This window comes from Sander vitreus, chromosome 8 (genome assembly GCF_031162955.1).
Source record: "Sander vitreus isolate 19-12246 chromosome 8, sanVit1, whole genome shotgun sequence".
In the NCBI taxonomy this organism is placed as follows: domain Eukaryota; kingdom Metazoa; phylum Chordata; class Actinopteri; order Perciformes; family Percidae; genus Sander; species Sander vitreus.
The window spans coordinates 29,606,139-29,668,587 of NC_135862.1; the positions used below are offsets into that span (position 1 = coordinate 29,606,139).

General features: G+C 40.4%; 1 protein-coding gene across 1 annotated transcript; it reads left to right on the top strand.

Annotated features, from left to right (window-relative positions):
• The first annotated feature begins 1,697 nt into the window (after positions 1-1,697).
• nrn1la (neuritin 1-like a) lies at positions 1,698-28,568 on the top strand. Its single transcript, XM_078256168.1, has 2 exons — positions 1,698-1,841; positions 27,454-28,568. The coding sequence occupies exons 1-2, from the start codon at positions 1,768-1,770 to the stop codon at positions 27,749-27,751; spliced, it is 372 nt and encodes a 123-aa protein (XP_078112294.1). The 5' UTR covers positions 1,698-1,767; the 3' UTR covers positions 27,752-28,568.
• The last annotated feature ends 33,881 nt before the right edge of the window (positions 28,569-62,449 follow it).

The window sequence follows — 62,449 nt, forward strand, 5'->3', positions numbered from 1 at the left end:
TATCTGAAAACACCTGTGTGTGTGTACAGAGGTATAACGTTTTCCGCATTGATCAAAGAAACAACTTGTAGCTGTGTTGATGTCATGCACGACTATGTTTCAGGAATGTAGGTAGTTAGTAGGAAGCTGACATCCCCGTTCTTAATACTGCTTTCTAAATTGTGATGGGTCGACTGTTTCTCCAAACAGCTGTCAGTGAGCACGAGATCAGACCTATTTGAATCACTAAAAAAAAATCACAAATGTCGGCGGTGATTGCAGACCGTCCTCACCCAGAATCTGGCCCTATAGGTCAATTGTGCAAGCAGCTTATAATGATCCCTTTTTACGCTTGTTCTTAGGCAGCGACCTCTAGTGGCCATAGTAATTATCACAGGAGCAAACAAGGAAATAAGGTGACAAAGTACAAGAGACAAACTCCGCGTAAGGAGCAAGGTTGGATTGGTGGATGGGTCACTCATACACAGGGCTTTTACCCAGGAGACTGGTGTTGATGTCCCATGTGAAACCAAAAGTCAACAGTCACTTTTCTAAATTAACCAACTTTGTTATGGACCTAAGTCTGTGACGTAGTTACGGCCGTAACTAATTTTTAGCCAGTCCCTTATCTTTTCCTTACCCTAACCAATCATTTTGCTTGAACTAGTTCAGTTTCAAAAAGTGAACCACTTGTTTAAAATATTAAATGAATATTACGTTAAAAATAGAATGGTCACGTGATTAAAACTGCCACCTTGGTCACGTGTTACGGTTAGGTGTTGAAAACTGCTCACCGTGCATTAATTCAATTCAATTCAATTTATTTATAGTATCAAATCATAACAAGAGTTATCTCGAGACACTTTACAGATAGAGTAGGTCTAGACCACACTCTATAATTTACAAGGCCCCAACAATTCAAGTAATTCCCCCAAGAGCAAGCATTTAGTGCGACAGTGGCGAACTAATTAACGAATTAACAGAACAGTCATATATGTGGTTTTGAGAGTCATTGGCAATCGACCTAGTGTGTTGTTTAGGTATGAGGCTGTGTTGGTGATTCAGAGGTCCGTAAACTGTTCTGACAGGGCATCAGGGGGTTCCGAACATTGTGACCGTAATCATGAGTTCAGACTAAAATATAGTGTTTTTTATAGTGTATTTTTGTGGAAATAGTCCTTTTGTGTGAGGTGTCAAGTAATCAAACTAAAGTCAGTAAACTAAAGGTATGTTAAGTTGACTGGGTCTTGGCTGCACTCAAACATGATTGTGTGTGTTGTTGATCTGAATAAAATCTGATCACTGAGGATAAACAAATACATTTCTCCTCTGTTGTATTTTCCATTTCCTGGTCAACGAGCCTTGACATGTCTTATCTTTGATGTGAGCAATCAATCAGCAGCGGACTTTAAACACTGAATGAGTGAGAGGGGAAAGGACTGAAAATGGGCCCACAGCGGTCTGTAGCTCTGTGTGTATGATGGATAATACTCTCAGTCCATCATTGAAACAAAAACCTGCATAGACAGCAGTATTATCAAAGAGTAACAGAAATACATTGTTAACTGTTGCATTGCTATTTCTGCTCAGATTTATATTACACAGTGAGTTCAACTTTTAATTCATCTTTTCTTTGTGTGTGTGTGTGTGTGTGTGTGTGTGTGTGTGTGTGTGTGTGTGTGTGTGTGTGGTTTTTGTGTGTGTTCTCCAGTGCAGAGCCCGTGCCCTGTTGCTGCATCGTCAGCCAGAAGGTGTCACTCCATCTATAAGGGTTTCGCTCAGTGCCTCATGGCTCTGGGCGACAGTCTCACGGACAGCGCCCGCAAGAATGAAGACACACATGAGATACACTCCATCTGCAGGTCGGTGTAAACACACATATACAGTGCCATGCACAGACATGCACACTCGCACGCACGCACACACACACACACACACACACACACACACACACACACACACACACGAAGCAAACACTTTCTATAAAAATCCCATTGCACTGAGCCCTGATAGCATAGCATTTAAATATGCATTTCTAAACCCCACAGGGCAGTTAGATCAGCATCAGTGAGAATCCAGTTACTTTAGGAGAGATAGTTTAGAAAACAAAGACAGCATCTCTCTGGGGAAGGCGCTACACATTTTTGAGCTGGAACTGAGTATGCAAGGCTTTTGGAAAGAATAGTTTAGACAAGCATTTTACAATTCCAAGAAGTCAGAATGCCATCTGATATCAATAGGGCACGGCACTTACATCCGTACAATACCACAGATCAAAGTCTTCGCTCTCTAATCCCTCACTGGATGTACTCATGACTCATTAACATGCAGGTATAAGAATCATATTTCCTAAATAGCTGTGTTTGAACATAAATGATGAATGATGACAATTTTACCATAGACACAAATTGAAACATTGCATGCATGTCGCATGGCTATTGTAACAGAGAATCAAGGGCTTTAGAATGTGCTAGTAGTGTATATAACCTGTGTGCAATTTAAATATGTTACATTTACACATGCTTTAAAATAGACTCTTCAGTGTTATTGCCTACATGAATGAGAATACTGCTGAGAACATTAGCTGCCTGTACGATACATTTGACTGGCAGCAGAGGAATATGCAAGCTTTCTTTAAAGAGGTACTGAAGCAATTTAGCATGGACAATCCATAAAGTAGGGAGACATAATTATAAAAAAGGTCAAAATGAATGCATTAGTCAGAGATATACTTCATAAGCAGGCTTTCTGTTTACAAGACTAACAGTATACATCCATGTTAGTGGCTCTGTAAAGGATGGGTTAGGGCAGGGTTTCTTTAAGTCCTGACCAAACGGCAAATCAATCCGGACCCATCCTATACCTTGTGTTGTATGTGTATGTGTTGTGTGAATACAATACCTTATGAAGTGTAACGTTTTCTATTTCTAAATACATTTTTTATTGAGCAATAAATTGATAGTGACCGTAGTTCCATGATCCATGACCCGTACCAAGGTTATTATAGTTTTGCATTTTTCATTAGTTTTTACTTTTATTTCGTTTTGACATTTTGTTTTCAAATTCAGTTTAGTTTTAATTAGTTTTTAAAGCGGGTTTGCTAGTTTAGTTTATTTCTTTTGAAAATGCTTAGTTTTAGTTTAGTTTTTATTAGTTTTAGTCTTTTTTTGTAATATGGGTTCAATCGGGGGATTCAAAAAGGTCAGAAAAAGTATTGTGTAATAATAACTCAACAAAATCATACAATTGTATTCAACAATAACACCAGTACATAAAATGTAGCCTACATATGGTCATAAATATGTAAACAGTCTACACAAGACGCAGTATGTGCAAAATGTGTAAGTAACGTGATCCAGGAAAAAAAACCTAAATAACCAACAGACTAAAGAAGACATGAACAGGTGTTTTCAACTTTGGTTCGAGTAAAGTGGCGAACTTTTTGAAGTCAATCGACTCACACAGTTGTGTCGACATCCCAGTATCAATCCACATATTAACCCACGCTTCCTCCCGCTTTTGGTGTTCCTGCGTATTTACTAACCAGCAGCTTTCGGGTCGCCGGTGAAAGCCTTCCTGTAGTGTTCTCTGTCCTGCTGTTGTCTCTGTCATTCTGCCTGGTCCCGTATCCATACATCCATGCCCTGTACCGGTTTTAGCTTCTGTTTCGGGGAAAGGGGACTTTGCGTTCTCCTTTACCTTGTTAAGGTAAGCTAGGTTAGCCTCCTAGCTTGTGTGCGCTTCTCAAATGTACTTTCAAATTCGTGGGATTTTTCCCTGTAATAAATTGTCCACATATTTTACCACCTTCCACTGCAAGGCACTTGCTTTTATCTGACACAGTCAGAATCAAATAGGTTCCGCTTTCTTCCAACTTTCGGTACCGCTATGATGCCAGGCGAGGGGCATGGACTATGTTGTTTTCAATTTGACGTGAAATGTCAGGATTTCTGGGTTCCCAGTCGGAAACTATACATATCTACGGGAAATGTCATGGTCGGAAAGATATATTTGTTCTATGAAAGACATCGACAAAGACGAAAACTAAGGACATTTACTCGATAATTTTATTTTATTTTAGTTAGTTTTGCAAACAGTACAACAGTACAATTGCAGTTTTAGTTTAGTTATCGTTTTTTTGTAATGCCTCGTTTTTATTTTTATTTCAGTTAACAACAATGTTTTTTCCCACCTAGTTTTCATTATTTCGTTAGTTTTCGTTAACAATTATAACCTTGATCTGTACAGATCTCCCCTGGTTCGACACTTATAGCAGTTTCATTTCTAAGTTTACCATCATATGTGTGTGTGAAATATAGTTTTACTGCTGCTGTTACGTAAGTGAGGGCAATGCCGATAAAGCTGTCGCAAGTGTTGTTACATTTTTCAAAACTCCACGCAGACAACGTTCGCTGCAATATGATAAAATGGCGAGCCGAAAAGTGGCTGCAGTGTGATTACACTTCTCCGAGAAAACGGTGTTCTCTATGCCCTGGTGACAGACTGACAGGCTGTCAGAAAATATTCTAAATATGTGAATAGGATAAATAGGTTTTGGACTTATTTTACTAAATAAACTGAACTGAAATTTAAAAAAAAAAGTATTACAGAGAGAAGGTAGGCTACCGGAAAAGGTAGGCTACCAGAAAAGTTAGCCTACCGCTGAGTATCTGTACAAATGATGACCAGGAAAACCTACTTGTACTCCACTTTTGCTCATATTTTGAGGCGGTTTACAACTGGTATTAAAGCTTTAGTGCATAACCTTTTGATATTAATGAACGTCCGTTACATTCAAGTCATTGCCAAATGAGATGCTACAAAGCTAATTAAGACTATCAGCTCCAAACAACTCTCTCTGTATTTCTCAGAATGGCTAGGTATACAAAATGGTGTTGCCTGGTGATTTTCGCGTGCAGAAACTCGATTGAAAATAATTACCTCTTCTGAAGAGTCCATCGTGTATTTTTTAATCCTCTGTAAGATTTTTAAAGATGTTTCATCTCTCATTCGAGAGACTTGATCAGTTCATGGTAGGGAAACCTCTCTATTTAACCTCTGTGGGGTGGCTGTCAAGATGGTTGATACCGCGTTGTTCGTTAAGCCTAATATATGATTTTGCGTTGAATCTACATGGTAGGTACGTATAGATACGTACTCTATGCCATAGCCTGATGTCTACTTACCCACAAACTACACATCACAGCAACTGTGATTAGTCCGCTAGGCTTTGGATTTTTAGCGTCACATTTCCCCCCTAGTCATTTCCAGGTTGTCCTCCATAAAAGACATAACATTGGGTTAACTTTTCCTGCTACAACTTTCCAACCGTGGTCAGAAAGCACAGGGGAGACACTTTGTTTCTCTATCTCCACGGCATCGTCTCACTCGCTTTACCACATACTGCCCATGCATACACAAATACCGGCTCTGCTATTCTCTTAAAGAGATACGCTAGAACAACACAGACAAGTACAAGTATAACTCCCCCACAACGGTGTAGGCCACTATGTAGTAGTCTATGAACACCAAAGGCTGATTTTGCCTTCGAATTTAACTTTCCTTGGATACTATGACCTGAATGACTAAGAAACATAACAGACATCTGTGCAGGAGAGAAAGAAATGTTTAAAAGTCTCTGTGTGTTCAGCTCTCAGTACTTTTGTACTGAATGTCTGTGGTTTGAAGTTCAGTTTTATTTTACACTTTATGTTTGCTTTTAGGAGTCGTGTTAAGTTACTGCTGATAAACACTACATTTCCTGATTTTGCTGCTTCATAACAAAAGATTTTAAGTAACAAAATGGGCTCTATTTCTCAAAAGTGGAAATGGTGTCTATGATTCAGGTGTTTGTGACATTTGAAAGCCAGTGTTAGGCTAGGACGCACTGCCAACATCTGTGGTTGCTATAGACTGGAGCATGTCATAACCCTGTATAGCATACGGACGTTGATTCAAGACCGTTTACCCCTTTTTCAACAAGTCCACATAGTGTTGGTTATGTACCTTCTAAACAATTTTAAAATGTCTGTCTCTTTACAACATTTGGGAGGACCCATCGAGCTGTTAAGTTTGTATTCTACTCGGAAAGTAGACGCTAGGAAGCTAGGCTGTCTAGTTAGCATGCTAACGTAAGCACTGATTTGCAATGTTGTGACCTTAAGTCATATTCGCTCAAGTCCCAAGTAAGTCCCAAGTCATTTGGTCCAAATCTCAAGCAAGTCTTGAGTTTTTTGGGGGCAAGTCAAGTCACAGGTTATGTCAAGTCAAGTCCTTAGTTAAGACAAGTCAAGTTCCAAATCAAGTCACCTTTTTTTACACCCAAGATCAGCAAGAGAGCACTCTTACCTGTAGTATCCGGTCTTTATAAACATGTGGACCAGCCAATTCAGTTTTGATATTTGCATGTCGGGCTAAAGTTTGTTAGCAAGCTAACGTTAGTTAGTTGTGACTGTATCAGGCTAATGATCAGACCTTGTGTCACCGCTCAGAATGAGTCTTCAAATGACAAACAAAGTTTGAGGTTGTAGCCTGGCTGTTAGTTAGTTACTGTTAAAGTTATTGTTGAGCGTTGTTTCATTCAGAAGTTTGATTATTTCCTTCTTGCATTTTTAAATCCAAAAGTGATTAATCGTGGCACAGACACAGCCATAGTGGTGGTCTGGTCGGACTAATGAGGCTTCATCAGGGGTCTTTAATGTTACATGTTGCCATAGCAAGGAGTTTGACTGACAACCAGTCATCCAATCATGACAATCACATACCGGGGAGCTTTTTGAGTTGTCCAATCATGACTCACAGTTTGCGCTGCTAGCTGCATAGCATTCTTGATAGTTAGACAGAAACGTGACAACAGGGCAAGGGGGTAAGCCTCTCCCCAGAATGCATAGCTCCTATGGCGCCATTTTGATGCTACCAAGCCATCACCTCCCGTTAGCATTCCATTGACTGCCATTCATTTTGGCGCCACTTTGACAGCGAATAACTTTACATCTGAAGCGTTTAAAGACTCTATTTGTCCAATGTTTATTTCTAAAGAAACACGACAATGTATAAAAGGCTCCATTACCTTGTATCTCACATTATGGCTCCGTAGTAGACGTTTTTGTAAAAATAGGCTAACGATTGTGTCATGACCAAGCGACTTACTGTCGCACAGTAGAGGAATTACCATATAGTACAGGAGAAGCTCGCAGGCAGTTTCGACTTACATTCACTGTTTAAGTTTAATTACTAAGGCATTTTAGTTAGCAATAATTAGCCTGTGCCTATGTTATCTCCTTACATATACCTACGCTCTCCGTCTCTGTAAGATTGGAAATGATTGAGATTTCTCTTGGCACAGCTACCAGAAGACTTACAACTTTCAAACAGCTTGCTAACGTCACATCTACGTCTTCGAACTCAGTTGGCGGCTGCGCAGTAACGCTCAGCCATCACCAGAAAAGTGCCGTCCAGAGCAACGGGATCTGTTGGCCTAGTTTATATACTGTCTATGCAACAGGGCTGTAGTCAAGTCCACCTTTGTCGAGTCCAAGACCAGTGTCGAGACAGAGTCAAGACCGAGTCCAAATTAGAGACAGTCAAAACCGAGAGAGAAAAAAAAAGAATCTTCTTCAAGACCACTTACTTACCTGTTCATAATTTATGTGATGTGAGAGAAAGTATGTCTTCTATTTTAAGATGATCATTTTGCTTTATTTGTAATAATCAAAAAGCAAGTGCAGAGTAAAGGTCTGTCCACACCAAGAACGATAACTCTAACCATAACTATAACTATAATGATGTGAGCATCCACACTGCTGAACGATAACGTTCTGCAAACAGCGACGTCAAGCACGCACTGCACTCTCCAGCTGATAATACATACAGCAGATGTTGCAACATACAATTACAGAAATGTCTGTAGTAATATCCTACATATTTGTGAATTCAGGTACATTTTATGAACCAAAAAAGTCTCCCGGGCGGTGTCAGATCTGTGCAGAGGAGCGCCGGAACAAAAACACCGACAGTATGATAATCACATCTAAAACACAAGATTCACTCTCAGTGGTTTCTGTGACATGATAAATACTTTTTAAAGTACTGATGTTTAAAAATACAAAAATGCACATCTTTATTATCCACCAGGGTGGAAATTTGTCTTCGACTCACCAAACACAAAAACATAAAAAACAATACATGAAACACCAAATCGCTGCATCGAGGAGTAAACCTCTATATATAGGTGCATGCTCTACCAGGTGAGCTACCCAGACGCCCGGCCTTCGGAAATTAAAGAAAAGCTGCTGCTGGCAGTAGCTTTATATTTAACACACAGACATGAGAGCTATCAGTCCTGTCATCTAACTCTCGGCTTGAAAGCGAATAAACATATTTCCACAAAATGTCAAACTTGGTTATTACAATTTTGACCAAATAATTTAGGCTATCCAAGTCAAAATAAACACCAAGGATATACTGATTTCTCAGAGAATTTTTGTTTGATTTGAACTTTGAACATTTACTCCTGAGCAGCGCTGCCTCTTCTCTTCTCGCAGCCTATATATTCACTCTGCAGCTCTCTTTTTAGCCTCTCATTGTTTGGGCTGGAGGCCTGATGACGCTGATTAAAGATGCAGAACATCTCTCACTTCCCTTCTGTCTTTCCCCCCGTTTTCTTTCTCTCACCACTCTATTTCTCTATATCCTGTATCCATCCATCATCCCTCCCTATCCCTCCGTCATCTCCGCTCACCACTCTATTTATACATACCTCTGTCATCCATCTTCCAGAGAAGTCATACCCTCTCGACCAGGGAAGGGAGCCATTAATGTGTGAGGGGTCCTTAGAATATGATCGCTTATCTAAGAGCAATGTTTCTGTTGAGTGAAATTTGTACGGTGCCAAAATTATATTGAACTCCTGAAGTACACAGAATAGCATACTGTAAACAGATACTGGGAACAGTATCACCCAAAGGGGTCAAATAGTTGTAATAAATATAGTTGCTGTACTGCAGAACTAATAGGTTAAGTAGTTATTTTATGCGATATAACAGGAATTGTGACCAGCACTCTTTTCTTACTGCATTATGAATGAAGCTTTTGCAAACGATGACATACATGCTCTATATTTCACCGCTTACTGACATTACTGACTCCAGGAAATTCAGGAAATCCCAATCTTTTTTGCGCCACAGACCGGTTTCATGTAAGACATATTTTCACGGACCGGTCTTCAAGGTGTGGACCCGACAAAATAAAATTATATGACCAGCATGAAAACAAATATCTAATAATATATATAATATGAAAACAAATGCATGAAAAACACAATTTAGCTTAAAGGAACACGCTGACTTATTGGGACTTTAGCTTATTCACCGTAACCCCCAGAGTTAGATAAGTCCATACATACCCTTCTCATCTCCATGCGCGTTGTAGCTCCGAATAAGTGACAAAATAATGCCAACATGTTCCTATTTACATGTTCCGATTTGTATAGTCACAGTGTGTACAAATAACAAGGTCACATGAGACACAGACATCTTCTAACTGTATATAAACTGGGAACTATATTCTCAGAAAGGCGAAGCACTGCTACTTCTGCTACTTGGGCGGAGTGATATGCTTGCACCTGAGAAGCACCAGACAGAGAGTAGAAATGCTTCGCTTTTCTGAGACTATAGTTCCCAGTTTATATACGGTTAGAAGACGGCTGTGTCTCATGTGATCTTGTTATTTGTACACGCTGTGACTATACAAATAGGAACATGTTGGTGTTATTTTGTCACTTATTCGGAGCAGTAGGCTAGTTGGAACCAATTACCTTCAGGATCCGTGCTAGGTTAAGCTACCGTTGGAGCCGTCGGAAAGAGCTACAACGGGCACGGAGATGAGAAGGGTATGTATGGACTTATCTAACTCTGGGGGTTACGGTGAATAAGCTAAAGTTCCAATAAGTCGGCGTGTTCCTTTAACGATGTATTAGTGGGAGCCCTGTGCTTGTTTCTGTGCAACCAAACGGTCCCATCTAGGGGTAACGGGAGACAGTGACACACCGAAGTGTGTTCCTTATGTCCAGTTTATTCCGTGATTTTGTTTTGATTGCTGTCACGGCAGAAAATCGGGGTGCTTGGTCTCCATGTGCCGAATACGTTTTGAAGGCTTCATTGCCTCATTTGCTAGCTTGTCGCCACATATTATGAAGAGCGGGCTTGGCACATGAGAATCATCTGTTGCGATAAATCATATTTTAAGTAGGACTCCTGGTATTGTCTGTTAAATTATTTTTTCTTTGAAGTTGTAGGCTCCTCTTCTGTCTCCTCCTCCACGGGCCTTTTCCCGTGAGCAAAAAAGTTTGTTTACAAATTTTTTAGCAAGTTTGTGGGCATCATTGAGCGGTAAATATCACGTGACATGTGTCAAGAGGAAGAGAAGTGCAAGAGACGGGAGAGAATCCAGTCATTTAATAATCAAAATAAAACATCTTTCAGACTCTTATAATCAATTGGGTTGGGGAACACTGGTTTAAGAAACATTTTCATTGAGATCTACAAGAAAACCCAATGAAGTTGTCCTAAATATATGCTTCTGTGAGCCTCTCCTTGCAGTCTCATCTCACTGATATCTTGGTTTAAGCTTTACTCCACTTTCAGGACTCCCGGCGCTCTGAGTGCAGGTCGAAGGCGGCAGCGGAATCTGGGTCTGTCGGCAGGGGGGCTGCGCTGCCGTCTGATGTAGAGGCACCATGTTAGCATGCGGAAATTAGCATTTAGCTCAAAACACCACTGCACCTAATGGTTAGGTTATACTTGAAAAGAGCTAGTTCCTACGATGTGTTGTCCGACCTCGTCAGAATGCAAAGATTATTACAGCGGTTTCAAACGTCCAGGTGTGGGGGAGGGGTTTTACAAAGCTGTTCGACCAATCTGACAAGCACTTTTTCTCGTGTATCGTGTGAATTAATGCAAAAGGATTCTTGTTTTCAAAAGTTTGGGCTCAAATGTGATTAAAATGAGGGTAACGGAATGGTTCGAGAGATTTCTCTTACAAGTGGAATAACAACTTGTGTAAGTAGTGTGTGTGTGTGTGTGTGTGTGTGTGTGTGTGTGTGTGTGTGTGTGTGTGTGTGTGTCACCATGGCCCTGCAGCCCACCAGTGTTACCACTTCACTGTTGTTAAATCTCTTCTATTCCTTGAGGTACCAATTAAACTACTAATCCTGCAACCCAGCCACCTTTGTGTGAGTGTTGCCTAATGCAGTGACATAAGAGCTCTCTCTTTCTCTCTCTCTCTCTCTCTCTCTCTCTCTCTCTCTCTCTCTCTCTCACACACACATACACACACACACACACACACACACACACATAATCCACATGTCCACATACATGCTTCTCCCCAATTTACACTCTGTGTCCTCGCCTCACTTCTTCTTTCTATTACTTTTCACTCATTTTCTCCACCCCTTTATGCTTCCCTCTCTTTTTCCTTCCTCCTCTTTGTTTACTCTCTCTTTCCCTCCCTCTCTCGTCTTCTTTCACCCTCCTCCATCCCTCCACTGTTTTTCTTTTCAGCTCCTTCCCTCCCTCCCTCTCTCCAATCAGGAACATGGTTTTAGCGCTTCTATCAGAGCCACCTAATGAGGAGGTAACATGGCGCTCCCCTCTGAAGAGCCGCATGCACGTGCACACTCAAACGTGCACACACACATACATGCTACAGTGTAGTCTGTATAGGAGGCTATGATTTGCATCTAGGCCAAGGCTGCTCCATTGTCAGAGCTCCCCCAGGAGTGCAGCGCTGCTTTTATTCCTCATAGTCAGAATAGGCTTTATGCAGTTGCAGTCATTCACTGTGGATCAAGAGGAGGTGAGGTGAAAAGGAATTATTTGGGGCTAAAGATACAGAATAATTAGGCATTATAGAATTAAACAGTAACCTTTTGCTGCAGCTTTAAGAAGAACAGGGGAGGTTCAGATGAAAAATCTGTATCCCTTTACATCAAGGCAAAGTTATAAAGAGTTTATAGGATATTAGTAGTAATAATAATAGTTTATTAATGTTAAAATCATGTTGAATATTAGCAATAAGCCGTTATCATGTATGCTATAATATAACTAAGAAGAAGGCTTGGGTTGCCAGGTTGTGAACTCACATTTTGTGATAGAACAGAAATGTGACTAAATGGGCGCCCGGATAGCTCAGTTGGTAGAGTGGGCGCCCATATATAGAGGTTTACTTCTCGACGCAGCGGGCCCGGGTTCGATTCCGTCCTGCGGCCCTTTGCAGCATGTCATTCCCCCTCTCTCTCTCTCCCCTTTCATTTCTTCAGCTGTCCTGTTAATAAAGGCCTAAAAATGCCCAAAAAATAATCAAAAACAAAAAAAAGAAAAGAAATGTGACTAAAATCTGTTGTTTCCTCAGACTATATTCCTATATGTCATATACTGAATCAGTAAAACCCCAGAAAATGATGTCTACTGTATCAATAATAGAAAACATAACTTTCTGGCCTATCCCTTAGGAAAATGATACAATGCTGCTAACTGGTTTTAATTTAGCTTAGTCCCTGGGTCAGTGTGGTCCTTCTGAATGTGGTGTTCCCAGTTAGGCTGTATAAAATAGATTTTTCTCTGAAATGAAAGCAGAATTTGGGTCAAATCTGTGGATCTGTATCGATGTAGCTAAATCTCTTTTTCCAATACTTATTGGTTAATCTTTACACTCCAAGTTAATATTGATTTAATAGTATTTATACTTGCAGGTGTCATACAGGTGGCCTTATTGCGAGAAATCTTCCAACTCCTAAAACTGTGATTCATGGCAGCGTGAACTTAAGTAACAGTCAAAATGCAGCAAAGCTCTTCTTTTCCCAGCATCTCAACTACCATTGAGGAGACACTCAGAGGTCATGTTTATATTTCTTATGTCTTTCTTTCTTTCTTTCTTTCTTTCTTTCTTTCTTTCTTTCTTTCTTTCTTTCTTTCTTTCTTTTCCCTGTGAATGTGTCGGTTTTAGTAACTCGTACAGTTGCAAGCTTCCACATTGTGGGTATATTACAAATGGATTAGTTTTTTTAAAAGATTACATAAGTTTTTAAATAATAATATTAACATCATAAAAATAACAATATAACCCAGAACTATATTCCTGAGTGTGTGGAGAGGGCTTAGAAACACCACATCATTTTGGGAAGGTCAAATTACAGATAGTATAAATGAATGGCTAACTGAATAAAGAAATACATGAAAGATAATAATTAATTAAAAATGAATCATTTTTAGTTTGGTCAGTATTTTGTAACGAGGGGTGCAACGACCTGATATGTTTTAGGGAAAGAGCCACCTTTCTATTTAAATGAATACTTAGTTAAGGTTAGGGAAGTTTAGTCCCTAGTAGTCTACATCCACAGCGTTCCACTTCCGGGATTGCTCCGGTGCCGCCGGAAATTCCGCTGGATGTCTTTCATTTTGGCCGGATGTCCCGTTACCTTCTACTTTCTTTGTGTTGTCATTTTAAACTATGGTTAACTGCTCCTCAGATCTCTGCAGGGTAAATCCAGACAGCTAGCTAGACTATCTGTCCAATCTCAGTTTTCTGTTGCACGACTAAAACAACTTTTGAACGTACACGTTCCACCAAAACAAGTTCCTTCCCGAGGCTATTTTGCAGAGGCGCCGTTGCTTCGTGCTCAGGACGATTGTGATTGGTTTAAAGAAATGCCAATAAACCAGAGCACTTTTTTCTGCCATCCCGGAATGCTGTGTGGACTAGCCAGACCCTCCTCCGCACCGCTGTGGAGGAAGGTCTGGTAATGCGAGACTAAGTCCCTAGTAACCACAGCTTGAGATTTTAACAAACTCGATGCTATGCAGAAGAGATGAGGCGCCTTTCCTCAGTAGGGTCAGTGAGCTCTTCTGATAACAAACAAAACAGTGTGAATGAGCTGGACTCAATTGAAAATCCAAATTAAACATGCAGTGTCAGTGTTAGTGACACTTTGAGCGTGGATCAATAATAATCAAAGATAGCAAAGATAGTTTGTCATCTGAAAGATGTCGTAGAAAAAATTAATTGTATCACAATACACAAGCTATGCAATAAAAAACATTAGAATGGACAGTCTGAAGAGAGGTCTCTCCTAAATGACAGGATGTAGTCAAAGCATAACTGAGAAAACTCCTTATTTAGATATTTTACCCAAAGAATTTGTAAAGTATAAACAGTAAAAAATGTGGCATTTGTTTCCTTGGTTGCAGTCGTGCAAACAAAAGCTGGAGTCTACCGATCGTTATCAGAAAACTCTCTCTCACAAGGTTTGGTTTTCTTTCACTCAGTCGTCTTCCAAAGCAGCCTTTCTATTTGCTTTTATATTTTTATCCTCTGCAGATTTAGATAAGGCCATTCAGGCTTGCATTGCATCTCATTGCAGCGTCTACTCCTATTCCTTCCTCACTTTAAAGTCACTTTCAGCTCATTTAGGATGCAGCAGTTAGGATTTAAACTGCTGCCAAACAAAGAAAGCATAATATTCCCAAGTTGTGCATTTCTTCCTGGTTATCATGTAGGTTTAGAAATTATTTTGAGGGGCAGGAAGGATGAGTTTCAATTATTTTCTTTGTTATTTCTACAAAACAAACCGCCACATATAAGAAAGTGTGATTATAGCTTTGTAAAATCCTCTGATGCTCACAAATTCTACACAAAGTAGGTTATTTAACATGTATAAAAATAGTCACTTACTGCTGAGATATCGCAGCTGCGAAATAAAGATCAAGTCTTTTGTGGGTGGGGAATAGAAAGTTCTTTCTTCCCCTCAACAAGGTGAAGGAAGCCGTCTTGAAGCACGTCAACACGGTAACCCTGATGAAGGCCACAGCAGCTCATGCGTGATGATTTTAATATAAAAGCTTTGTCAAACTCTTCTTCAGGAGTAGCTGAATTCTTTTCATGTCTTTCCTCCTTTTCAATACATGCAATTCACCAGAGATGAGAGGTGTTTTTTTTTTATACCTCTAAATACATCAACCTTGGACAGAATAGTCGCTTTCACAAGATTTCTATAGGATGTGAAAAAATACCCATAACATAACTGATGTTTTAGACATGTTTTATAGCCGTGTTGAGTTATTTCCAGCTCTGATATTAAGGATGACGTGAAACTTGGATATATTTGTTAAATGTTCTAAGCTAATTTGACACTATAATGGCTTACTAATAAAATGTCTCACTCATGAATGAAGTCTTCACTGTGTTAGGATTAATGATGTACAATAAGTACTTACACTACATTATTATAGTATAAGTAATAATAATAATTTAAAAAAAAAAAATTCTCTTATGAACTGGGCTGGGCCATGATTTTGTATTTAGTTTTGTTAAAAAAAAAAAAAAAAAAAATTATAAGATTCGATATCTTGACGCATCACGATGCATCGCGATGCGTCAAATACATTTTTCTATTAAAGCCATATAGGATATTTAATTCATAGCTTTTCAAGCTTCAAAAACAAAACATTCTGCAGTACTCTAATACTAAATAAATTGGATGCATAAAACTACAGCACTGAGCACATGGCACTTACTGAATGTGCAAAACATAACAGAATATGTAAACAGAAAGGTTGTTAGGCATACATTAAATTGTAAACAGAAATAATCTATTATGGCCTGGCCGATTATCGATGCAGCATCGTCAATGTCCACGATTCAATGCATCGATTATTTGATTAATTTCAACACCTCTACTTATAAGTAGGCCACAGGTTAAACTATTTAATCATTTCATAGTCTTGCATTTCCAGACCTATCTCCACAGAACTGTGGAGTAAGGTCTGGCCCCTCCACACATATATTCGCCGTGGATCCAACATGAAAGTTAGTCAACATCCAGATGACCATATTGCTGTGTACATTATTTTTAAGCCAAAAAACAATGGGGGGAAAAAGTTCAGCTGGGGTTTGGAGGTTTGGTTTTCAGATGTCAGCAGCAGCATGTTAGCCGCAGAGCAGACGTATTCTCAGGAGGTTTTATTATTGTGAAAGCAGTTGGTTGTCTGTCAGTGTCATCGCTGTGTTTCTGCTGTCTCTGCACCACCTGTGACTTGAACAGACACGCACAAACACACACACACACACACACACACACACACACACACACACACACACAGCAGGAACACACGCACAAACTCAGACCCATACACACCAAAAACTGCACCGCTGCACATGACACCATCTCTTACTTTTTCTGGCTTTGTTCTGGCTCTTGCTGTTAGACACACTCTCAAACACACAAACACACATGCACACACATAGATACACACTTAGGTACACATACAATGGCCAGATGCTGGCAGTCCCCACCCCCTCCCCTCCATCAGCTGCAACTCCCACACCAGCAGGTAAGTAGGCGTCCTCCTCCAGCTGTCAGATCTAGACCACTGGAGTGTTTTAGCCCTGGATACAGACCAAACACACACACACACACACACACACACACACACACACACACACACACACACACGCAGAGTCATCAAGGGAGTCTCGGCCTGCAGTGGTAAAGGTTGCTGCTAATTTTATAAAGCTGCATGTGAGTGTGTTCATGAGTGCCTCCCTCACTTTGCTATCACAAAATGCAGTGAATAAGTGGCTGTGAAGAAATGATGTGTGTGTACAGTATGTGACAGCAAAGAGGGAAGATGTGTGCTGGGATCTGTCAGAGGGAGAGAGAAAGTATACGTGTCTGTGCTTGCATATCTGTAGCCTACTTGTACTCTACAAATATCCTCAAAATGAAACTCAGTAGGCCTACAGATAAGAAAACGTGTCACTTCTAACTTGTTAAAAGGATTTTTCGGTTTAGAGTTGTGATTCAGGAGTTCATTTTTTGCTGACACAAAATTACATTTCAAGCGATTCCACTGTCGCAAACAAATTTCTAATATCAGAATGAAATCATGTCTTGCTAGAGTTGGGGTTGCACTCCCGTCGTCTCAATCATTTGGTGTAAGGTTGTCATAAAACTCAGTCCGAATCAGTCTTTTTCCCATCATGACGTTCTGACAAAATCAAACGTGTTCAATATTATCGCAGTAAAAGTCTTGGGATTGAAGTTAAATCATGTGAACATTGTCAACAACCAATGGGTGCACTCCCTCCAGCACCAAACAGGAAGCAGGGTAGAGCAGTGTTGTGTATGGTTGCTATGGCGTCTCACTAAGCTTAATGCTAAAGAGGGAAAGGTGCCGATTTTCAACCCTTCTGAAGCGAGTCATCCAACAGGAGTTTAACCGTCATGTAAACGCAGACCTCTAGGTACTGCCGCCATTCATCTCCATGTACGGCAGATCAGAAAATCGTCAAACTTTTCCCTCAAGTTAACCTACTAGCTAAGGTAGCTAGCTAGCTTGGTTATTAAAAAAGAAACTAATCTAGTTGTAGTCTTGCAAATTGTGACCCAGTCATTGCAAATTTTATAATCTGTGACTAAAAACTCAGTGACAAAATGACGATTAGATGTGAGATGGTGTCAGACTTTAGCCTTTTCAAAGTCTTTTCAGAGTCTGCTAGTGTAGGGTGACCAGATTTCCCGGAACTAAAACCGGGTCACTTTGCGTGTGACCGTAGTGCTCGTGCACGCACACGCACACACTTTTTAACGTGAACATGTGCCAGCCCAGGTCAGACGTAGACACAAACAGCACACATAGGCCTACTGCTCACAACATAATGGGGTATCTCAGTTAATATTCATGAATTCTCTTGGTATGTAGCCTACATATCTAAGAAATAATTGGCATTGAGTGAGTTTCGTGTGGGACCAACTTTATTTTTCAGAATTAAAGCATTCTTTGGAAAAATGCACCCTGAATTTGTGAAAAACTTTATGAAAAGATATTTTTCATTGCGTGGCACTAAACGAATTATTTGGAACTGCTGCCACAGGCTTGTGCTAAAGTTATGGTAACACTTTATGGTAAGGGTACATGAATTATGAATTAATGCATGAATTCATTTGTGCATTACTTCATTCCTTTATATCTTATGACTCATCAGGAATTGAGTTCATAGCCTCTCATTCATGACCTCATGCATGAACAACACATCCACTAAAGCATTAGGTAAGGTGGGTACATCATTACGCACAAGTTGTGTTCAAATCAGAATTTGCGCAGTGATGACCACATTTTTTTGCAGAAAAATAAATAATCATGATCATGCTTAATAATTCATAATGATGTGCCCACGTACCTAATGCTTTAGTTGTGTTGTTCATGTATGAGGTCACGAATGACAGACTATGAACACGTCAATTCCTGATGATTCATGGGATATTAAGGAATGCAGTAACCCATAAATCATTAATTACATAATGCATAATAATACATAGGCATCATTTCATGCATTCATGAATTCATGATAATTCATATAGGCCTACCCTTACCGTAAAGTGTTACCAGTGTTATTCTAACCAACCACACAAACACACACACACACAAATGTGATCTCATTTGATAGAGCAGATAGCTTCCCTATTGGAAACATTCATTCCATATACAGTATTTGTTAGAGTGAATTTGCTCAAGAATCGATTTTTTGGCTGAAAGCCTATTGTGTAATTGTGCACAGGTGTCAGCAAAATTGGCCCGTGTGACGAGTAGCGTCTTTAAGGTGGGAATGGTCATACGGTTCCTCTCGTCAGTCCATGTGTTGTTGATGAACGAACAGATCTGCTCAACGGGAGCATTTGTGCCCGGTAGACACATGGCGAACTGACAAAGGAGACCTACATTTTTTAACGGAATCTCCCTGCTTTTGAAATGCGCGAAACATTTCCACCCAGCGCTCGTCCGCTGACTTTCCAGCGGACCTGGAGGGACTGGTTAAAACGAGACAGATAACAAGAGGCATTGCAACGCTGGCTGCACAGATTACACACACACATTGTTAAACTCATACGCTGGACGCTTTATTAGTCTTTCTACATGGGTTTAGTTAACGATCGGGCTATAATAAGACCACGTCGGCTATGCAATCGCTTACAACCGGGACAATTTCATAGTGGTTGGCTTTTGTCGGGACTCGGGACACGCAACTCAGAATCAGGACTGTCCCGGTCAAATCGGGCTGGAGAGGTGCCACTTCACCTCCTGGGCACTGCCAAGGTGCTCTTGAGCAAGGCACCGAACCCCCAACTGCTCGGGGTGCCTGTCTATCGACAGTGTAGTGCGTAATAATAAACAGAGTGAAAACATTGTAATTTCCCTTGCGGAATTAATAAAGTATAAATTATTATTATTTATTAGTATTACATTCTGTTTTCTTTGTGTTGTTATTTTAAACTCCGGTGTATTTCTGAGGACTATGGTTAACTACTCCTCAGATCTCTGCAGGGTAAATCCAGACAGCTACCTAGACTATCTGTCCAATTTGGGTTTTCTGTTGCACGACTAAAACAACTTTTGAACGTACACATGTTCCACCAAAATAAGTTTCTTCCGAGGCTATTTTGCAGAGGCACCGTGGCTCCGCTCGGCGCTTATCACTGCCCAAGACAATCGTGATTGATTTCAAGAAATGCCAGTAAACCAGAGCATGTTTTTTTCCCATCCCCGAAGGCTGTGTGGACTAGCGGACCCTCTTCCGCAGCACTGTAGAGCAAGGTCTGGCTATGCGAGACTAGCTTAAACACAAAGCAGTCCTTGGGTACGTCCCAAGTCCTTGAATTTCATCCATGTTACCTTCACTTGCTGCACCTTCCTCGCGTCTAAGACCGAGGAAGCATGGGAGAGACGCGAGGAAATTATGCAAGGAGAGAGGATACAAGGATGTGTTTTAGAGGGATGATACGTCCTTTCCTCTGAAGCGCCGCGTGAATTTGTCAGCTGTATGGGCGGAGTTAGCAACGGATTTCAGCTGCATGGCTTCCGGGTAGGCCGGAATGGATTCTCGCTCATAGCTCCTCGGAGACCCCAACCAAATTCCTCGGGGCAGGATTAAAAGCTTTGAGACGGTCTTCACAAAGGTTCAAAGACTTCCGGTTCAAGCGAGCAGCGAGATATCTTATAAGAGACTTGGGATGCACCTGTAGTATAGAACAAAAATGACGCATGTCTTGTTTGCCTGGATGACATACACAAAGCCCCTCTGTTATGCCAGTGAGAAAGTGACATGCTGTTCATATTAACTAAATGGATTTGTATGTTTTTTGTGTTAAAGTACTTTACGTGTTCTGTGTCAGGCACATTTCGAACAGAGCTATCAGCTTCTGCTTTCTCCACCTGCCCTCCTTCCCTCTTCTTCTACTTAACACTCAGCCAGTATTTCCTCAGAGACAACTTAGCCAACACATTCATGATGAGAGGAAGAATTAGCAGCCAATTAAAGTCAGATAGACTCAGCTTTAGATGTGAAGCTTGAAGGTTATTGGAATGAAGTTCAATGCTTTGATTTACTGAAAAAAGATGTTTGTATCCAAAAGAGCTCTGTGTAAGATGACTTCCTTCTGTCTCCCCTTCATCATATTTCCTTCCTCCTCTTTACTCTTTCCTTTTTTAAATGTATTTCCCTTTATTGTTACTCTTCTCAGGTCTGAGTAAGTGTTTCAAACACATCGGTGGTTCAACAAACACCCAGTTCATGACAGCTTTTCCATTCCCTGAACTAATGAAGGTTTTTTTCACGTTTTAGACTAACCCACAGGGCAACCTTTGCTCCCAGAGAAGTGAAGATCAGCAGATGGTCTCTTGGCAACGGCAAAGAGAACTCAAGGGAGCAAACAAATAGATTGAATTGGATTTACTCAGTGAAAGAACGAATGTTTCACTGTCACTGCATCGCCACCAGTTATTTTCAGAGCTGTCTGTTTAGATCTTCATTAGTTAAATACACTAGTCACATAATCATGTGTCTCTAGGAGATTATTTGCCAGTGTGCTTCATACTTAAGGTGTCAAATGTCAGGGCATCCAGGCCAAGTTGAAAATTCAAGAAAAACATGGCATGTCCCTCATCAAGGTTGCCTATTTACGGTCATAAACCATGACAACCCAAATATGATATTAGTAATCAGAGGTGCAGTGCTACACGCTCCTCTGTGCTTCTGTTGGAGCAGTCGCCCACTCATAGTCTATGGTGTCTGTCCCCCGGCTCAGATCGGTTAAATCAAAGGTAAACAAAATAGGGGCTATACTTAACAACCTAACTGAAATTAAAACTACCACTGCAATGATAGAACAGAATAGGAAAATTAGATGTGGACTATTAAATATTAGATCTCTGTCTTCTAAAGCAGTACTAGTAAACAAAATTATATCAGATAATCAAATCGATCTATTCTGTCTTACCGAAACATGGCTGTGCCATGAAAAATATGTTAGTCGAAATGAAGCCACTCCTCCCAGTCATTGTAATACTCAAATTCCTAGAGGCTCAGGCCGAGGAGGGGGAGTTGCAGCCATATTTGATTCAAGCCTGTTAATTAATCCTAAACCTAAACTAAATGATAACACGTTTGAAAGCCTTGTTCTTAATCTTGAACATCCAACATGGAAAACATTACAGCCAATTATATTTATTGTTGTTTACCGAGCTCCAGGTCCGTATTCTGAATTTTTATCTGAATTCTGAGTTTTTATCATGTGTAGTCCTTAAATCAGACAAAGTTCTTATTGTAGGTGATTTTAATATCCATGTGGACATTGACAGCAATAGCCTTAGTATTGCTTTCAACTCACTACTAGATTCAATTGGTTTCAGTCAGAGTGTGCATAAGGCCACTCACTGTTTTAACCACACCCTCGACCTTGTGCAGGCATATGGTATCAAAATTGAAGATTTAATAGTATTTCCGCAGAATCCTTTATTATCAGACCATTTTTTAATAACTTTCGAATTCTTACTACCCGACTCTACGAAATTAGATAAAAGCTTCTACACTAGATGCCTATCTGACATTGCTATAGCTAAATTTAAGGAAAATATTCCAACAGCATTTAACTCAATGTCATGCTTTAATATAACAGAGGACCTTTATGTTAACTTTAGTCCCTCCCAAATTGATAATTTTGTAGACGGTGCTACGACCTGCCTACAGACGACTTTAGACTCTGTTGCTCCCCTCAAAAAGAAGATGAAGCAAAGGAAACTAGCACCTTGGTATAACTCCCAAACTCGCAAATTAAAACAAACCTCGCGAAAACTTGAAAGTAAATGGCGTTCCACCAAACTGGAAGAATCTCGTTTAGATTGGCAAGACAGTCTAAAAACCTATAGGAAGGCCAGATCAGACTATTACTCATCATTAATAGAAGAAAATAAGACCTAATGAAAAATAAAACCCAAGGTTTCTTTTCAGCGCTGTAGCCAGGCTGACAGATAGTCACAGCTCTATTGAGCCATCTATTCCTATAGCTCTGAGTAGTGAGGACTTCATGAGCTTCTTTAATGATAAAATTATAACAATTCGAGATAAAATTCATCACCTTTTGCCCTCAACTTCTAACGGTTCACCTTTAAACGCAGGACTGCTAGAAAGAACGACAAGACCTGACATATACTTAGACTGCTTTTATCCTATAAACCTTCAACAATTAATGTTAAAGTTCTCTTCAGCTAAGCCATCTACCTGTCTCTTGAGACCCCATCCCAACGAGGCTACTTAAAGAAGTGTTACCCACGGTTAACACTTCATTACTTGATAAGATCAATATATCTTTATTAACAAGTTATGTACCACAGTCATTTAAAGTAGCTGTGATAAAACCTCTTCTGAAAAAAAACACCCTCAATCCTTAGGTCTTAGGTCTTAGCCAACTATAGACCTATATCTAACCTTCCCTTTCTCTCCAAGATCCTTGAGAAGGTAGTCGCCAGTCAGTTATATGATTTTCTACATAGCAATAGTTTATTTGAGGACTTTCAGTCAGGATTTAGAATGTATCATAGCACAGAGACGGCACTGGTGAAAATTACTAACGACTTTCTAACTGGACTTGTCTCCGTACTTGTCTTATTAGATCCTAATGCTGCATTCGACACTATTGACCATACCATCCTGTTACAGAGATTGGAACATTTAGTTAATGTTAACGATAAATCCTCCAGGTATGCTAAAGTTAGCCATGACATTCCACAAGGCTCAGTGCTTGGATGAATTCTATTCACCTTATATATGCTCCCTCTAGGCAATATTATTAGGAAACACTCAATTAACTTTCACTGTTATGCGGATGACACCCAATTATACCTATCAATCAAGCCAGACGAAACCAGTCAGTTAGCTAAACTTCAAGCATGCATTAAAGATATAAAATCCTGGATTACCTACAATTTTCTGATGTTAAACTCAAACAAGTTAAGTTATTGTACTGGGCCCTAAACACCTCCGAACCTCATTATCCAAAGATATAGTTACTCTGGATGGTATTGCCCTGGCCTCCAGCACTACTGTGAGAAATCTAGGAGTTATTTTTAATCAGGATATATCCTTCAACACCCACTTAAAACAAACCTCAAGAACAGCCTTTTTTCATCTTCATAACATTGCCAAAATTAGGCACATCCTGTCTCAAAACAATGCTGAAAAACTAGTCCATGCATTTGTTACTTCCAGGCTGGACTACTGTAATTCCTTACTATCAGGTTGCCCAAATAAGTCCCTTAAGACTCTCCAGCTGATCTAGAATGCTGCAGCGCGTGTTCTGTCAAGAACTAAGAAAAGAGATCATATTTCTCCTGTATTAGCTTCTCTGCATTGGCTTCCTGTAAAATCCAGGATTGAATTTAAAATCCTTCTCCTGACCTACAAAGTTCTAAATGGTCAAGCACCATCATATCTTGAAGAGCTCATAGTCCCTTATTGTCCCACTACAGCACTGCGCTCCCAGAATGCAGAGTTACTTGTGGTTCCTAGAGTCTCTAAATGTAGAATGGGAGCCAGAGCCTTCAGCTATCAGGCTCCTCTCCTGTGGAACCAGCTCCCGGTCTGTGTTCGGGAGGCAGACACCATCACCACATTTAAAAGTAAACTTAAAACTCTCCTCTTTGATTAAGCTTATAGTTAGGGAGTGAGGAGTTGCAGCATTCGCCTAGACCGGCGGGGGAGGGTGTGCAGACACAACACCCCTTCTCTTCTCTGCTTCACTTCATAGTCGTCAGATTAATCTACCATATAACCAATGATATAATCAAAGTAGAGGGAGGCAGGCCAGTACAGCCCGATCCGGCAGGGGAGAGTTCTAGCCCGACCAGGCTCCTCTCCTTAACCTGTCTCTCTTAGTTATGCTGTTATAGTTTTAGACTGCTGGGGGACTTCCTTTGACACACTGAGTTTCTCTCTTCTCTCCCTTTCCATCTGTGTGCATCCTTGTCCCAGAAATACTTGTTACTAACTTAGCTCTGGGGAGCTTATTCCCCGGAGTCCTTATGTGTTTCTTTTGCTCAGCATGTTTCCTTGGATTAGGATTTCCTAAATCATGGTTGTAGCTGTCCCGGTCACCCTGCTATGCCCTGTTACATCCTGTAACGCCCTGCAGTGCCCTGCTATGCCATGAATTACTACAATTACTACTATTTCTGGTCATTGTTCCATTATCTTTATTAGGACTATTTTTGCCATTGTTCATCACACCCCCAACCAGCACTGTCAGACACCGCCTACCAAGAGCCTGGGTCTGTCCGAGGTTTCTCCCTAAAAGGAAGTTTTTCTCACCACCCAATTTTTCTTCCTAAAAGGAGTTTTTCCTTGCCACTGTCGCACTAAATGCTTGCTCTTGGGGGAATTACTGGAATTGTTGGGTCTTTGTAAATTATAGAGTGTGGTCTAGACCTACTCTATCTGTAAAGTGTCCTGAGATAACTCTTGTCATGATTTGATACTATATATAAAATTGAAGTTAATTGAATTGAATGGTTTACATCGCTAATGAACGCACTGAAAATGTCTGTATCCAGTTGGGGTGGAGCAAGACTAAAGCTGCGTTCTGTTCCGCAGTGTAAATAAACGTTACTCCCTACCAGTGGCGCTGGCAGGATTCTATTTATTTATTCTATTATGCACAAGAACCGCCCGCCCACTGAAGCGGTTTACTGCGCCAGAAATCAGCTGTTCTTATAATATTTAATGTGTATGAGAGTGTGCTGGTGTACTTTTATCATATCATAATGCCCAGATTATAAAAATATTTTACTGAAGCATTTTGTAAGAGAGAGAGAGAGAGAGAGAGAGAGAGAGAGAGAGAGAGAGAGAGAGGTGGATGGATGTGCTCAGAGCAGACAGCTGTCAGCCAGCCTGTACGAAAATGATGAATAACCTGATTTCTCTGTGTGCCATGTAAACATCATATCCCAAATATGATCATAACCGCAATATTCATGTCCATGTTAACACACATGATTCAAACAACATGCTAGCTCTGTCCCTGGGTTTAGCGATATTCAGCGTCCAGCAACCAGTTTATCTACAGATCGAGTCATAAAAAATTAACATTCTGATTAAGAGTGGATGGGTTGTTGGTTAAACAACGTATAATTAATGAGAAAATTAGTAGTGTGAACAGAGCAGAGAGCAGAACCAAGCTGCTGTCTGCTGCTGCTCCTGTGCGCATTTACGCATTGTTATCAGTAGATGCGTTGCATGTCTCACAGAAAAAATGTGCGAACACTGCGTACAGGATTACGGCTGGCGGCGCCACTGCTTCCTACTCCTACTCTACTACTTGTGTCAGTTAAAGCTTTAGTGCGTAGTTTCTGTCACCCCCATGAGGAATTTTAAGTAATGACAACAAAACTGTCGGCTCGTCCATATGATACAAGCTTTACGTAATCATGCACGCGCGCCCCACGCATTTGAAGTTATTGTAAATGTCCTTTTCCCATCTGGTGGTTGTTTTTGTCGTTCAATAGCGATTTACTAGTGAAATAAGTTATTGTTATACATTATTATTAAATCATTTAATTTTGACCATATGGCCTTAGCAATAAACAAGCCGTTCTTTAATGTCACCAACTGTTGTTTAGTACCCTTCTTTTTTTTTTTTTACTTTCTTAAAAAGTATCGGTTCAGGCACCGTTATTTATGTATGCGATTAATTTTGATTAATTAATCACAGAGTATGTAATTAATTAGATTACATTTTTAATCGATTGACAGCCCTAAAAAAAACATGGACTCTTCAGAAGAGGTAATTATCTTCACTCGAGTTTCTGCGTGGGAAAGTCACCTGATGACACCATTTTCTGAACACAGCCATGCTGAGAAATGTGTGTTAAAAGTGTGTGGAGCTTGAATGTAACAGATATTTATTAATATCAAAAAGTTACACACTAAAGCTTTAAAGTGCTCATATTTGGCTCATTTTCAGGTTCATAATTGTATTTAGAGGTTTTACCAGAATAGGTTTATGTGGTTTAATTTTCAGAAAACACCATATATTTGTTGTACTGCACATTGCTGCAGCTCCTCTTTTCACCCTGTGTGTTGAGCTCTCTGTTTTAGCTACAGAGTGAGGCATTTCACTTCTGTACCATCTTTGTTGGGAGTCGCACATGCGCAGTAAGTACTTCTAGTTTCTCAGTTGCAGAGTATGAGGCAGTGCCATGCTAGCAGCTAGGCGAGCATTATAACGTGTGTTACAAAGTGACGCATGTTCGTCACGGAAGTAAATGCTGGACTACAACAGAGCTGTTTGGAGCAGTTTGTGAACAGTGTTTTCTGTTGGAGATGGTAAGTCCCTTTGGGGTGGACTTTGGGCTTTCTCACTTTTTAAACCTATAATGTGCACAAAAAGATATATAACATAGTAAAGGAAAGGGGAAAAGCCAAAAAGGATAATATGAGCACTTTAAGGGAACTTCCCCTGAAAAATTTCCTCAATGTCCTTTGGACTCTGACTTGTCTCGGACTCGGCCATTGGGCTCGCCAAATATTCTAGTTGATCTCGACCGAGTCTAGCACTACATGCTTTTTTCTAAAGTAACTTCCTCCTTCAAATCAAAACCATTGATGAAGCCCGCTCATTCAGAAAACAGGTATTAGTTTAATTCAAAATCCATCTAGAACAGGCATCGAGATTGGTCGCCTGGTATACACCTGGCTGCATCACATACCTCAATCATCAGGTATCAATCATTTTCATTTAGGCCACAGACACAATGTCAGCGAGCATTTTGTACTATGAATTCTTCAAGACAAGTAATAAGTTCAAGAATGGGAACATTTCCATTTTATATTTTATGTAAATAATATGGCCTGATTTGACCCTTTCTTTATACGATCTTCACTGTCTCTCATTTGGACTCGGTTTTGACTTGGACTCGAACTTTGTTGGACTCGGTCTTGACTTGGACTAGTATTGAATATGGTACCCAGCACTAGTAAACAATAATAAAAAATTTAATTTCCCCTTTGCGGGATTATATAATATGTCTTCTTGTCTGAAGGTGTCCTCCTGTCTCCTTATCGCTTTCTTACTACTCTTCCTTTCTTCAGGTCGTGGGATGAGTTCCATGACTGTGCCAACGTGGCGATGGCCGGCTGTCCGGATGAAGCGGCAGCTGTCTGGGAATCTCTCCGTCAGGAATCCAAGAAGATGCAGTTCTCCGGAAACCTCTACGACATGTGCTCCAACCGCGACAACTACCCAGCGGCCTCAGTCTCCCCGCATGGCTCTCCCAACCAGGAAGAGATCAGCCAGGAGTCTCTAAGAGGGTGCGCTGACCATCTGGCAGGCTGCCTCCACCTTCTCATGCTCCTGTCTCCTCTGCTGCTGCTGTGGTTTTGGATATAGCTACCCCCAAAGAAACGGGACTGGTGTGAATAGATATAAACTTTTGCGTATTTTTTCTTCCACAAGTCCATAGACTTTCCAATGTTTTTTTTCTCCCCATCTGCTCTGCCAGGGGTTGAATATTTTTAAGTGCATGTTCAGAGGCCCGATAATGTATCTTTAAACTGCCTGTGCCGCATCATGCATATTCTCTGCGTTTTAATGTCTCTCTGTTGGAAACACACAAAATGCATACAGAGATGCTCAATCACTGTACAAACAGACCTGCAAACACATACATAGTTAAACAGATACATACAGCAGTCTCATGCCATCTGTCTTTATCCCCTTTCCCCCTACGTCTAGTTAGTATGTGCTTGTTTATGATGGTTCCAGGTGGAGTTAAGCTTCCTGAGAGTAGTAAGAGAGACATAATAATAAATAATAACATCCTTCTTGATAAACCTGAAAAACTAAGTGATGAGGAGGCCAGATGCCACGACCAGCTTAACTCATACTTTTATCAGCTTTACAGTATGAAGCATTTGATAGTTATGTAAATCTAACAAACCTGGCTTGCTCTTGTACCTACCTTGCAGTTTGACTCAAGTTCTACAAGAAGTCTCCGGTTGGCTAACTTTCCATTTCTCATTCCCTTCTGTCTCTGAATGCTGCCTAGGTTGAAGCCCCTGTTTCTGTGACAAACAAGAAATGTGTTTGATGGAAATTCTAAAAAAAAAAAGAAGCAAAAAAAGCAAAGCAAGATGCTGCTCAAAAACACCAGTGCTGAACACACGTTAAACACAGTTAAACACAGTTATACACAGTTATACACAGTTATACACAGTGAAATAAAAATTAAAAATTATTCCTGCTGTCTGTCAAATATACCCTAATCATAACCCAAACCTAAAAATTTCACGTTTAGGGGTGCCTAGCTAACCCCTCCCATCTTCACTTAACTGCACTTTGCGTTAGTGTTAGCTTGTAGGTTGCCTAGCTAGCAGGAGTATCAGTGAATATCAGTTGGCAAAAGTGTTTCCATTTATATTTCCAAAAGTGCGTGGTTGCGGTGTCATTTATGAATTTCTACCTTGTCATCCATCTCCTAATCTAACATTATTAGTTATTATTATTCTTATTCGTATCATTATATTCATATTCATATTCATATTATTATTATTATTATTATTATTATTATTATAGGATTAGCTGTGGGTGAAGGCCAACAGTCCTCTACAGCTCCAAATCACCAAATGCTTGCCAAGTCATACCCACTTTTTTCAAAACAAATCTAAATTAGATCATATCCCTCTTATCATTATCATTACAGAAGAATACTTTTTGTATTGTACCGTCAAGGATTTATATAAACTAAATATAGCGTACGAATACTTTTGTCATTTAGGGAACCACTAATCACTAGAAACCCCAAGGCCCAAGAACAAGAAATTGAACTATTGGGTGTTTTAAAGGTTTTACATTGTTAAGTAAGTACTTAAGTAAGCTAAGTACACGTTCTTAGCTAAGGCACATACACAGTGTTGGGAAGGATACTTTCAAAACATATTCCGTTACAGAGTACAGAATACATGCCCAAAAATGTAATTTGTAACGTATTCCGTTACTCAATCTGAGTAACGTATTCTGAATACTTGGATTACTTCCACATTGAATTGCATTTTATAAGTGTAGGAATGCGGCCGTCACATACAGCTTACTAAACAGGCCTATTCTGGTATGTTCTTCTGTTCCAACTGGCTGAACGTGTACCTAAACAAGCAGATAGATTTTTGTATTTGTAGTTCCGAACTGCATACTACAAAAATCTAACCGCAGTCTAAGCTACCATGAGCTAATTTTAGCTAACGTTAGCTAACATGTCAAACGGGGCTAGTCTAAATCAGCATGTAGGAGAATGTAAAGTCGCACGTCAACTATAAAATAGCAAGGTGACCAGTAAAACTACAGCAGACGACTACCCTTGGCTAAAAATAACTTACTTTAAGACGCTTCTTCAGGTTGGAGGTGGAGTAATTTGGACGCTGTTGGTTGCTGGCAAGCAGAAGTTGCACTGCAGAGCACAGTTATATTTCGTTCTCCCTTCTCTTTCTTTAATGTGAAATGCTGTTTGAATTTCCAAGATAGAAACGCATTCCTGCCCTGGCTCTGTTGTGCCGGTTCCGGCTCCATCTTTACCTCTATCAGTGATCACGCAAATAGCTAATTTTTTCATATTGGGGCTTCTGGGAAATGCATGGAGTTGCGAGAGTGAATAAACCCGTGAAACAGAGAAGTATCGTCATGTAATCCATTCATTTCAACAATGTAACTGTATTCTAAATACCAACTATTTAAATTGTAACGGAATACAGTTACTCATAATTTGTATTCTGTATTCCGTTACTCCCCAGCACTGCACATACAGCACTGTAAATTGGCTTTGGTTGTACACATTTTTCAAAAAAATGCTTTGGGATGCAGTTACATTGTTTCAGATGGTATGAAAAACTAGAATGGTTTTAGCTGCCTTTAAGTTATAACATAATCTAAGGAAATCTCAAATATCACTGTGATCAAACCATTTGTCTTCGTACTGAACGTGTACTGTCACCCCATGAGATCATATAGGACCACAACACTTAATAAATTAAAGACAATGAAGTAACATTTGCATACAGTCTCAACTGAGTACTGAGAAGAAATTGATAGATGAATAGTTTGTCTGTCTATCTATCTATCCATCCATCCATCCATCCACCCACCCACCTACGACCTATCTAGCTAGCTATCTAGCTAGCTATTTATCTATCTACCTATATTTTTATATAAATATTAGTGCTGTCAGTTAAACGCGTTATTAACTACGTTAATGCAAACCCATTTTAATGGCATACATTTTTTTATCGCGAGATTAACGTTCTTTTTGGCATAGCAAACTTTGTAGTTTTTTTTCACATGCTCTTGCAACAACTAGTAACGTTAGAAAAACTACAACACCACACCGGATCTAGCTAGACCGGAAACAAAACAACAGGCACGCTGCACACACTTGTTTGGGCTTGCGAGCTGGCCAAAGAGTAGTAGGCTAACGTTACGTTTTGAGTGGATGGCGAGCGCGAAACGCCAAAATGGATGCCAATAAGATTCTGAATGGAAAGTTTACTTTTAAAAAGTTGCCAAATGGTTCCATTGACAAGACCAAAGTGATCTGTGTGTTTTGTCGTTGTGAACTGAGCTATCATCGCAGCACGTCCAGTCTGAAATACCACTTGATGGCCAAGCACACAGCTGATGCCAATTCTCCGCCCCCTCGTCAAAGCCAGGTGACAAAAGCACAAAGCAAGCCGATCCACTTTTCCATGTTGATAAGAGCATTAAAATGAGAAAAAATAATTGGACAAAAAGAAATCTAGGGACATTTAGAATAGATAAAAATGTGCAATTAATTGTGATTAATTGCGAGTTATCTGACATTAATGCAATTAATCGCGATTAAATATTTGAATCGTTTGACAGCACTAATAAATATACATATGTTTTACTTAAATTAGAGATACATGTGTGGAGAGACAAAATATTAACATAGAATATTACATTTATATTGTTATATTTTCAAAATTTAACAATAAACATTGCGTAAAATGCCATGGATTTCTTACTTGCCAAAAAAGCACAACAGCTTCCTCTGCAGCTGCTGCAGCAACATGAGTTCTGAGCTGAAGTTAAAGTGTATGCAGAGTGTACTGGAGTTGTTTTTATTTGGTGCTTGCCCAGGTATGAAATCCTCCGAGGATCCTCCTTGGCATCCTGCCCTATGGCCGTACAGTATGGGACCAAAACGTTCTCCAGTCACAATCATGATCCTCTCGTATGCCAAGTGTATTTCATGCTCCAGGAGTGGTAGTTTAGCCCTGCAGGCCTGCTGAAGCTGCTTGTTATTCTAAGTGGCTCTGGGTAACAGTTGTTTCTGTCTGGCCCAGGATCAGAAATACTATTAGATTAGAGAGAGAGAGAGAGAGAGAGAGAGAGAGAGAGAGAGAGAGAGATGACTACACCTGGAAAACAAACACCGTTCTGCCGAGTTGAGGATTGAATCCACCTGTCTAGCAGCAAGTGTGTTTTACACTGGGGGCTTCAGTTTGTAGGTTTACTTTTCTTTCCTCACAAAAAACTAAATCAAAGCCGGGCCAACTTTAAAGAGTAGTGAAATACCCAAATAGAACTAAACCCTCAAAGGCTGCAACAGTACACACCAGGGCTGGCGATTGCTATAGGTGAACTAGGCGATTGCCTAGGGCGTCAAATGTGTTGCGGGCGCCGTGTTGCCCTTAGGTCTACTTCTCATTAATAATAGAATTAGAATGACATGCGAAATAAAACATGATCATCCTAGGGCGCCCCCTCAGCCACACGGAGCTCTGAAGCAGACCTGTGCGTCGCTTAGCGTCCACTCTCTCTGTAACAATAGAGACGAGCAGCGGCACAGACCACGGAGCTGCTGCAGCTCGCCTTCAGTGGTCTGTCCCGTTTGTGCTCTGTGTATTTCTGCAGTAGGTCTAGTTTCGGTTTTCCACCTCCGATGTAGAGCAGCATTCAGACACTTCTCTAAACTTTCTCTCATTCAGAGACCAGAGTCTCAAACGGGGCTCTGAGTCTGTCAGACGGTCTGAGATCTACCGTATCAGCAGAGCAATCACGTAATGCACAGCAGGCTATGGTGCAGGTGGATTATTTTCTGAAATATAGTGACTTTATTCTTGTAATAGCCTATTATCACTTTATTTTTCTCAAAATATCATGACTCCTCCAAATCTCAGCGAGCACAGATGAGATATATTTTGAATGTGCACAAAGTTGCTGCAGTGCAAACATGAGCAGTAATCTTGCTCAAACACCTCTGAAATATTACAGTCCAGGGGTTTATTAATTCTTTAAAATGAATTCATGTATCATTGAGGTGAATAATTGTCATATGCACATTAAAGGAGGTTACTTCCCAAACAAAAGACGCAAAAGAGGAGGGAAGAGTAAGTGATGCCTAGTCTACATGTGTGGTGACTCAGATATAATTAGAAAAGTTGATCCAAAGGAGAATAAATAGATGAAAGCAATACAGAATGCCTGAGAGCCTCACTGCTAAATATTCCATTATGTTTTTATATTTGGATTGTAATCTATGTTTCCCTTTACATAAAGATATTTCCAGCATAAACTGATTCAGAAAAATGTAGAAATAGGTGCATAAAAATACACCTGAATGCAGGAAATGAAGTGTTTAATGTTCAAAATTTTCAGGGGGAGGACCCTCGGACCAATTTTTTTTGGTCTTATTTGGTTTGCAATCTTAACGTCTTAAGGTTAGACTTTTCATTGAAGTATTGTGACACAAACATCAATTTACAGTTAACATGTTGACCCTACACTGCGAGGTAAATCTAAGTGGAAGGCTAAAGCAACTGAGTAGAAATACAGAGAGCACTCTTTCAGCTATCAGCCCACAGCTATTATTTTATTTAAATGTATTTTAAATTCACCCAGATATATGCTTGGATGGTTTAAAGAGGCTGCTGTAGTTTGAACTTTAATTAAACTGGAAGAATTAACAATTAGAGGCCTCAATGGTTGATTCACCTAAAGTGCGCAGATGAGATGTTGTCACTGGAGGCTAAATCTGAGTAAATCCCAAATTTGAGGCTACACAGGAAAATCTGATTTGATGTGTTCGTATAAATACAGGCCTATAGTGAGTGCAGTCATCATAACCTTACCGATAGCATTGTTTTATTGGAAAATAACTACTTCAGATTTGATTTTAAAGTCTGTTTTGTGCAGAGGGTCTCTAAACCACGAATAAAACCTCACAAAACCTAGTTATGAGAAGACATGTTTCATGTAAGGTACATGGACAAATCCGATTTCAGAGTAGTTTTCAATAATGCCGCAGGGTAGATGCAACGTTATTGACCAGAGCAGGGCAGGGAATTATTTTGCACTGTGTTTGAGACTGTACATCTCTTCGCCTCCAGCAACAACTTGGAACATGGAACATTTGGAAACACTGCTGACCCCGTTTCAGTTTCAAAACTCCGGGGTTGCTTTGTAGGCTGGACATGCAGAAACTGAGACATCGGTTAGGTAGGCTTACACACCTTTAACAGTACCAGTAATGGTTTCACCTCGCAGTTGGTCCAAGCGAATAAATCCATGGTATTCTGGCTACTCGCCAAGTATTTTCCGTATTTTCAAGCAGAGTAACGTTAGACAATCTGCTTCCTGTTAAAGGAGAATTCCGGTCGATTTCAACACGAAGCTCTGTTGTTTGTTTGGAGTGCTGTCAGTAGCGAGAAAAACTAAAACTATTGGTGCTGCCTACACCGTGTTATCCTGCTAGATTTTGCAGCCAACAGGCTGAAACAGGGCAAGTTTTAAACTTGTTTTTAGCCTCCAAACATGTTCGAAATGTCATTACAAGTGCCTAGCCATGTGCAGTGATTCCTTCCGAGTGAACACTGCGAATCTGACTGCAGTAGATGTGACAGAAATGCATAAAATGTGTGCTAGTATCAGCCAGTGCACATACCTCTGTTTATTTCCTGTTTTCCGGTGAAGTCCACACTTCGACGATTGTCGAACTCATATAATCCAATAATCCAAAACGTATTTTTCCCCCCAAAAAAAACGATTTGCCGTGGTTATGTCCATAGTAATGACTATGTAGCAACATAGATCGGCTTTAACCTGACACCGCAGCTAAGCCAGCAGAGGGGCTGCAGCAGTTCAAAAGTTCAGGAGCTATCGCGCATGCGCATAGGTAACTAAGCAACAGTGGGGACTCACACTGTCAGCTGAGAGACGAAGACGGAGCTTTGGGATAATAACGAGATTGTGTCAGAGGAGCCAGGTTTTTTTTTTTATTACCTGCTTCATGTAGTTCTAATGGAACATAGGGTCAGTTTCAGCAAATATGACATAAAGTTAGTTTTTTAAGTCTTACCTACTGCACCTTTAACTCTGGTGGATTTATGAGGACTATGGTTAACTGCTCCTCAGATCTCTGCAGGGTAAATCCAGACAGCTAGCTAGACTATCTGTCCAATTTGGGTTTTCTGTTGCACGACTAAAACAACTTTTGAACGTACACATGTTCCACCAAAACAAGTTCCTTCCCGAGGCTATTTTGCAGCGGCACCGTGGCTCTGTCCGGTGCTTAGCAGCGACCAAGACGATTGTGATTGGTTTAAAGAAATGCCAATAAACCAGAACACGTTTCTCTCCCATCCCTAGCCAGACCCTCCTTCGCAGCGCTGTAGAGGAAGATCTGGCAAAGCCAGTCTACATGGGTATGTCCCTGGTCATGACAATTCAGAGATCACCTGGGTCAACCCGGGAGCAATGCACAACAATTACCTTAAGTGCTACTGTAGAAATAGGCGGGGCTTTCACGTCATATTCAGTGAACAGCTAACAGCTCATACTCCAGTCCATATGTATACCATCAGAACTAATATGTTTTGTAGCCACATTAATCTGTCATTGTTTGTTTCGCAGTGAGTACGTTCTAAAACACAAATAAATAACCATCAAACACTTATCAGATGATTTTGTGCAGACAGTGTCTCCTCCTCTGCATAGTTATTGCAGCAGTTGGAGAAGGAGGTTACTCTAGTATTGATTTTGGACTATTTTAAGACGAGGGGAGAACATTTCTCTTTGTCTGATTTCATTGAAAGTAATGTCTGCTTCACGACTCCTTTAAAAAAAAGACAGAGAAAAAAGAGAGAGAGATTCGCGCTACCCAGCAGCCGCAGTGAACTGCAGTCTGCAGACGGGTGTCTCGTGTAAAGAGAGAGATTAAGAGCGGGGGGTGCCGAGAGAATTAAGCAACACTTATTTTTATACGTTTACGTTCTAACGCTGGGTTTTTACAGGCAGTTTTACCTGTAAAACTCCGCTACCGCTCTGCAAAAGGCAGACAAGTAAAGATCCAGGCACCCACTACCAGTGGATTATTCGAAAATGAATCGAACCTCTCCGTTTTGCTGTTGTTGAAGCTGCCTGTGAACATCCTAGTTGTATACAGTCTGTGGTGAAAACCTAGTGTAAAGCACAGTGAGACAAATGTATGTTGTACTTAATTGGTCAGGTCTTTGGTATTTGGTCTTCACGTTTTTCGTTTTAAACCCTGGTAAAGGTTTCATGTTACCCAAAGCAGCTGGAGTGGTTTGTGTATTTTGCAGTAGTATTATGGTTTTGGAGCTGTATAAGTGTGTGGGCTGAGCCCTTACCACAGACATTACTTCTATGAGAGGTAATGTTGTCCTCCACCATGTAAACCCCTTCAGTGTGAAAACAATTTAGAGTTAAACACTATTGGAAGTGGGAGACAAATTTAAACAGAAATCATCTGTAAGTCAACATTGGAGTTTTTTCAAAGTGTGCGGCGACCATAGGCGGCGACTTGTGGCAACTGTCATTTCCAACCAATACCATAATTCAGGAAATTGACCCTAGAAATCGACCCTAGTCTACCCCGATCTAATCTATCTTTAGAGGTGAGCCATTGAAACACACAGTCAATCTGGGTATAACCCTGGTTGAGCCATTGGTGTGAAAGGGGTATATGGGTTAGCTCTGCACCTTACACATAGACCTAAGAGTGGTATCGATTTTCTCAATTAACTCTCAAAACAAAGCAAATTTTCCAAACTGTTGGACACTTACCTTAAAGCACATACACCATAATGTAGTGGTGAAACCAGCAGAGAGAAGGGGAAGAGCTAAGGAGGCATGAAACATCATGTCCTCTTACCAACTCACACCACACCACAACCACACTTTTAGATCAAACTTTGAGTGTGAACAAGTTGGGCTGGCAGAGACGTGGCAGATGGCAGTAGTGAAAAATGTATGACATTTTGACCAGAGCTTTAAGTGGATTGGCGAGGATCAAACTAGAGACAAGACAGACAGATAAACTCTCAACTGGGTACCAGATTCATATACTCTCCTCCAGCAAGTGGCAGAAAGCACAGCTGTGTTTTCAAGTCCAAACCTGAGGCCTCCCAGTTTTAATTACTGATAAGACAAAACAGAAATTACAAGACGCTAAAAACTTGGAAACTCAAAGTACAAGATAAGTATGGCACTGGCCGATGTTCGTCATTGAAGATGATTTTGTGACGAATGATTTAGATGATGCTAGTATAAAGGAAGACGAGAGTAGCTAATGCATCCAAATTCCTTCTTTTTCCGTTCTACACGCACACGCACGCACACACACACACACACACACACACACACACACACACACCATTCAAATAAATTAAAATGGCTATTTCTAAATAAGTATGTGTGTTTTATGACAAGAAACAGACTGACACTGAGTTAGGTCACATCATTGTGTATAGTGTGAATTACAGCAGATCTAAGAATATTGATGTATATAGCAGTAATATAATGCATAAGCCTATGTATATAGACAATATCATATATGCCCTGCAAGTGGTACTTTCAAAATTTTAACATTTTCTATCAGATGTGCATTGAGGGGCGTTGGACTGGGGGTGAAAAAAGGGAACTGAGTACCCAGGGCCCTCATGTGAGGAGGGCCCAAAAAGATGCTAGAATGAATAGCTGTGGATGCGGAGAGGGGCCCATAGAAAATGCCTTACTACAGAGTGCAGAATTTTGTGCTATGCCCTTGTGTGCATTACACTTTTTATAGGCCCATGATACCCTGCGTAAACTATGGGCGCTACATCCGATTATTCCTTTCACTGAAACAGAGTGTGCAAGAGTTGATGTGCCATACTTGTTTGTGAAATAAATAATTTGGGAATACTTGCAACACCCTAAACTTAGTAATGTGATCATACCTCTGCCTTCTACCACCAGGAGATGGGAGAATGACCTGGAAAAGAAGCCTAAGGTATCTCAGCGTTAGCTAAAATGGGGCCACCTTTGGAGAGCCAAAGTGAAAACGGAATTTCTGGGTTCTGTTCCACAAATTAAAAAACTTAATTCAAAATCCCATTGAGATTTGTAACAATGCTAACAACTAATATCTAAAATCATTGTTTATTTATTTGTATTTTTTAGCAATATTTAACAAATTCCAATACCTATAAGCCCAAGAACTTTGACTACAGAGGCGATTCCATGTGCGATGGTTAGCATAGACATGTCGCGTCTGTAAGTTATAACATGAGTACAAAGAGGGACGAACACTGTAGAAGATTTTAGACAGCAGAGATTGCAGCAAAACTAATTGGGAAAGTGGCTTTAGAAGAGTGTGTTGGTGAATTTTATGGATATGAACGAAACCAAGTCACCACACAAGTACCCGCGCTGCCACACTTGTAAATTTGTGGTAGGGAGCTGTAGTTTTTTTCTGTGCTCACAAAGTAGTCATTGTGGAACAGACAGAAGCTAGTGGAACCATAGACATAAAATGGATAGAAAGGCCATTGACTGTTTCCTGTGGGCATTTGATTGGTACACAACAAAATGGCGATTGTTGTTAGTTGTCATAGAGACAATGTGCATCAGTGGGGCCGTAAACTGTGTCGCAGCTCGCTGGGAGGAGAGCCGCCCGACGCACCTCGGGAGACGTTTTCCGGAGCGACGGGTCAGCAGCAACGGGTCAGCGGACCGCTAACGTTAGACCCAGCAACGTTCGGCTCAATCTCTGTAACCGATGCAGCAAAGCACGGCAGAACCAGCAAGCCAGTCGGTGTTAGTTGGCTAACGTTAGCTGGCTAACTCTGCCTTAACATTACCCCCTCGCCACATCGTTCATAGAAAACGAGCCGAATAAAGCTGTCACTCCTGGCGATAGCAATGTACTTTGTGTGGATGAAGCATGAAGTTAATTTGATTAATTTAGCGGCTGGCTTTCTGCCTCGTAACGTAACTACTCCACCGCTCGTATGTCCAAAACCTCAGCTCGGCATATTGCCGGAGGTCAGCTTATTATCGGAAGTTTATACATTACCATAGCAATGGTAATGGTGGCAATGGTGACTCATCATGACTTTGGCTCTCTATAATCCACACATGGTATCTTGGGGCTATGAACAAGGTGAATCAGCCAAGCAGAATGCCCATGCTGTGTTGTTTAAAATGACTAGTTTAATGGAAAGTTAAAGTCCTGTCACATACTGTGTTTCAACCTTTCATCAAACTTAACTGTAAAGAGAAAAAGAGCAGCTCAACATAAACTCTACGGAGATGTTTAACTCAATTGTTTGTCCTTTCCTCACTATATTGTTGTCTTTGTACCGCAGATGATGATTTTCTGTGCTAAAGGTTGCGTGCAAGTGTGCCTGTGAGAGAGAAAGAGAGAGAGAGAGACATAAAGAGAGATCAAATATCTCACTGTGGTGTAAATTAGCTTGTCTAATTAAGCATTCGCCCACACAACACGTTGTATGTTTCATTGTTGCTGATTAAAATGCTCTTCTCTGACACTTTCCAATCCAAATGTCGCTCCCTCACTTTGTTTGTTTGTAGAATTAGCATGCAGTGCTGAGCTTTCTTTGACATTTTATGTATGAGAAACAGAACAACAGGACAAAAAGCCAGTGTGTACATGTATGGATCCTGTGACACATACAGTATGTTAACTCCACACATACATCACACAACTATGTGAAGCTGGGAGACAAAGAGAGTGCATTCTTATGAATAAACATCCTGACTGGCTTTAAAGTGGTGGTGGTGCTGCTGCTGTTGCTGCTTCGGGCTTCCCATCAAACAGAATGGAGATCCGAACATCAACAACAATGGGATCACGGACGAAGGATGTACTTTTCCAGGGATGAAAGCAGGAAGCCACACAACATAAGCTCTGTGCACATACTGTCCAAATCCCATAGCTGTATTTTTCTGTGTGGACAGTAACATTGTACATTGTATTGTACAACAGCGCATACGGCAGAGAGTCTTTTCAAATGATGCAGACGCAGCAATTCCTGCTTTCAGAAACAACTTTGTGAAGAAGTGGTGTATTTTTCCTTGGCTGTCTTTCATAATGTCTGCTTGTCTCCCACATGTTCCTCTTCCTTCCTTCCTTCCTTCTTCTCTTAACCCGTATTTTCTCTTTCCCTCCATCCTTACATTCTATCCATCTATCCATCCATATATAGTAGGTTTTGCTACCTTTATAGAAAATCATTAAATTGGTGCTGACTGACCGACTGACTAATTGAGTGTGTTCATACTGCTCTATTGCTAATGTTCAAAAGAATGTTTCTGGGTAGGAGATTGATTTGATTGGGGTAAAAAAGAGGTTACTTACACTGCAAAAAAAGAAAAGAAAAAAAACTTCTAGAAATTGCTCTGCAAAGAATAAAACATTTTGCATTATGTCTCAAGGAAGTTGTCAAACAACCCCAGGAGACCGGGGTCGTGTCCCATTCTTGTCCTGCGTGTCACTTAAGAGTACATTTTTTTAACCCCAACCACAATCTTTTCCTAACCCTAACTGTCCCTGTGTCAGTTTAAAAATGGAACCAAGGGGTCATGACCCAGAGCATCAAAGAATAATGCCAATGGTCCAAAACCAGAGTCCAAAAGTAATGCAAAGGGGTCCCGACCAAGTTTGTTTAAAAATGACGCCAAAGAGAGCCAAATATCGGCATGGGCGTAAATCTGATCTCAATAAACATAACATTTCTGAAGAGCAATTTTTGAAGGGCACACAAATAGTACAGCCACAATTATACTCGTAGAGGACATGTGTACACAGAGGAAAGCCTTTATACCATCATTAGTGTAGCATGGAGACTGTACCATTATCCTTCTTTTCAGTGGTTCTCTTGATTCAGTGAAAAAGCTGACTAAATTGACCAAAATATTCTTCTTTAAAACCATGTATTTATTTTAAGTTGTTTACAATCAAGCCACAAACATACCTTAAAACATAATGGCTTATTTTGAAAAAATGTCCCCATATAAAAGAAATACAATACTTTTGTACGCTTGTTAAATTAGCTGATCATAATGTTAATTAGCGAGCCACTGGTAAAGCTCATCTGCTCACCCTGACAGCCACATGAGCCACACTGTCTGCAGCAAACCTATTGATCAGCCACTTAACATCATATTGAACAAAACACAACTGTAGATCTTCAATATACAGTCTATGATAATAACCCTAATATCAGTTCACACACATAACGTTAGGCTTATCGCCGTGGTAAGGTTAGTTGTAGTGGGTGCATTTCTATCCAACAAGCTATTAAACAAGCTAGGTAACGTTACATTATATTACTAACATAGCAAACGTTTTGTCATGATTAATTCATTAATTACTCAGCATAATTTCCATTTGAGAAAAGAACAACGTCATCCGATGTTTAATGTGAATAGAATAGCCTTGAACTAGCTACTTACTAGCTACATTCCTGTCACTACCGATGTGACTGAGTCGAGTGCAGATCCGGTTCCTAATGTACAGCAGGCAGTGGACCAAACCACTGTGAGGCAAAGGAGGGGGAACTCAAAATGTTCTTAAACTTAAAAAGCATTTTGTGGGGTTGGTATTGTTTTACTACTTACACAGATATTTTAAGTATACATCTTTATGTTATTTACAATACACAGCATGGTTTTCTAGGGGAGGACAACCCTTAGATGGGGGGGGTCCTGACCCCCCCGAACCCCCTGGGATTTACGTTCTTGAATATCGGCACGGATGGGATTACATTGGAATTAGTTGCGTCTGACTGACACATTAAAGGTAGTCTATATCCACAACGTTCCACACGCCAGATGTCACTCTTTTCGGCTGGATGCCCGTTACCTCTGTGCTTCCTTCGTGTTGTAATTCTAAACTCCGGTGGATTTATTAGGACTATGGTTAACCGCTCCTCAGATCTCTGCAGTGTAAATCCAGACAGCTAGCTAGACTATCTGTCCAATCTGAGTTTTCTGTTGCATGACTAAAACAACTTTTGAACGTACACGTTCCACCAAAACAAGTTCCTTCCAGAGGCTATTTTGCAGCGGCACCGTGGCTCCGCTCGGCGCTTAGCACCACCCAAGATGATTGTGATTGGTTTAAAGAAATGCCAATAAACCAGAACACGTTTTTCTCCCATCCCGGAATGCTGTGTGGACTAGCCAGACCCTCCTTCGCAGCGCTGTGGAGGAAGGTCTGGCAATGCAAGACTACATTAAAGAAGACTCTTTGCGTCAGTAACAACCACCAAAGACCCCTGCTTGGTCAGGTCTTTGGTCTTTGGTCTTCATGGTTTTTGGTTGAAACCCTGGTAAAGGTTTCATGTTACCCAAAGCAGCTGGAGTGGTTTGTGTATTTTGCAGTAGTATTATGGTTTTGGAGCTGTATAAGTGTGTGAGCTGAGCCCCTACCACAGACATTACTTACATCCTTACCACCTAAACCCCTTCAGTGTGAAGACAGTTTAGAAGAGTGAAACACTATTGGAAGAGTGAATTTAAACAGAAATCATTTGTGAGTCAACGTTGGAGAGCAAGGACAAATTTGTGGCACAGAACAAGTTTCAAGAGAATAGAGAAAGCAAAGGCCAGAATTCTGACTTAAATACAAGTTTCAAGCCTGCACGAGAAATAGTATTTTTGCATTAATTTATGCACTACAGTAGAGATTCCCTCGCTCAGTATCTTCTAAGCTGTGTGCTCTCCGTTTTATCCGTTTGTTCTTGTATGCAAATTCCAAGTGTGAGAAGAGTATTAATGATTTGGATTTGACCTAAACAAAAAGTGGCAGCCATCTATTCATAAGATGATTCTGTTTTTATTTTTTACAACTCTGGTTTTATTTCCGTAGTTTAGGTCATGATTTTGGAAATAATAACATTGAACTCACGTAGTTTATTGCTGAGATCTGGGGATGTTTGCATAGCCTAAAATAAGATAGCTATTTAATCTAAATTTAATCTACCCTACTTACTGTAAATTAAGTGTGCATGAACACAGTTTTTCTGGGAAATGAGGGATTAAAACAATCAATGTAAGGTGCACTCACTTTCAGTTTCACCTCCAAATACAGTGCTTTAGATTAAATGGCTAAACTGTTGGCTTGTTTACAACTTTATCGTCTGAAAGCTCATGTTTGTAACCCTGTTGTGCTTATCTTTAAAAATGGTGTCTTGTTCCCTTTTTTGTGACTTCCTACCAATGCCCATTGAAAAAAAATAAAAAAATTGTGACCCTTACTGCCAGCCAGATATAGGCTTATCTCTTGTTAAGTATGTTAGCTAAAATGTGTTGGCAAAAAGTGTTAATGTGCTTTGTTCCAAATAGTTTTGTATATAATGGGCTAGGGCGTATTTCCCAAAATGTTGAACAACGGCTGTAAAGCACTTTGTTGTACATCATCACCTCCCTCCTCTTTCACTTTTTAAATAATTTTCATGATGATGAAACAAAGAAGAACAAGTCAGATTGCCACAGATGTGAGACTTGTCGCTAAAAATAGTTAGTTTTTTTCTGTGACATTTCATGACTCTAGGTTATAGCATCACTGGCAAACTCAGCATGTTTGCAGGTCCAAATGGCTGCAAGAGATAAGTGTTTGAACATTTTGAACTTCAATACCCAGAACTCTTTTAAGGTGACATCAGTAAGCAGCACATTCTGTGATGCTTTATACCAAAGAGGAAAGCAAAGTAATGAAGGCGGAAAAGGTCTGCTGAGTGCAGCTTTTTCTGGACAGAGTGCTGCTCTCTCTGCTGTGTGGGAGTCAGATTGGATATCTTTCTTAAATTTAGATTCTTTATTGCCTGTGGCCAGAAAAAGTCAAAACATCAGTAGGATTTTATTTTGCCAGACAGAGGGAATCTGCTACAATTTACAGAGACAGGACAAATGTCTTTGTTGCAGTCACACTTAATGTTTTTATTTCAGAAAAAAAAGTATATATGTTACTTAAAATGTAGTCGAATTCAGAGGTCATACTTCACCGAACATCGTCAAAGAGTTCTGGCTGAAAGTGTTTGGAATAAAAGAAATAAAGTGACCTTACAGCATGTGTCTGACAAGAATGAGTACACCATCTGAAAAGGAAATGTTCTGCTGCTTTCTGTATCGGCTGCTGGATATGAGTACCAAAGCTGAACACATGGTCTTAGTTTAATTGAATCTTCTCGCAGGCTTCTTGCTCTGACAACCGAAAGATGACAACATGTGTCTTCTCCCTGAAAATAACACCCATGTTCACTTTTTTCTCCCTTGGGTTAGTGCTTCAGAGTGGATTCCAGGAACAGTATTTTTACACATTATGGCCATTATGTGAAATATGATTCAGGATACTCAGGATACGACTCTTCATATTCATGCAAAACCACCACAGGGATAGTTTTACCCTCTGGGCCTCCTAAAATATCTCCTGCGTGAATGTGGTAAGAGTTGTTGGGCACACGGCCTCCTGACCTTTTTCTGCCGTTTGCATCCAATGAGCCAAACATGTGGACTGTAATGTAACCCACACATAAATCTAAACAATGGGCATATAGAAATGACAGCCTGTCCTCACCAACACGTTCTTACTCTCCCATTGCGTAAAATACGGACGCTTACTCATGTGCCTTTTGTTTCCTTCACTTTTGATGCTCTGCGTTGGGACGAAAGTTTAACTGACAAGCGGCACAAGAACAGGACAGTTAGGTTCAGGAAAAGATCGTGGGTGGGGTTATAAAATATACGTTTCAGTGACACGCGGGACAAGAACGGGATACAAACCCCGGTCTCCTGGGTGAAAGTCCTGTGTTGTTTGACCCATCCACCACCTCAACCACCAGGCTTTCATACTACTCGCTACCCTTGTCACTCTTAATACTATGTCATCTTACAGCGCCGCGGTCGCGCTGCTGCTCTGCCCAGTGCGTTCCATACAGACACTGAAGGGTGCTTTTTGCGTCGTATCTGACGCTGAGAGACACTGACCAAGCGGTTGCAGTTGCTGACTCTGTCTTATTTCAGATCGACAACGGTGGGTTTAAAAGATTTTCGTGTGCATGTTGGCTGGATTGAACTTTATGCAAATGAGGAGCAGGGGACTCAACCCCCTGCTTCTCTAAAGTCCCTGCGACGCTGCCAGAATGCATTACACGGCTGCTTCCATTAAAATGAATGGGGAACGTTGAAAAGAGTCTGACAATGGACACACACCTTTAGGATAGTGGTTTGAGGGTAGAAGCTTCTACGGTGGCCCTGAAGTGCAAATCACAACGCAACAGCAAATCATGAAACACAACGCCAAATAGGAAAACATGACAGCAAATATGAAAACACGACAGCAAATAGGAAAACACGACAAAAATATGAAAACACGACAGCAAATATGAAAACACGACGGCAAATATGAAAACACGAAAACACGACAGCAAATATGAAAACACGACAGCAAATATGAAAACACGACAGCAAATATGAAAACACTTCAAGAAATTTTAAAACACAACAGCATTAACTTCTACCGGAAAAGGTAGGGCCTATCTAGCAGAGGACGGACCCTCCTGATTGGACAGACGGACTGTCTGTCTTTTAACAAGAAGGAGAGGTGAAAAACACAGAAACGCGCCTACTTTTAACAGAGAGACAGTCCGTCTGTCCAATCAGGAGGGTCCGTCCTCTGCTAGATAGGCCCTACCTTTTCCGGTAGAAGTTAATGCCGTTGTGTTTTATGATTTGTTGAAGTGTTTTCCTATTTGCTGTCGTGTTTTCATATTTGCTGTCGTGTTTTCATATTTGCTGTCGTGTTTTCCTATTTGCTGTCGTGTTTTCCTGTTTGCTGTCGTGTTTTCATGTTTGCTGTCGTGTTTTCCTATTTGCTGTCATGTTTTCATATTTGCTGTCGTGTTTTTCTATTTGTTGTCGTGCTTTCATATTTGCTGTCGTGTTTTCATATTTGCTGTCGTGTTTTCCTATTTGAAAACCTATTTCACCGACACGTGTTTCTGAAAACATGTTAAGCGAGAAATAGGCCATGGAGTAGCTGAATCTGTCTTCATTTCAGATCGACAAAGGTCGGTTAAAAATGTTTGTCAGCTTTTGATAGGCCGCTCCTCAAAGATACAAAGTTGTATCCAGCCAACTTTATGCAAATGAGGAGAGGGCGACTCAACGCCCCACTTCTCCAAAGTCCCAACCCGGTCTCACGGCAGTTCGTGAAATGGTCACGTTATTGATCTATTGATTCGTGTACAGGGAAATTATTTTCTACTTTATTGGTCACCACGAAATTGGAACGTTACCATTTCACGAACTGCCATGCGACTGGGGGTGATGGTGACAACATGATCCGCGGTCTCTGGGGGGACACAACAACGGGAAAATTAAACGCCGCACACCGACGACAACTGCCATGACACTGGCCTGCTCTGGGGGATGCAAAAACGGGGACGCCAGACGTGGTAGACGGTGACAACAACGGCCGCCGGGACACGATCCACGGTCTCTGGGGGACGCAACAACAGGGAAATTCAACGCTGCACGCCGGCGACAACAACGCCGGCGACAACAACGCCGTCAACAACGGAACGCGAAAGGTTGTGGTTAAGAGAACAAGAATGCGGAAAGGAACTACCACGCAAACCCCGGTCTCTGGGGTGAAAGTCCTGTGTTGTTTGACCCATCCACCACCCCAACCAACCTCCTTATGCGGATTTTCGGCTTTGCAATACACGTACACCTGTACACAAATCAATAGATTAAATAACCTCACCATTTCACCAACTATCATGAGACCCAGCATGCATTGCACAGCTGCTCCCATAGAAATGAATGGGAAGCGGGGAAATGACGCTGACAATGGACACACACCTTGAGCCTCTCAGTGCTGGCACAGTGTATTACCTTCTACCTGACCTCAACAGGGAGAAAAGGCAGGTACCTGGGTGGTTTGAATCTTTAAAGGTACACTGTGTAGTGTTTTAAGTATTTTATTAGCTAAAATCAATGTCTTCATTCTTAAATATGTCGTCATTGGTGTAAAATTACCTCTGCCAATGATCTGACTTATCCTCAGCGAAGAATTTCTTATCTGTATTTACATTGGACGGGCAAGTCCAAGGAGGCTTCCATGTCATTCCGCCATTTTGAAAAACCATAATCGCTGAGAGGGACATAAAGCACTGGCCTACCTGTCCGGCTAATCCACAACGCGTTTTCATTCAGAGCCAACGTCACGTGACTGAAACCTGCTGAAACGGAGAAAGAGATCAGTGAGAGGCGCTTGTCACTGCCCCGGCAAATTTGAAAGCCTGCACTGCACTTTAGTTCATAATGGAGGATCATACTTATGCCGAGCCACAGGAGAAGGAATCCTCATCGCCAAAAAAGCGAAAATTGGAAGACATGTTGTCATAGCTTCTTGGTACATAACGGCTACCGTAGTTGCAACACGCATTTGAAAAAGCATGGCGCTAGAGAGCACTATTCGTTTGAATGCAAAATACAATTTCACCGCTAGATGGGAGGAATTCCTACACGGTGTACCTTTAATGATTCTCCTAGCCTTTTTCTCGCAGCGCCTGGTGTAAAAATCCTTTAGGGAAAGGTTAGGGCACCGCATAGTGTGTGTTCAGCCGAACAACCTACTCTTTGCAGGGCCTTGCGGTCTTGTTTGCTTCTGTTTCTGTACCAGCCAATGATCTTCCCCGTCAGGACGCTCTCGATGATGCAGCAGCAGATATTGCTCAGTATGTGCCACATATTTCAAAATATAACAAATATGGTTCACATAATACAACCATACACATACAATATATATTTCCAGAATGCAAATGCTGATATAAGAGGTATGAATATATTGTTTCTTATGTAATTTAAACATTCATACAGATTGCTTGTAGATTCAAACCAGGATCTTTGCTGTGAGGAGACAAATATCCCAAATATGGATTTTTCTAATATGTCCATTTAAAACGGCATTATATTGTCTTTATATATATATTTATTAAAGTTTTTGAAATGACCCTTTCCTTATTTATTATTTAAACACTGCAGTTTCGGGTTTTGTTTATTTTCCTCTGTGTAACAGAAAACACATAATTAATAACATAATTTCATAAAACTTAAGACCACATATTAACTATGTTTTACATTTATTATATGGGTGTAATTTATTAATGTGTACAAACAAATACTTTGTTTAAGTTGTGCTTTTTTTCAAACATATTCTTATTAAACTTGTTTTTGCAAAGCAGTAAAAAACGACAATACACATACACAAATAAATAACACAAAATACAGACAACCCAAAAAAAAAAAGGAGATAAAACCAACTGAAAAAAGCAAAACAATAACAAGAAAGTGGGAATCCAGGGAACCCGTAGTCATCCTTACATCTGAAAAGCCTGATAGACTTTGCACTTCAAAATCATCCCCAGCTAGAAATTCCCATCATTTTTCCAGGCCACTTCTATCAGTCCCCACTTCATCCTTTGAGATTTAGTGGCTCCCAGGTATTCAAAGAAGGGGTCCCAGATCCGGTAGAATAAAAAGGGTTCATCCTTTACAGCTGTGGAGAAAACTTCAAAAGAGAATACTTAGAGTAGGTAGCCATGAATGTAGGGGAGCTTTAACAGTGATCCACATAACTAGAATACATTTCAGAGCAGAGTGCAACAGAATATGCACAATGTCTCTGTTGCAAAAACTCAGCAGGTAACTCATTTAGATCTAGCAGGCAAGTCCTTGCACCAAGATGTAAAGGGAAATTGTAGTCAGGGGCGGGTCTAGAGGGGGGGCCTGGGGTGCCCCTCCAATCCGTTGGGCTAGAGTGCTGTGAATCTGACTAATTTGATTTCCACTGGATCAGAGTACTGTCACTTTGCTGCCTGTTCTGCCAATCGCTGCCCTTCCATTTGGTAAATGGATGTATACTTTAAACACACATTGTATGGCAACTGCGTACTTTGTTGAAATTTTGAGGCCAGTTTAGAAGTAGAAACATATTGAGCTCACTGTAGAGCACTTGTTGCTGTAAGACATTTATAGTGAATTGCACTTTATTTCTGTTCTGTTTCCTATTATCTGAAAACTGTGTACTGCAAGGTTTTCTTTGTTGAAGTTTGAGGCAAGTTTAATGTAAGTGTATTTACTTTTATACGGTTCTGTAAAGAAAAATTTTTTCCCAGGCCTTGTCACATGACCAATTCATATTTTAATGATGATTATCCAAAGTTCTGCCAAGAGCCCATAGAAAATGTGTATTGTATTTGGATACACAATTTGTTGAAAATAAAAACAAGTGAAATTAATAATGAATGTGATGTGTTTTATTTAGCAAAATTACATTGTGTTGTTCTGTCCTATCCAATATTTCCTATATTTCAAATCAAAATCCTGTAATTGCCCCTGATTGTAGTCCAATACAGCCAGACATGAGGGCAGCTCCAAAAGTGAACCAACAGCAGATTGACATTTAGTGCAAAGATCTAATAGATCCGGATTCATTCTGTGTCTGGCTTCAGGAGTAATATAAAGCCTGTATATAATCTTAAATTGCCTCTCCCAGGCTGAATTAGATGCTAGGACACCAGAAGGCTGGCTGCAGAAAGGCATTCTAGGCCTCTGGTTCTAATAAAGTGCCCAGTTCAGATTCCCACTTGACTTTAACTTTGTCAAAGTTGTCTGCCTTGAGGCTGCAAAGTATCTTATAAAGCTGTTTGGTAGTGGATTTACACTGCCTACTCTCTACCAACAAAGAAAATTTGGATATAGCGAGCCCGAAACACATATGAAATATTGATGAAAATATGTCCATTATCTATATATGTTTATACTGTATAAGGCCGCATATGAGATAAATATTAATTACTACTACTTTAAATTTCAGCTGATGAGTCAGAGTGTAATGTGTTTCTGGTGTTGACTTAACACGTGAAAGAAATATCTGTCTAGCCTGTTTAAATCCACCTCTTTTTGCTTGATTTTCGTCTATTTCCCTTTCCCAAAGGGAAAAGCTTAAAACAGAAGAACTGCAAGGCTAAAATGCATGTATAAGGCTTCATTTGAAACCTACATTTTTCTAGTTTCTGAAAAGGTGCTTGATTAGCATCATCATACACTACAGCAGTTCAAACATGGTTCAAAATAGTTATTTTGGTCCCGTCTAAAACAACGTAATTTAAAAAAATTAAAAATTAAAAAATAAAACTTAGTTTATACTTTATAAAAATACTTTGTGCCACACTATGCAGACCACAACACATACCTTCTACACCTTGTCAACAAAACCTCTATAAAGTTTCAGAACTCTAGTCCTAACCTAATGGGAGCTAGGGAGTTTTCAGTATTTGGTATTACAGGTGTCACTGGTGTGCCAAAACCTCTCCAAAACCTCTCCAAGTGACCAAAGTTTGCTAAATGCTTTTACTCACTTCTATGCTATTAGAAAAAAACATACTAAAGACTTAAAATTACAAAACCTTTTTAGATTTATTGAAACCATAGACAGTATATAATGGACCAACAGATCCCGTTGCTCTGGACGGAGACCAGTGAAGGATATTAGAAGCAGGTTTCCGGTGATGGCTGAGCGTTACTGCGCAGCCTCCAACTGAGCTCGAAGATGTAGATGTGAGGTGAGCAACCTGTCTGAAAGTTGTAAGTCTTCTGGTAGCTGTGCCAAGAGAAATCTTAATCATTCCCAATCTTACAGAGACGGAGAGCATAGGTATATGTAAGGAGATAACATAGGCACAGGCTTATTATTGCTAACTAAAATGCTAGTTAACATTAGTAATTAAACTTAAACAGCGAATGTAAGTCAAAACTGCCTGCGAGCTTCTCCTGTACTATACGGTAATTCCTTTACTATTTCGACAGTAAGTCGCGTGGTTATGACACAATCGTTAGCCTATTTTTACAAAAACGTATACTACGGACGCTTCAGATGTAAAGTTATTCACTGTCAAAGTGACGTCAAAATGAATGGCAGTCAATGGAATGCTAACGGGAGGTGATGGCTTGGTAGCATCAAAATGGCGCCATAGGAGCTACGCATTCGGGGGAGAGGCTTACCCCCTTGATTGAAACACTGTTGAACATATTTTTTCTCATAAATCACATGTATGTGCCTGCTGGCTCTGGGAGGCGGGACTTAGGTCTGTTGCGCATTCATTTGGATTTGCTCCCATTGGATGTTCCCCGTTGGAAAGGGAATGTGATTGGCTACAACTGCCATGATTGACGTGTTGAAAGCCAATGACAGCTTTTTCTAAGATGGATGCTCAGAGAAATGACGCAGCGTATTGACGCCAGTGTCGGCGCTATGAAATTAACGGAGAGAACGCATCATTTTAGTTGTGCATGCGCAGCGTAGCATGTTACTAGGCTTGGTGAATGCTCAAGTTTACTCAGTGGCCCCTCGAATGCCCCACCATAGCGCCGACACCGGCCGACACTGGTTGAGCTGCAGCAACCAGAATCCATTTCAAGTTGTTGGTTGAAATCGAAAAGAATAAAACTAACAGTTTGTCCGTCCTCATAGGCAGTTAGCCTAATTATCGACAAAAAAGTGGATTAACGAAAATGGCTTAGACCTCCTCCTCTTCAGCCTCTTCCAGCAGCAGATTCTGACAATCCGGCCACCACCAGTAGCCTACAGCCACGGTCTCTGAGAGCCGACCTGGCCCTTCGGCTTCATGCAGCTTAAAACGAATTTGAACGAAGACTCACCAATTCAATTCTACATTGGCAAAGTAGGAGACTAGTCTTTATATTCTATGTTCCAAAACACACTGATTGCAGCCTAAAGAGCCCTCTCACCAATCTGAGTTTAAAAATGGTCAGTAGTGGGACCCGGAGAACCGCAAACTCCTATAGCCTCGTCTTTGTTGCTTTCATGATTTACATTACATTACATGTCATTTAGCTGACGCTTTTATCCAAAGCGACTTCCTTTTTAAAAGTTTCTTATATTAAAAAGGAGATACACAATGACAAGCCAGCTGGAATCTGCCACTCTCTTTGTCTCTCTCCTGCGTGCGGTGCGCTCCCAATTAAGTGGAGTAGCCTAAGGAAAGTTAGATCTGTGGGTGGCATGATATGGAAATTAACAAAAAAATAACGAAATTCGCGAATGAAATAATAATTAATAATTATTATACATAATATTATGTCGCCGCTGCGTTAAAATATTTCTCAAACGGCAGTAGTAATAGCTTAGCGTGGCCCAAGGCGATTGTGACTGGTTTAAAGAAATGCAAATAAACCAGAGCACGTTTTTCTCCCATCTCGGAATGCTGTGTGGACTAGCCAGACCCCGGAGGTAGGTCTGGCAAAGCGAGACTACACCAGACCGTACAACAATCCATCCGATAGTTGAGATATTTCAGTCTGGATTTACAGTAAGTGGTGGCACCGCACCACTGGTAGCATCTTTGAAATGCATATTTACAAGTTATACAGTGTGAGTCCTGGAAGATCTTTTTCTGGTCATTTAGATGGGCTCCCTCAAGCTGTAAATGCAAACCTAAGAAAGAGAGAACGTGAGAGAAAGACAGAGTGCAGGAGGGAGTGTATAGGACTGTGTAGGTGTGCGTGTCTGGCCTTGGTTCATCCCCACACTGTGCTTCATCATCACAGTGTGGTGTGAGAGAGTGTGAGTAAGAGTCTCAGGTGAAAGCCATGTATGCTATGCAGCAGTTGCTCCCAGTTATTTAGATGGTTTTTTACAGATGAATATTTTATTGCTGCCGGATGCCTCTGTAAACAGAGAAGCAGCAGCAGTTTATATAGTGAAGATAAAGTTTGGGGAGGCAGAAGCTCAGTCTGTAGGCTTGGAAATAGAAACGGACCAGGAGTGTGGACTGGTAGCTGGACAGGTGTCCTTAAAGGGTTATTTGTAACTTTCAGCTTGCATTGATTCCAGTGGCTCCTTTGAACAAAAAAGCTGTGTGTGTGTTTTTACCACACCAAAAATGTAATTAAAATACAATTAGGCATTTATAAAGAAATCTCACATCGGCTTTTACAGCGGTCTTACACCGAAATCTGTGACCCTTCAGAATGTGTGCTCTGTAGCGTCTGTGCATCTTAAGCGAGAAATAAGCCATGCAGTTGCTGAATCTGTCTTCATTTCAGATCGACAAAGGTCCATTTAAAAGATTTTCGTCAGATTTTGAGCTGCTCATCCGCTCGCCATTTCCGGGTGAGCCCTGAGTGCCCGGTCTCGGCCCAAATGAAGGCCGACGGATCCTCCGACGGACAACGGCACGGAACACACCGAACAGACTCGAGTCACCGACCTCGCTAGACTGTCCGACGGCCGATAATCGGCTCTGTGTGTCAGCGCCTTTACATGTAGTCACGGAACAAATCCTTACTGTGTGTGTGTGTGTGTGTGTGTGTGTGCGTGCATGCGTGCGTGCGTGCGTGCGTGCGTGCGTGCGTGCGTGTGTGTGTGTTCTTGTTTAATTATATTCATGGGGTCCAAAAACCGGGAGTACAGTATACTTGTGAGGACAGCTTTGTGGGGCCAAAATGCAACTTTAAAGGGCTGTTTGAGGGTTAAGACTTGGTTTTAGGATTAGGGTTAGAATTAGGTTCTGGTTAGGGTGATGGTAAGGGTTAGGGAATGCATTATGTCAATGACGGGTCCCCACAAAGACAGTGCCACGCACTGTGTGTGTGTGTGTGTGTGTGTGTGTGTGTGTGTGTGTGTGTGTGTGTGTGCGTGCATGCGTGCGTGCATGTGTGTGTAAACGAGTTTCCTCAAGAGGACAGATGAAGTACATTATGTCCCAGACCTCTCTGGGTTTACCATCAAGTGCATAAGCATACGTAAACACACACTCCAATGGTGTGGGACTCTGACACACAAATACTTTCAGGCTCAAAAACTACATTTGCACTTATAGACAGTGTGAAGCTGTTATAATATTGGTTCGGTCTCAGCAATCTGATTCAAAGTTTGGTTTCCTTCCTGCAGTTTCCTCTGTTTCCCTACAGGCAATGAGCAGCGAACCTCCATCTCCAGTGGCCTCAATTACAGAGAAAAGCTTCTTTCCAGGTTTGTGCTCCGAAAACTGTAGGTATAAATCTCTGTGAAATGTTTCCAACACATAGCGGCAGCTCTCCTGCACATATACTGTATACGAGACAGCTGTGAAGCACATCATTGTATGATGAAAGCCAAACAAGTCGGTTTAAGCACTTTCAAGCACACTCAGACTCCCGTATTGTAAATGATGAAGTATCTTTGTTCTACTATTCCTGAATGATAAATTAATTGTGCAGTTGAGTTTAAAAAATCATCAGGAGATTTAGTTAAAGAATAAAATCTCAGTCCGCTCTCTAATGAGAGGTCCCTGCTTTCCAATGAAACTCACTGATCTGATGAAACTTTCTGTCTTTTATATTGGTACATTTAGTTGGGGATGCAATTAGAGGGTTTTGAACTAAAGTATCCATTCATATTCACATGCATTTGAGCAAGAGGTAGCAAAGGCTACATAACAAGTTGCCAGTGCATCATGGGATTACACACAGACAGAAAAATAAAATGGTCTTTTTACCATTACGTTGTCAAAGAAGAAGCTAACTAATGCCGATAGCATTTTGTATTTAATTATTCATAACATATCTAATAATTACCCAGAAATGACTGGCTGAGTGTATTAATGTCTTGGTGAACAGCAGAAACCTGGCTATTCTGCTGTTACAGTCACAAAAACAGTGGGTGACTTCTGAAGGACAAAGCTTTTATTAAACCACAGAATTTACATAAAATGTTTTATCTTCAGTCCACTGGTAGCAAAGTGTAAAAACAGACAATTATAATCAGCATGTACATATATGCAAGAACACAGTAGCCACACGTGTTCTTTATATTACTGTAGAGCAGCCAACGTCAAGCGTCAGCGTTTAGTCTGGCCCGCAGAATAATCATGAATTCAGAAAAAGTGAAGAGGAAAAAATGCGTTCTGTTATTTAGCATTTCAAGCATTTACAGCAGGTAACATTAAACAGGTAGAGCACAAACCCAGCCCCCTGTATTTGCATCTCTATTCACATGCCGGGATTCTGTACAGCGATGCCCGTGCTCCACACACACGGCTGAGCCGAGACGTGTGTGCGTTAAAACACGCAGTATCTGACTGGGAACGATACAAAGAGGATTACCAACGGCCGCTGGGGCAGATGAACTCACGCTAGTCTCGTTACTGTAAGTAGGCTACAATAAAATACGGAAGCGTATTGCATTCACCATAGAAAAAAAAAAAATAGACACCTTATCTCGTAATTACGAGATCCTGATCTCGTAATATTGAGAGAAGATCTCGTAATTTTGAGAAAAGATCTCGTAATTACGAGATCCTGATCTCGTAATATTGAGAGAAGATCTCGTAATTACGAGATCATTTTAAACACCTGGAAGGCGGCATATCTAGTTGTCAGTTATAGGCCACGCCAGTGATCAACTGTACCACCGAGAGGTAACATTAAATTCAGCTGGGTTAAGTTAGCGTGATACTTCTAATGTAACTTTGTAGTATTAGTTAATGGACATGTCTTTGCTCGTAGATTTAAGGTTTGTAGATAACGGTTTTATGATTGTGCTTTTTGTTACCTTTGGTCTAAGTGGTCCGTGGGCAACAGAGATGCCTTACTTTAGCTAAAGCAATACTTTCCAGATGCACTGTATGTAATTCCTGTCATGTTAATTCATAATTGTTTACTTGTGTTCTTATCACTATGTCTGATTTGCCACAGCCTCTCAAACATTGATGTGTTAATGGTCAGTGTTACCCAGAGGTTGGAATTTTGTTGTGGTGGTTTCAAGGTAGCCCTCACATTGCATCGTTGACAGCAGTAAACAGCAGCACATTCGGTGGTTCATTTTTAACTCAGAATTATTGTTAAAAAATGGGTGATTTTCACACAATAATCCCATTTAACTCACCCACTGCCTGTTCTATTTCACTATATAAGCAAAGTTACAGAATATACAGAATGTATCTGTGTAGAATTTTATACTGTGGTTCTGTATGGGTCCAATATTTTTGATGGACTGCCCTAATAAAATGTTATACTCATTTTGGCTGTGAAACTATGTCACTTTCTTTTGGGATTTTTACAAAAACTAGATAGTTGAATCATCACCAACACATTTAAGATGAGATATTTTAACACCACATATTTTACAGCCACTCCACATTACCCAATTGTGATACGTGGGTCAATGACGCGACACCCATTTTTTTGTGTCTTCATGGTTAAATTTAATTTAAATACGTTCAATTTAAAAAACAGACAAACAAATGACATCAATACATACTTTTTCAGAGGCCATATTTTGAAGAGTTTGGCTTTAATCAATTTTAAGAGAATAATTGGAGGATACACGCAAAAAATTGGTTACTCCTATTACATTTGTATGTGTTTATTGTTTGTATTTTTTAAAAGAAGTTATTTATCCACAACTTTATCAAGGTAGCTTATTTAGCTAGGCTAGGCTAAATCATTATAGTGCAAGGCCTTAGTGTTTTAAAAAAAGATTTAAATAAAAATGTGTATATAATTCCTTTGCAACGTTACAATTATTTCATAACAATTTAATAAAATAGAATGAGGCAGTTGAACTGTGACCCCTAATGTGGTACATGAACAGCAGCTTTAAAACACCTAAAACATTCAAGGATTATTTAATTTAAGCAAGGGCATAAATCCCAGGGGGGGTCGGGGGGTCAGGACCCCCCCCCCCCCCATCTAAGGGTTGTCCCCCCCCTAGAAATATCATTACAACAATGCTGTGTATTGTAAATAACATAATGATGTATACTTAAAATATCTGTGTAAGTAGTAAAACAATACAAACCCCAAAAAATGCTTTTTAAGGTTAGAAACATTTTGAGTTCCCCCTCCTTTGCCTCACAGTGGTTTGGTCCACTGCATGCTGTACGTCAGGATCTGCACTAGACTCACAGTCACATCGGTAGTGACATGTATGTAGTAAGTAGGCGGTTCAAGGCTATTTTATTCACATTAAACATCGAATGATGTTGTTCTTTTCTCAAATGGAAATGATGCTGAGTAATTAATGAATTAATCATGACAAAACGTTTGCTATGTTAGTAATATAATGTAACGTTACCTATCTTGTTTAATAGCTTGTTGGATAGAAATGCACCCACTACAACTAACGTTACTACGGCGATAAGCCTAACGTTATGTGTGTGAACTGATATTAGGGTTAATATTGAAGATCTACAGTTGTGTTTTGCTCAATATGAAGTTAAGTGGCAGATCAGTTAAATATATATCCTCTGTCCCAGATGAAACCTAATATTTATGTGGAGGACACAAGATCATTTCATAATTATAATATGACAGCGTGGTGAACCAATGAACCTAACTCATATTTAGACATCTGCCATTAAAGATTTGTGTTCTTGTTGCTCAGATAAAATGACAGAGAAATGAAAAACAGGCATAAGATCCTTTTTCATTAGGCTTACACCAAAACGCCAAGTAAGTAGGCTACATTAAGTCCTCATATCAAGACAATTTGGTAACATCTTTATAATGGAAATAATAACGTCACTATGTCACTGGCAAAGGAGACAGAAAGAACTGAGGGACAGGGAGACCAGAGACAGACAGGTGTAGAGTCTCAGGTAAGTGTGTTGAGCTTAGTTCATATTTTTGGAGGTGTGTGGCTGAGGTCAGGGTTAGCAGATGAGCTTTACCAGTGGCTCGCTAATTAACATTATGATCAGAAAAGAAGGATAATGGTACAGTCTCCATGCTACACTAATGATAGTTTAAGACTTTCCTCTGTGTACACATGTCCTCTATGAGTATAATTGGCTGTATTATTTTATTATATCTTTTACCCATCTATCCACCACTCTGTTCACACATATACACTTTGTTAAGATGTTAGTTGTTTAATTTAATCTAATGAGTTTTAACCACTAATACAGTAAATCGTTACCTCAATGAAATATTTGTCATTGAAATGAAATTAAACGGCAAGTTCAATAAACTACTTTGACTGCAGTGCTTGATACTGTAGTGTCACAAGTTTTTTTTTTTACATCACGTCAGGTGGTAGGCAGGCTTAATATAATGACGGAAGAATTGTGACCACAAGCAATCAGACAAATCAAACAGGCCAAGCAATCGGCCCGTTCCAAACAGGCACGTTTGGTACATGGTCTTGTTTAAAACTACACAATAGTATATGAAGTAGTGGCTGCTTTCAGGTTACCACATTAATAACTAAAAGGGACCACTCTTCAGAAAGAGCACATTTTCTCATTCTGAACATCAACACTCACTACAGTAAAACAAAAAGTACAGAGAAGAAATAATCTGGTAAATGTGCAGTTGCCAGAGAGTGGCATGATCCCTATTCCTCTCAGTTTATTTGCTTTTAAAACAACATTATTGTTTGAATGTAGCAGAGAGAGTGAAGGAAGAATGGATGGGGGAGTTAGTGACAAAGAGAGTAAAGGAAAAACAGAGAGAAAAAGAAGACATACTGAGGGAATAGGACTTGAAGGACATATTATGAAGATATATGCAAAGGAGGGGTGAACACAGGGGGAAAGAGAAAGAAAGACCAGAAAGAGAGTGAAGGTTATACTAATGAATGGTTAAACTGGGGGAAGGCAGAGACAGGAGGAGAGCGAGAGAGAGAGAGAGAGAGAGAGAGAGAGGAAAGCAAAGAAGAGAGGAGAGGGAGGTTAGGAAGATAATGTGCAGGTGGCTAGAGATGTTTAAAGAAAAAGGGTTTGTCATGTGCCCAGATAGCTCAGTTGGTAGAGCAGGCGCACATACATAGAGGTTTAGTCCTCGATGCAGCGGTGCAGGGTTTGACTCCAACCTGTGGCCTTTGCTGCATGTTATTCCCCCTTTCATGTCTTCATCTGTCCTGTCAAATAAATGCCCAAAAAAAATCTTTAAAGAAAGATGGTTTGTCTCTTTGTGTGTGTGTGTGACCTTGAGCGACTAAATCAATAGCTACATGTAAATCAAGGTATTTTACAGAAGTGCAGAAAACACAGTGTCAGTAAGGATTGACCTAACTGAGCAGTAAACTGCAAGGCTCATTACACACAAGGACGATATATGTTCAGAACAGAAATCAGATCAGCAGCATGAGGTGTGCGTGTGCGTGTGTGTGTGTGTGTGTGTGTTTTTCTGTTAACATTGGTTTTCTCAGCTTGAAACGTGTGTGTGTGTGTGTGTGTGTGTGTGTGTGTGTGTGTGTGTGTGTTTTGTGGCAGTAATCCCAGTGACAAGAGCCTTATTGCCCCAGCTGTGACCTGACCTTTCTCTAATTGACTCTAATCAATTGAGCTCTATCTTTTCTATCAAGCCGCTCTAAATGGGGATGATGCTCCTCTTCACTTCTCCTCTCTGCATGCTCCAGTCAAGATTTTATATTCTCTTAAATGAGGGATATCACATAATTCACCACTGATGTGCAGTAATCCTGTTCCAAAAACTGGACAACTTTACATGAAGTAAGTACAGCAGATGTACCGTACTACACTAAATTCTCAGTAGTTCTTCAGCTAAATATACTGAGATGCAGTCAATCAGTGGATCTATTGTTGATTTAAAGGAATAGAAGTTCTTTTCCAACTGTAGTTTTTTTGCCATTATTTTTTCATTCTTGTCTTTCATATATCTCCATGGGTAAATTTGGTTGAACTGCTTTAGAAGGGAGTGACACTAATTGCAGTGCAAACTAAAGTTTTTTTTCTTACAACTCTGCTGTTCATGAGAGCCAAGTTCGGTATCCACTTGCTGTGTTATTCTTCTTAATTTTGTCTTTGCGCCCTAGTAAAAACTCTGATTGAGCCTATGTGTGAATTGAGCAGGGAATTCACTGCAACTATGACATTTCTATGGCATGAAATGTGTGAAATGTGAAATGTGAAATGGAAGAAAACAAACAACTGAGAGTGAAGCAGAAGGGTGATTTACATGAAGACTGCAATGAAAATGTCTAACTAGAGAGACAACGAGATTCTGTAACTTCTGTCGGTAGGGGCCAACGCCAAAATCATCAGACAAATTCAAGGAATGGCAAGAGATTGTTTATGACTAAATTACAACACGGTGTAATCCTGTCTGCTGCATGTTATACCCAGCGCCACACCTCGTCTAACCAAACGGAGTATTTCCAGTAAGTGAGAATGTGTCTGACATGGACAATCTCCTGTTGAGTGCTACATCTGTAAAAATGAAACTCCGGACAATGTACAGACTTGATTCTCCCGACATTGTCTAGAGTTCCAACACAATCTCACTCCCAGCGAGTCAAAAAGTGACTCTTGTTCAGGTGCCTTTGGCATTTGTTACTGACGTTTTCAACTACCTCTCCACTGTCCTGTGGTGTCCCACAGGGCTCAGTTCTGGGGCCCCTGCTATTTTCGTTATATTTGCTGCCTTTGTGACAGATCATAAATAGATACAATATTGCTTACTAGTTATATGCAGATGATATCCAGCTAATTTTTTAAAATTTAAATCCAGTGAGGCCTCCAGGTTGTCTAGGCTTCTTGACTGTCTCAACGCTATTAGGGACTGGTTAGCTGTAAATTCCTTACAGGTCATCCCCACAATCACACAATGTATTGGGCCTCTTTCCTCTGCTGTCTGCTTAAACCTGTGCAATTTAGGGGTGATTAAATCAACATTGTTTGAGACATATGTAAAGCAAATAACCCTTTATTGTTTTTTCCATATGAGAAATATTAATGAGACTGGGTTGTCCCACACTGACTACTGCAACTCATTGTTCTCTGCACTTAGTATGTCTGCCCTTGATCGCCTACTTCATATTCAAAATGCTGCCGCAAGGCTACTTACAGGGTCATCTAGACTCTAGTCTCACATCACTCCTGTACTCAAGTCACTGCACTGGCTCCCTGTCAAATATAGGATTCAGTTTAAGATTCTTACATTAATATACAGAGCCTTGCACGGTCAGTCACCTGCATATGTTGCCGACCTACTGGAACCTTATTTGACAGCGCAGTCTTTTTACTTATTACTAACTTACTTTATATTTACTAACTGTTCCTCGAACCTGGCTTAGGACTCGTGGTAACCAAGCCTTTGAGCTGGTAACACAGAGACTTTGGAATGTTCTGCCTCCTCCAATACGATCTGCTGTCTCTGTTGACTCTTTTAAAAATCACTTAAAGACCTACTTTTTTAAACAGGCATTTGGTTGACCTGTGCACACTTTAATTTATTTTGTATGTATTGCTCTATGATTTTAATTGTGCACTGTGTTTTAATATGTATCATATTGTATGTTTTATGTAAAGCACTTTGTGATTTTTATCTGTTAAAAGCGCTATATAAATACATTTTACTTTACTTACTTAACTAATTTGCACTTGTTCGACGCTCTGGGTCAGGACTGATTTGGCGTCATTTAAAAAAATTACGTTTAACTGACATGCCCCACAAGGGGACAGTTAGGTTTAGGAAAGATTGTGGGTGGGGTTAGAAAATGTATGTTTCAGTGACACGCGGAACACAAACGTGACACGAACCCCGGTCTCCTGAGTGGAAGTCCTGTGTTGTTTCACCCATCCACCACCCCAGCCTTTTCTCCGGTCTTATTACTCGCTACTGTTGTCGCTCTTAATACTACGTCATCTTACAGCGCCATGGTCGAGTTACTGCTATGCCCGGTGCATCCCATACAGACGCTGAAGGGTGATTTTTGCATCAGTATCTGACGCTGAGAGCCACTGACCATGCGGCAGTATTTGAAGAGTTGGGAATGAGATCGGGTTGGGAGTTCATCTGAGAAAACGGCTTTAATGAGCTTTAAAGGTGCTGGTAGGAACATTTTGAACTATGGAGAGAATCAGGCTAGATGTCTCCTGCTTCTGGTCTTAAACTATGCTTATCAACTCCTGGCTCTAGCTTCATATTTAGCTTACAGACATGAAAGTATTCAGGTTTCCATCCAAATGCATTAATTAGTTATGGATGCATTGAGATAAAAAGCTGGTGGCGCTAATTCTCCAGCCGGGTTTATTAAACCATTGCAGTAAAAGACGACAATATGTAGGAAATATGGCATTTATGTTTGATTCATGAATTATTGCTTTTTATGTTTTGTTTCTTGTGTTTGGTGAGTCAAAGACACATTTCCACCCTGGTAGATAATAAAGAAATATTCTACTCTGTTCTAATTTGAAAAGATCTAATTTGGAAGGATGTCTCCTCATCACTCCACACAGATCTGATGTTTTTAACCGCTACAACTTTTCATCTCTTCAGCAGAGCGGAAGCTTGTGTGTCGCAGGTCTGTATCCATTTCACTTTGTCGCATTTAGCTTTTTTCGATGCAACCTTTCCACCCAAGTGTCAAAACTTTTAATTGAGTTTTGGACTTTTTCTTGAAATTCTGAAAATGTGCACAAATACTGGATGAAAACGCACTTCATGATAATATTCTCAGCAGAGGTGTCAAAAGTATTCACATTCATTACTCAGCTAGAAGTATAGATACTAGGGTTTAAAAAGACTTCTGTAGAAGTTGAAGTATCAACTCAAGCTTTTTACTCAAGTAAAAGTGTAAAAGTACTGGTTTCAAAACTACTTAAAGTATAAAAGTAAAAGTAATGTAAGGGGAAAAAAATGCCATTAAGGACAAAAGCTTAGGCTTTGCCACAGGGGACTATAGTGCACTCACCTCCACAAAAAAACCATTTTTCTAAAGGCCATAATGACTATAAT

Coding starts and splice junctions, on each gene's coding strand:
- nrn1la (XM_078256168.1), top strand. CDS start 1,768: ATGGCTCTGGGCGACAGTCTCACGGACAGCGCCCGCAAGAATGAAGAC. Junction 1,842..27,453: donor GAGATACACTCCATCTGCAG/GTCGGTGTAAAC, acceptor TCCTTTCTTCAG/GTCGTGGGATGAGTTCCATG.